Source organism: Diabrotica virgifera, chromosome 7, assembly GCF_917563875.1.
Source record: "Diabrotica virgifera virgifera chromosome 7, PGI_DIABVI_V3a".
Taxonomy (NCBI): domain Eukaryota; kingdom Metazoa; phylum Arthropoda; class Insecta; order Coleoptera; family Chrysomelidae; genus Diabrotica; species Diabrotica virgifera.
The window spans coordinates 169809652-169881740 of NC_065449.1; the positions used below are offsets into that span (position 1 = coordinate 169809652).

At 33.8% G+C, this 72089-nt stretch overlaps 2 protein-coding genes across 2 annotated transcripts; both read left to right on the forward strand.

The window, feature by feature from the left end:
- Nucleotides 1-22496: 22496 nt before the first annotated feature.
- LOC126887615 (uncharacterized) lies at nucleotides 22497-28012 on the forward strand. Its single transcript, XM_050655209.1, has 2 exons — nucleotides 22497-22546; nucleotides 23434-28012. Exon 2 carries the CDS (start codon nucleotides 23767-23769, stop codon nucleotides 27484-27486), a length of 3720 nt encoding a protein of 1239 aa, XP_050511166.1. The 5' UTR covers nucleotides 22497-22546; nucleotides 23434-23766; the 3' UTR covers nucleotides 27487-28012.
- Nucleotides 28013-35628: 7616 nt separating this feature from the next.
- LOC126888668 (uncharacterized) lies at nucleotides 35629-36891 on the forward strand. The gene has a single exon (XM_050657030.1). The coding sequence runs from the start codon at nucleotides 35629-35631 to the stop codon at nucleotides 36889-36891; it is 1263 nt and encodes a 420-aa protein (XP_050512987.1).
- Nucleotides 36892-72089: the final 35198 nt, after the last annotated feature.

Consider the following 72089-nt stretch of genomic DNA (forward strand, 5'->3'; position numbering starts at 1 on the left):
GACTTGGTCTATTTGCGGTTCTCCTGTCTCTTCTTGAACGGAGATATATACCCCAAAAATATGCCATTTTGTACCTACCAAGTCCTATAGCTGACTTATGGGTGGTCAAAAGTCACAAAATATACCGGTTCTGAATCGGCCCTGACCCCCTCTTTAAACATAGAAAAAAAATTTAGATCGGTTTAACTTTTCCACATACATACATACATACATACCTACATACATACATATCCACAAACATTTTCCCTTTTTTAAATAAAAATTGAATCATAATTCTGAGCTCGGTAACTTTTGAATGGTATAACCGATTTTCAAAATTAGACATGCGTTCGAAGGGTAATGATCAGTAATATCAGAAGCCGCAAAGGTCTGAGTTAAGTTTTTGAAGTTTTTGGGAGTTTTGGGGACGAGAACGAAAAACAGACTATAAATAGGAAGGGCCGTAAAATCCACACCCGTGGACCAAAATAGATGGTTGACATATGAATGGGTGAGTCTTTTCTTTAACTTTAATATGGGAGTTGGCCCAAATTTCAACTCAGCCAGACTTAGAAAATCTAAAATTTCGTGTATTTATAGTGTCGCGTGTAGGAGAGTGTGGATGTGCGCCACTGGCGAGAACTGCCGTTTTCCGGTAATTGAAATCAAATGGGTAATATTTAAAATAAGGAATGAATAGAAAAAATTATAAACTTTCGAGTAAGAAACAAATATGGGAGTAAAAATATTTAAAGTAATATTGTCCAAACAAAATATTTAAAATAAGAGAAGTTCAAAAAATAGTGCTGAAAATGTTTTAATGAAAATAATTAAAATTTGTAACTTTGATTATACAGTTCGCTTTAAATTTTAATTTAAAATTAAACTCATTGAGCTAGTTAAGATCACAGAAAATTGCAGATGTAACTCTTAAGGTGTATTCGTTTGTTTGTCAAGAAACCTAAAGAGCAAGCAATAAAACGACTATTAAATGTACTTGATGACTGATATAATAATCTGATGATACAGTAACGAGCCAATAAAAAAGATGAAAGATCTCTATCTCTATGTCTACCTACCTGTGGTGTCAATAATACGAAATAGTTAATAAATAATAAAAATTAATGTCCAATAATATTTTTATAAAGGCAATCGAAAACGATACACATCAAAAAGAAATGTTACCGCAGTCGAATGTCATATTTTTTCGGTTATTAAAAGTTATAAGCTCTTTTCGTTATTTTCCACAAACAACTAGATTAATGGCGGCAATAACTGTCCGAGCCCACGTGAAGTTTTTTCAAAAAATATTCATTTTTGTTGCTATTCAATAAACTGTATAAATATGTTGGGTAGAGCGGAGAACTTATATTTTTTTGATTTTATTATTCAAAAATTATTACAAAACCAATAATATAGATACTTGTGGCCAAAAAAATGCAACACTATTTATGAGATTATGTATTTGGATCAAAAATATTTTTTGTAAGTTCTATTTAAAATATATATGTTATAGTCAAAGCCCGAATTTCAGGCGCTCCTAGGTTTGACTAGGCAATCCTCAGGTCTCACTGACGGTCTTAGTCAAAGCCCGAAAGAAAAAGTTTCGGCCTTTGACTAGTCATTAGTCAAACCTAGGAGAGACTAAGTTGGCCAGGCAAAGGTCGAAATTCAATTTTATGAAATCGGGGTTTGACTAGTCAAACCCCGATCAGCTATTAAAATGTCGTAATTTGTTATATTAGGTTTAATAAAACGTCATTTTTTCAAATTTAGCGTTTATTATTTTTATATTTTCGTAATTAAAATAAAAAAATAGTAAAAAATGAATAACCATTTTCAATTTCGTTGCAAAACGAAAACACAGCCGAACCATATTCTAGTCCAATCAGAGAGTGCTGCAAGCACCTCTACCGGTTTCGAAACTTATTAGTCTCTCATCAGGAGGCACATATGCTGCTCTCCCTGATCCAACCAAAACAAACCCCAGCGTGCAGTCCCGGATTGCAACGAACGAAATGGCATAGATGCCCTAGCGGCAACTGCTAGCAAAAAGACTAAGTTTTCACTCTAATGGCATATAAAACAACATAACGCTATTCTACACCCCACCAGAATGAAAACAATGGGAACCTTCTCTGGTTACACCTCCGAGGCTTCTACAATTTGCAAGCCATACGGATGCTGAGACTAAGGAAGATGAGGGAATTCTACAATTTACAATTCACGTCCCATCTGCTCAGCGCGGTAAAGTTCCAACGAGAATGGTTCCCTTCATACTCCACACAGAGTAAATGTAAATAAAAAATGAATAAACATTTTCAATTTCGTTGCAAAACGAAAACACAGCCGAACCATATTCTAGTCCAATCAGAGAGTGCTGCAAGCACCTCTACCGGTTTCGAAACTTATTAGTCTCTCATCAGGAGGCACATATGCTGCTCTCCCTGATCCAACCAAAACAAACCCCAGTGTGCAGTCCCGGATTGCAACGAACGAAATGGCATAGATGCCCTAGCGGCAACTGCTAGCAAAAAGACTAAGTTTTCACTCTAGTGGCATATAAAACAACATAATGCTATTCTACACCCCACCAGAATGAAAACAATGGGAACCTTCTCTGGTTACACCTTCGAGGCTTCTACAATTTGCAAGCCATACGGATGCTGAGACTAAGGAAGATGAGGGAATTCTACAATTTACAATTCACGTCCCATCTGCTCAGCGCGGTAAAGTTCCAACGAGAATGGTTCCCTTCATACTCCACACAGAGTAAATGTAAATAAAAAATGAATAACCATTTTCAATTTCGTTGCAAAACGAAAACACAGCCGAACCATATTCTAGTGGTGCAAGAACTTAGCAAGACTTAGCAAAACTACACTTAGTGATTATACTGCAAAGTACCCTAATCACCTACAAATATACCGATGCTTCAAAACAAAGTGATGGTGTGGGATGTCTCTGTCAGGTTTCATCTCTTTTTATTTCACAACGCATTATGTTGTCCATCTCTTCGTTATTTTGCCGGTTATCAGCACGCTTAATACTGTATGTGATAAAGTTTTTACCTCGCTATGGGAAATTTTACGGAGAGTTAAACCTAATCCATCAACCATCAACTCCCTGTGAACCTTTGCATGTGGAAGCGCTAGAACCTGCCTTAGAACTCTTCTTCTTCTTTAAGTACAGTGCCCAAATTTTTAGGCGTGGGTAGCTTCCATAACAATTTGCCGATATCGTTCTCGATCTTGTGCGGCATGTAACAATTGATCTGCTGATAAGCCAGTCCATTGACGAAGGTTTCGGAGCCATGAATATTTCTTTCGACCAATTCCTCTTTTTCCGTCAATCTTTCCATTGAGTATTAACTGCAGCATCCTGTATCTGCTACCTCTCATTATATGCCCCAGATATTCAAGTTTTCTCTTTTTTATCATCTTCATTAAGTCACCTTCGCCTTGACCTGCTCTGTTTAAGACTTCTCTGTTAGAAATGCGTTGAACCCAAGATATTCTGAGCATTCTACGATATTACCACATCTCAAAGGCTTCTAATTTGTTCATCATGTTAACCTTCATGATCCAGGTTTCAAATCCATATAGTAATACAGGATACACATAACATTTTAGGAACTTGACTCTTAGTTGTAAGTTCAGCTGAGAGTTGCCCAGAATAATAATAATAATAATAAGACATTTATTGTTCCAAAAAATATATATAAATTTACAAAAAAAAAACATAGATTTGAAATGTGGTAGGAACAATGCGTTTTGATATCAGCATCTGTACTTTACCAGAAAATACAGGGCTGTTGAACGCCAACTATCTAAATAAGAAAATTGTTACATTATAATAATAATTAACCTAATAACCTAACCTAAACAAAAAGAAAACAAAAAGAATAGATCTAAGTTTCATAAATGCTCCTCTTGCAATTTCTATACGAGTTTTAATTTCTTCATCCGGATTTAGTGTCTCGTTTATCCAACATCCTAGGTATTTAAAATGGTTAACTTTTGTTATTGATTCATCACTGACAATTAGTTGCATAGGGCCGACGTCTTGTTTACTAACCACAATTAACTTTGTCTTTGTTGCATTTATGTTAAGTCAGTTATTGGAGCATTCTCTAGTGACTAGATCTATAAGGAATTGAAGATCTTCGATGTTTTCAGCCATGATCGCGGTGTCGTCTGCATATCTGATGTTGTTAATAGTTTCACCCCCGATTCGAACTCCACATTGTCCTTGCAAGGCTTCATTAAAAATTATTTCTGAGTATACGTTAAACAAAGTTGGGGATAACACACAACCCTGTCTGGCACCTCTTTGAATGCAAATTTTGTCTGTTTCTTTGCCGTCTACCAGAATAGAAGCTTCTTGATTCCAATATAGATGTTGTAAAAGTCTCAGATCTTTATCATCTATTCCAATCATTTCTAGATATTGAAACAACCTATCATGTTGAACTCTATCAAACGCCTTCTTAAAATCTATAAAGCAGACGTAAATTGGTTTCTGTACTTCCCATGATCGTTGAAGTAATGTTAACATTGAGAACAAAGCTTCCCTTGTTCCCAATCCTTCTCTGAAACCGAATTGTTTGTTTCCCATTGTCGCTTCACATTTCTGCTTGATTCTATTAAGAATTATCTTAAGAAGTAGCTTGAGGGAGTGGCTCATGAGACTAATTAGTCTAAAGTCTTTACATGATCATGTATTAGGTTTTTTGGGAGTGGAATAAATGTAAACTCTAACCATATCTGTGGCATCGTTCCATATAAATGTTTGTTAGTTGTGAGACATTTTCGTCATCCAGAAGTTTGAGCCAGTCTGATGGTACTTGGTCAGGGCCTGGAGATTTCCCATTTTTGCTCTGTTTGATGGTTTTCTCTACTTCCGCTTTTAAAATGCTAGGACCAGTATTCGTATACTTTGTGGTGTTAAGTGGTGGCCTCGTATCCAGGAAGAGCTCTTTTATATAGTTAGTCCATTCTTCCTTTTTTCATCCAAGTCGAGAATTATTTTACCTTTGGAGTTTCTCATAAAGTGAGGAGTTCTTTTTCTCTGAGTGTAGGTAATTTCTTTAAGCTTTTTATGTATATTAAACTCGTCATGTTTTCTTTGTAGTTCTTCCATTTCACGACATCTTTGTTCCATCCAGTCCTCTTTTGCTCGCTTAACCTCGTACCTTATTTGTCGATATATCTCTCTATACCGAATCTCGTCTTTGTTTTTCCAATTTCTTGTTTGTTGAATAAGGTCTAGTATTTTATCGGTCATACAATCCTTTTTCTTTATTGAGTCTTTTTCTGGTTTCAAAGCTTCGTTTGCTATGGTGACCATGGCGGAATTCATGATATCTAGATTTTGACCGATATTTTCTTGTTCAGATCTCAGAAGACAATTTTTATCTGAAAAGTTTATTCTAAAATTCTATATAACAGATCCAATATTAAGTGAGACAATTTCTGCACTAAACTACCTCGATTTAATAACAAAATATTGGTCTAAAAAAAACCTCTCCCTCCTTGTGTTCAGCATTTCGTAATACTTGCAATATGAGCAATATTATTAAAAAACCACCTTCATCAGATTTCTTTAAGGCTTTAGAAACATCAATAATTCTATTTCTCTCATATGCATTATGCTGAACTTCACACACTTAGCAAACTACACTTAGTGATTAAACTGCAAAGTACCCTAATCACGTACAAATATATACCCATGCTTTAAAACAAAGTGAAGGTGTGGGCTGTGCTTTTTATATACATCACTAGATGTCAAAGAAAAAGGTAAACTGAATTCCAATACATCAATATTTTGAGCAGAAACCATAGCTATCATAAAAGCATGCCAATATGCCGAAAATCCGAAAATAAAAATCTAAAAATATGACTACCCTGGATTGTTTTTGTAATGTATTCGTAATGGTCTTGGTGTATGGTGAGGCGTCGATTTCAAGAAGTGTTGCTGGCTAAATGGGCGCCGTTCCCAACGGCCACAAAAAAAAAACATCAACGGTATTAAGGGTTTGGAAGAGGTGGTCCAATGATGAGACTTACTGGCGTGGTGGAGGCTCTGGACGTTCATGAAGATTCCAAGACCATTATGTTTGCCATCTTAGGCTTCTTGATCTCAAAAATAGACGGGACAGTGGACATAAACTAAGAGATGATTTAATTGCAGCTACAGGAAGGGTAGTCATACCCTTAGATAAGAACAGTTTCTCAAGGATTACTTGGAGTGGGACTGATAGCTTACCGTCCGCTTTTGGTGTTACCTTAGACACCACAGCATAAGTCTCGGTGGTTACAATTGTGCAGATCTCGGCAAAACTGGAATGGTCAATGGGATTTTGTCTGCTTCAATGATGGGTGGCCCTAAGAATTGCATAACACGTTTTCGAGGTGAGATAGGAAATATAAACTTGGCTGTTTAACGTCATATAGCAAAACAAACAAGCATTATGGTGTGGAGTGCTATATGTTTGGGAAGCAGATCACCTCTACTTCTTATTAACGTCATTTTGATAGCTCGACGACATATTGGTGAAGTACTGTAACCGGTTTTACAGGACTTTTTTAACGCAAGATCGCAAGATCAGACAGATTTTAACGTAAGACCGCATATTACCAGTGAAACCATGGAGTTCATAGAAGAATCTAGTATAGAGACTTTGGTGTGGCCATCAAGGTCAGCTGATTTGTTACCCATGGGACGTTTGTGGGATATGTAAAACTTAGGAGACGTGTAGCATGTCATTAAAATAATCTGGATGAGTATTCCGCAATATGACAGAGAATAATTAATTCAGTCAATGAGCCATAGAGTATCTGATTGTCTAGCAAATGAAGATAGAGCCACTCGTTATTGATTTTTTGAAGAAAACGACGTTTCACATTTATTTCTAATTTTATTAAATAATAAGAATCTTATACTGTATACTTCAAATGTCAAAGCCTCTTTGACAAGGAATAGATTCCGAAATATCAGGTGTCAGAGGATGGCAAGTGACTCGAATTGAATCAAAACAAAAACGATTATTTTATTTTTTGTCATACCTTACTCGTTTTATCTCGGTTAACCGATTACTGAACTCGTGGTCGAAATTATTTTTCACTTATTTCGTCATTCCCCGTTAGAGGACAGTCTAACCACACTCCGCTGCAAATATTTTAATATCAGCAGTTCTTCTTCGTTTCGTTATGGTTCCATTCAGTCTTCTTGTAAAGCCTCTTTGATAAGGAATAGATTCCAAAACATCAGGTGTCAGAGGATGGCAAGTGACTCGAATTGAATCAAAACGAAAACGATTATTTTCTTTTTTGTCATACCTTACTCTGCTTTAGAGTACAAAATGACCACGTTTCATTAAAGTAATCTGCGACGCATTATTGGAGTGTTCTCCTAGCGGCGCCGCTTGGTACTACTGTTCTTCGGTTAACAGATTACTGGACTCGTGGTCGAAATTTTCTTTCACTAATTTCATCATTATATTTATTGAAGTTATACTTCTTTACGTGCGATGTGAGGGTGAATTTTTATATGTTAGAACCTACGATCCCGGCGCATGCGCATTATAACTTTGTTATGATTGAATGTTCAAATGACATATCAAAAATTATCCAATATGGCAGCTGTAGCGCAGCTGTGGTTTGGACGGTTGACGGTTTGGTTATGTATGGTTGTTGCGTTTTAAAATTTGTGGGAAGAGAAACAACAAAGGTTAGTTAATAGTTATACTGCCTTTTTAAATAGTTTTCATATTATATTTTTGAAGTTATACTTCAAAATGTTTTAATTTATGTATGTATCAGTCCAGAAAAGGTGTGGAAAGAATATATTAGTGTTTTTAAATATATTTTTCTACAAACGTGTTAAAAATGCAATTTTTAGGACTCCATAGGAGCGTTAAAAATGCTACTTTAAGGCACTAGTGCTTTAAAATTTGTAAGGCGGCACTGCAGTTAAAAGTGAATTGTCAAATTGTGAAACGTCAAAATATTTATATTTCATTTATTAACATTAATATTAATAATACAACTTGCGCAATTTGAAAAAGGTGGTTTAAAAGGTTTTTTATTATAATTTTGTGTCTTTGGATTTGTCTTCCTTGGGCGTAAAATAATAAAATATCTATTTTTATATTTCACTTGTCACCGTGATGTATATTTATGTATATCGGAAAGGTAAGCCTAGCATGCGGCTTGATGGCCTTGTTGGTAGAGAATTGGACCAGAGATCAAAAAATCGCGAGATTGCGGGTTCAAATCCCGGACGATTCATAATTTTTTCTTTTTTTTTTTAATATTTGGCATTGTTAAGTTTTGATTCACTTTTGGTAATTATTGTTAATTTTTTGTATTGTAACTGTTAAGTAGGTATATTTATTTCGTTGAAATTATATTATAATAGAATTATAACTTCTTACGTGCGTACAAAGTACACACACATTCTTTTTTACTTTTACCTTTCTTTTATATTTCTGACTAACACAAGGAACCAGGGAATGTCAAGTATGTAGTGTCTCTGTTATCTGATCTAAAACTAATGAGATCCTCAATCGAACCATACTTTCACATAAAATTAATCAATCTATGTTCTACTTAGGCGAAAAAATATTTACTCAACTAACGAGTTGCATACGAAGGATCCTGTTTAGGCTAAGGTAAAATTGTTACTAAAGATAATCCATAAAATAATTCATAAGCTCTGAAGGTGGTACGAGAGTAGCTTTGATTCCATACTACAAGGAAAATATTTGGAAAGCAAGGTAGAGCAAAAAAAAAGAAAATAAGAAGAATATGAATCTGTTTTAACATAATATCTGTGCAGCTTCTCCACGCTGCTGCAGATAAAATAAAAATTATCATAATTGTTTCATTCATAGGAGATTTTAACCAATAGAAAGCTAGAGAAATTAAAATGACAGCGATAATTTTTGATAATATCCCGTCGTAGAGAGATCAAGGAGAACACTGCGCAAAAGATCAGTGTGCCTCAAAGGGCGATGGAGCGTGCTATGTTGGGCGTTTCGCTACGAGACAGCTAGTACAACGATCAGGAGTGGATTATGCACTAGAGAGAATAGTAATACTGAAATGAAACTTGGCAGGTCACGCGGCTCCAATGACAGATAACAGATAGATGAAGCGGATACTGGAATGGTGACCAAGAGATGATGGCTACCGAAGCAGAGGTAGTCCACCAACACGTTGGACTGATGATCTAAAACGTTGTCATTGCAATTGGATGCAAGGGGCACAAGATCGAACAGATGGAAAATTATGAGGGAGATTTGTGTCCAGCAGTGGACAAGCGAAGATTTAATGATGATGATGAGGCACATAAAGAAGAAAAAGAAGATATTGCCCACAATCTCCATAGCAGCTCTCAGATTAAGGCTTTAGGGAGAGTCTTTTTCTTCTTCTTCTTCTTCGTGCCACTAGGATTACTCCTGTTTGTCTGCCTCTTATTGTGTTTCAGTTGTTGTTTACTGTACATTGTCCTTCCACCTTTCCTTCGCCCTTCCAACGGGTCTTCTGCTATGCGTCTTGTTGTTTTTACCGACGTTCAGTCCGTTCAGTAATCTATGTATCTAGTCCCATTCGGTTTACATCTTCGTTCCAGTTTCTTTTTTCTTGTTTTTATCCACCTCTTAATATTTTGAATTTATACATTGTTCGCGTATACTTCTGTTACTTTGTCTGTCTCTTAAATTAGAATGCCCGCTATTGATCTTAATAATTTCATTTCGATATTGTTGATTTGTTGTTTCGTCTTTCTTGTATCGGTCCTTGCCTCTGCTGCATATTAGTCTTATTGTTGTCTCGTATACTTTTGTTTTGCTTTCCGTGGTCAGATATTTGTTTTTCCATATGATTTCTCGGAGACAACCAGTTACTCTTGCTACTTTTGCTGCTTGTTCTCTGTTCTTATTATCCTGTCACAAGTGATATTTACTCCTAGGTAATTGGATTGTATTACTTGTTATACAATTTTACCGTCTGTTCCTAGTTTGCACCTACGCGACTCTTTACTGATCACTATACATTTAGTTTTTTTTCTACTAATATTCTCATATTATTGTTGCTGTGATGTTAAAGGTGTGGACCTGCCTTTGTAGGTCATCCTCGTTATAAGCAATTAGTACTGCATCATCGGCATAGCATACTATCGTGGTTTTATGCGTTCCTATGTGATATCCATGTCGTTTTCTTACTTCGTGAATTATTTGATTCATCACTATATTGAATAAGAATGGACTGAGCGAATATCCTTGGCGGACTCCTCCTTTCAGTTCTATGCATTATGTTTCTCCTGTTTACCTGTTGACATTATAGCTCTGGTCTTGTTAATTTCATTAATTACTTTTTAGGAGAGTCTTTATAAATATGACTAATGATACTTTGTAAAAACATGTAATACTTTTTCGCTCACAGAGCAAGTTTTTTTTAAAGATGGTAATTATTGCGGCTTGTTAGCTTACTCGCTATGAAGTGTTTCAAAAATTAAAATGCGCAATCAAAAGTGTAATTGAAAATTGCGTCCCGAATATTGAAAGGATGAAAAAAGATTGATTTAAACAAAGATAACATCTGGAAATAAAAAAAAGTTAGTAGACCGTTATAGTGTGATTTAGCATGCTTTAGTGAGCTTTACCGTGCAAGAATAGTACATTTTTTATTTCGACTCTCCCCTAAAGACATTAAATCGACCCGATCGAAGTATAAATAATCTACAGCAGTGGTGCCAATTACAATAAAATAAGAATAAATGCCGTGTCAAACTCTGAATTAATAATTTTCAAATGTATAGACGCTGATATTTATATATCTGAAAGTGGGTTAATACGGTTTCTAACATTTAGTACTGGCTGTTGGTGGAAAAATGGTCGGTGTTAGGATATAACTAAGGAATTTTTGAAACCTATCAGACGTACGTTGTAACGTACGTTTCAAAAATTTTTATAAATTAAATGTATGAACTTGAATGCAATGTTTCTCGATTGCACGATAAGCGTTCTAAATCGTCACCTTTGTCACACTGTCGTCCAGATGATCTAGTGGTTACGACACCAAACTTGCGATAGGGCAATCCAAGTTCATATCTCTGCCATCCCGATACGTACTTTTTTTTCAATACAGTGGAACCCCGTTAACTCGGATTAATCGGGACCGCGGCCGATCTGGGTTATCGAAAATTCGGGTTAGCCGGAGAAAATGGTAAAAAGTATTAAAATATGGTATGCTTACAGATAGACTCCGTTATAATTGGCACACAGACACTTGTAAACCACGTTCGCGTTCCACACATACAAAGCGTCGTCGAGAGTCTCATTTTTAGCTTTCTTATCTTTGCACCGATTGTCCAAACTGTCTTTTGTTATCATTTTGAAACAAAAACAACATTTTAAGTTTTATTGCCATTACGTAGACAAAAAATCACGGAAACACAAAATCTGAATATATTTACGAACGATTACAGAACGGAACGAACAATGCGACTTTACTACACACACACACAATACCGTCTCGCAACGAGAACGAACTTATGTTATTTAATAAGAGTGAAGACTGAGACCATTGTTTGAAAAATAATTTTTTAATAGTTTTTTCTAAACAATGCTAAGACAGTTTCAAGTAAATAAAGGATACTACAGATGCCTGTTGGTTTCGATAACACATTTTTACTAAGGTATATTATGTATCAAATTACACAAATACGCATTATCTCTCATTGTATAATGTGTTTGACATTGAAAATTGAAACGAATGAACTACATAGGAATTCGCTAAAGCGACAAATTTTTACGAAGAAAGTTTATTATGATAAATAAAATTAGCCTGAAAAATATAAGATATTATAGTATTGGAACAATATGTTTATAAGGAAAGATAAAAGAAAATATTTTAAGATGTTGAAAAGAAATTGGAAAATCCAGCATAAAGGACATACATTTTTATTGTTGTAATGTTTGTTTGATAAAAATCTGTCCGGGTTAGCCGGACTTCCGGGTTATCGGGGGCCGACTTATCGGGGTTCCACTGTATAATTATTTGTGGGCATCTAATATACACTAAATTTTTTTCTATTCGTAATAGTTTGAAAAAAATATTGTGATGGCTGGAACTAGAACATTTCGGCGATAATGGTTAAGTTAACCTTTAACTACCCGCGCATCAAGTTATAACATAACTACACGCGTGGCGTAGTTTGTACGCCACAAGAAAATACACTTAAAAACAGCGGATTTGTTTAATTTTTTTTGAAATAATACACTTAGTTGTTTGTTATAAACCTTATTCGGCATCAGTAAATACTTGGAGTTCCTTTTCAGTAAGCCAATTGGGATTTATAACTGGAATCATGGAATAACTGGATTCCATGATAAATAAAATTACTAATAAAAAATTTTTGTAAATGTGATTTTTTACAGGAGAAAAAGTATTGTTTATAAAGAAAAATATATTTTTTGCTATAATGACTAAAAAACAATTAAAATATGTACTTATATTACGACTTATAGTAATATAATCCTGGGGTATATTGTCCACCACCGGAAACAACAAAAATAATAAAATGTAAATTACGATCTTTCCAGAACGCCGATTATAACGAAACTAAAACCAAATTATAAAGCACATTCCAGTGATAGGTTAGAAAAATAAGCAAGGTCAAAAATTAAAATTTTAAATATATTTCCAGTAGAATTCTTATATCTGGCGTACAAAGTACGCCAGCGCGTGTAGTTAAAGGTTAATTATATTTTGGAGCTCTATAACTTCTATAATATGGCCTAACCGATTTTGATCACTAAATATAAATTATAAAAAACTCATACAGAAGTAAAAACTTCGAGATGTATTCTGGTATAAAATCGTTTATTTAAAAACTATTTAAAATGTCATGGATTGCAAAACGTTTTCGTTCTATACAGAACATCTTCAGTGCATCCTGCCGAGTAGTTTGAAACTAGCACACTGTATATAGTGTTAACCACATTATATATGGTTTACATAATATAATATATTAAAATTGTATGACTACAAGTCGATGTTAATAGATATAGTGGAACACATGCTAAAAGGGGGCCTTGGTTCCCTGCTTGAAGATGCTAGGTACTTGCCAATTCAATGGGCACAGACCAACTGATTGGTCTGTGCCCATTGAATTGGCAAGTACCTAGCATCTTCGAGCAGGGAACCATGGCACCCTTTTAGCATGTGTTCCACTATATCTATTAACATCGACTTGTAGTTATAAAATTTTAATATATTATATTATGTAAACCATATATGATGGGGTTAACCCGCGAGTAGTCGAGCGGTGAGATAGAATCTCAATTTTTATCCTTTTTCGCGATAACTTGATGAAAAATTTTGAAATTTTGAAAAAATTTCGTAAGTGCCTCGAGGAAGGGTGTAGTAATGCGTAGGAATTTTTTTTCTTTTTCTTCTTCTTTTTCTGGAATTTATGGCTTTGGGGAGAGCCAATTAGCTTTAACCCGAGAGTATTCGCGCCCTTAGATAGAATCTCACATACATTTCATCCTTTTTCGTAATACAGTAAAACCTGTCAGTAACGGCCACTAAAAATGAAAGAACTATTGGCCGATATAGAAAGGTGGCCGCTATTGCCAGTTTTTGTAGTCTGCATATAATTGGTTTGGGAAATTTTTAAACTGGCCGTTAGGACAGGTGGCCTATGTTGGCAGGTGGCCATTAACACAGGTTTTTTAATAAAATTGTTAGAAATATATATTTTCAATATAAAAAGTAGATAAAAATAGTACAAAATAAAAATTTGTTTTAAATTCGTATTTTGAGATAGATTCTCACACGCGACTATCGACGTTACAGAAGTGAGCGCGACTACTCCCGGGTTAACACTATATACAGTGTGCTAGTTTCAAACTACTCGGCAGGATGCACTGAAAATGTTATGTATAGAACGAAAACGTTTTGCAATCCATGACATTTTAAATAGTTTTTAAATAAACGATTTTATACCAGAATACATCTCGAAGTTTTTACTTCTGTATGAGTTTTTTAAACTATGGTATACAGCCAACTATTGGGATTTTCCCATTGATTTTTTATAAATTATAAAGGTATTGACAAGTAGTGTCTGACGCATCTTAGGTCAAATATGATAATTGAAGGCATTATAGGATTTATTGAGCTTGAAAAACTATTTTTTCCTATAGAAAATTAATTTGATCATATTTATGAGGTCTATAACTTAAAAATTCGAATTTTCCCAGATATGAGCTATACACTGTTAGACACGTCTAAAGTACTCCTACAAGCCCTCAGTTATTAGAACAATTATTCGTAGGTTGGCATTTTGAGTAATTGTCGAAATACCAAAATTTTTAAAGTTCAATTTTTTAGTTTTTCGGCTATACCGAGCCAAATGTGCTTTCGATCATGACCGCTTAGGCACCATTTGAAAGCTTAACTCAACTCCATTGATTTGGTTTATTTGCGGTTTTGCTGTCTCTCCTAGAACCTAAGACATAAAGCTCCAAAAAATATGCATTTTTGTACCTATCCAGTCCTATAGCTGGCTTATGGGTGGTCAAAAGTAACAAACTACACCGGTTCTAAATCGTTCCTGATCTCTTCTTGAAACACAGAAAAAATCAGATCGGTGTAACTTTTCCACACACACATACATACATACATACATACATTCATACATACAAACCAACAAATATTTTTCCCTTTTTAAATAGAAATTTAGTCATATTTCTGAGCTCGGTAACTTATAAATAAGATTTATTTAAATATTTATTTAAATAACAGAAAAATAAGAGTTTTCTCGTGACACATCCCCCTGCAGGCCGAAAATAAATTTTTTGAGTAGTATGGACATCTGTTAATTATAATAATAACCTATATGTTTCCTGCAGCCTATTTTGATGATATATATAGTTATAAACAAATGAAGATCAAAAAACGGTAAATTTTCGCTTTTTTCATCTATTACCAAAAAGTAAAGCACTTTAAACAAATTTAAGAGTAAGAAACTTATAAACCACATAAAATACATCAATATGGCGTTCGCCAGTTTTTATAAATGTTCATAACTTATTTAATAATTAAGTTAGAACCTCAGCCTTACACCTAAAGGTAGAAAGGCTTAGGACTAAGTAAGTAAGTAAGTTAGAACCTTCTTATTACATGGAGTGCTGAGCCTTCTAGTGCTTAAATTATACTCTAAATTTCAAAGCAATTGGTCAGATAGTTTAAAAGTTATTTAATTTGTTTATCCCAAATTAATTTTTTTGCAACAATAAGTCAGAAAATGATGAAGTTTCAGTAATACTGCGAATAGTAGTTTATGAAAGAAGATTTATATTATTATTTTTACTTAAAAAAAAATAACAACAAATAATTTTAAGTATTGCAAAATTATTTTGCAAGAACATATCAATTTTTTGCTTATAAACAATTATAATAACTTTTTAACCATTACCCGTAAAAAATTATTTTGTCATATTTATAAATATTGAATTTTTTTACAAATTTAGAAAGAGGAAAAATTGTCCTAGGACAATTAGGTACGAAGTTACGAAAAAGGCCCCCCTTTTATAATTCACAGCAGATTTGTTTATAACAATTAAGATATAAAATTAGCCGCATTTAACAGAACATACTTTAGAGTTTTAATGTACCAAATATAAAAAATATTTCACGGAAATCGTCCACAAAGCTTCATAAGTGGCCCTTAAAACCGGCCGGCCTTGAAACTTGCAAGAGCGATGAAAAGGAGGAAGGAGCTGTTAACTGTATCTCTGGTTCTCGTTTATGGATTTCGACATTTCTTTTTTAATTTGTAGTACTTTGCGTACATTACGAATATGAAATATTTAAATAAAGTAATTGTTATATACACCGCGAAATTTGTTTAAACAACTTTTTTTCAATTTTTTAAATAATATTTTATGTAACTTTTATTGGAAAACGTACATAATATTTATAATTAATATATACTACTCCTATTTAATTATTGATAAAACTAACATTGGTTTATAATATTGAATTGAAAATAAAAAATCTCAAATAAACTAGGTTTTATTTCTTCATGCTACAAGATAAATGAGAAATGAAATGTAACAAAATTGGAAGGCAAATTAGAGAGGGGACAAAAAGAACAAAGTTATTTTCAGAACATTTTTCATTACACTGTTTTTTTTTCTATTGTTTAAATTTTTGTAAATTTATTAGAGAATAATATAGTATAAAGAAATATAATCTGTTATATAATTATTTTTATTAAATTTTATTCACATAATTTACAAAAATCACTTTAAAACTTGATCTATATTTATTTTACTACTCGTTAAAACCTATTTTGTATGTATGTATGTATGTACCATTATTATTATAGTGTTGCAGACTGCAGAAAATAAATTCAAAAAATCATAATTTTTAGGATTACTTGTATTTTTATGAAAAACGTGCTACAAGATAAATGAGAAATGAAATGTAACAAAATTAGAGGGCAAATTAGAGAGGGGACAAAAAGAACAAAGTTATTTGCAGAACATTTTTCAACATACTGTTTTTTCTATTGTTTAAATTTTTGTAAATTTATTAGAGAATAAAATAGTATAAAGAAATATAATCTGTTATATAATTATTTTTATCAAATTTTATTCACATAATTTACAAAAATCACTTTAAAACTTGATCTACATTTATTTTACTACTCGTTAAAACCTATTTTGTATGTATGTATGTATGTACCATTATTATTATAGTGTTGCAGACTGCAGAAAATAAATTCAAAAAATCATAATTTTTAGGATTACTTGTATTTTTATGAAAAACATATCTAACAATTATCAGTCATTTATTATAAGTTATTGTAAATTCAAGTTTATTATATTCCTATGATTACCACCAAAGTTATCATAAAAATATCGTAAAAAAATTTCCAAAAATTGTTTACACAATCTACATAGTTAATTAAATAATCACTTTATTAACAAAAAACTTATTAGTAACGTATGCAAAGAGTACATACATATTAAATAAAGAGACTTCAAAATAGATAATAGAGAAAGATAGAGGTTTTGATTATCGAAGTCAATTAAATATTTATATCTCTGTACTAACAGGTACTCGGTGCAACCAGTTTTTGATCGGATCGGTACTAACCATTCTTAGCTGAAGTTCCAACCGCAATCAATTACGTTTATCTCTTATGTAACTTCAGTTTTTCATTCATCTAATAGCACGATTAGCAAAAAAATAAAACCTAGTTTATTTGAGATTTTTTTTTATTTTCATAGACAAATACTATTTCTAGAAACAATTGAATGGAAAATTTTGTTTTTTCATACAATCTATTAAAAAGAAATTATTTACTAAGTTTAGTGAATAACTATATATTATTAAATTATTCATAAATATTTATGTTTTGTGATTGAAATTATTTCAAATAATATTAAAAAAGATGGAAAAAAATTGTTTAAATAAATTTGATGGTGTATATAACAATTAATTTATTTAAATATTGCATATTCGTAATATACGCAAAAAGTACATACAAGTTAAAAAAAAAAGAACGTAGAAATCCATAAAAGAGAACCAGAGGTACAGCTGACAGCTCCTTTCCCCTTCTGATCGGTCTCACAAGTTTCAAGGCCGGCCGCTTTTAAGGGCCACATTTTGAAGCTTTGTGGACGATTTCCTTGAAAGGAAATCTTTTTATATTTGGTACATTAAAACTTTGTAGTATGTTTTTTCTAGTGTGGCTAATTTTATTTCTTAATTGTTATAAACAAAGCTGTTCTGAATTAACAAAAAGGGGGCGTCAACTTCGTCTCTAATTATCCTTGGACAATTTTTTCTCTTTCTAAACTTGTATAAAAATTCAGTCTTTCTAAATATGAAAAAATAATTTTTCTACAGGTAATGGATAATAAGTTGTCCTTTGAGGATTTGATTTCAGTTCAGTGCCTCTACCCAGGTGCTCCGATGAGGAAACGGTTATTCCGAAATACGTATAAGCACATAGTAGAGTCTTTGTACTGTAATCAAATCTGAACCATCTTTTCTTTTCTTTTAGTTTATACTTGTAACGAAAAAGCGATGGACTACCCCAGCTAATTGAAACAATATTCGAAAATATTACCTCAACTAACCAAGATAGCCATCGTTACACCCTTAGCTTAGCTCAGTCACTCAGGTGTGTGTTCGTCTTGTCCTAACCTTAGAATGAACTCCGAAAATTGGAATGGAAGCAAACAAAACAATATATTTTAACTAATCATGTTTATTGTTCATAAAGATATAATAAATAAAATGACTTGTAAATTGCATTAACAAATGTATTCAAATTCTTGCCAAAAACTAACAATTCTGGATTATACTTATGGCTTTTGGTAGCTGATGGTATCTTCCTGATGTCGTATGGTACTGCTGTGGACTTCTCGTAGGCCTGGACGGATCTTCGGCCCAAGGCCCCTGCAGCTAAAGGTGTTGGATGCTGGAGTCTGGATGTCAAAGTCCCCATTGTGTCAGCCTTAGCCCTGGTTCCATCACCGGTGTGGATGGCTTGAAGCTCCCGGAGGGAGGACTGTGATCTTTATTCCCAAAAACTATAAAACAGAGACACATGTCAATCATCAAGAAGAAAAACCAAAATATACCTTTGCCAAACAGTATTCAGAAATAGTAATTGGCAAGGGTAAATTACATAGAATTTAGATGAGAATAGTTAAAATTCTGATTGCCAAACGTGCATATTAATAGATGAAAAGAAATATAGAAATCAAACACATGGTTGAACATTTGAAGGTTAGATAAAAAAATTAGAAAAACTGTTAGATGGAGAAATATAATTACTGTAAGAAATTATTAAAAAAAATATATGTAGCTCACCCCAAGAGGAAGATGATTTGTTGAAATAAAATGATTTATTGCTTCCATTCCAATTTTGGGGCGCCAGTGTAACGAAAAAGCGATGGACTACCCCAGCTAATTGAAACAATATTCGAAAATATTACCTCAACTAACCAAGATAGCCATCGTTACACCCTTAGCTTAGCTCAGTCACTCAGGTGTGTGTTCGTCTTGTCCTAACCTTAGAATGAACTCTGAAAATTGGAATGGAAGCAAACAAAACATAGTTTTTAACTAATCATGTTTATTGTTCATAAAGATATAATAAATAAAATGACTTAGTAAATTGCATTGACAAATGTATTCAAATTCTTGCCAAAAACTAACAATTCTGGATTATACTTATGGCTTTTGGTAGCTGATGGTATCTTCTTGATGTCGTATGGTACTGCTGTGGACTTCTCTTGACCTGGGCAGATGTTGAGGCCCTAGGTCAGTGCAGCAAAAGATGTTCAGTGTTGCAGCCTAGATTTCATGGTCCATTGTTGTGGTATAGCCCTAGTTCCATCACCGGTGTGGATGGCTCGAAGCTCCCGGAGGGAAGACTGTGATCTTTATTCCCAAAAACTATAAAACAGAGACACATATCAATCATCAAGAAGAAAAACCAAAATATACCTTTGCCAAACAGTATTCAGAAAAAGTAATTGGCAAGGGTAAATTACATAGAATTTAGATGAGAATAGTTAAAATTCTGATTACCAAACGTGCATATTAATAGATGAAAAGAAATATAGAAATCAAACACATGGTTGAACATTTGAAGGTTAGAAAAAAAAGCATTAGAAAAACTGTTAGACGGAGAAATATAATTACTGTAAGAAATTATTAAAAAAAACTATGTGTAACTCACCCCAAGAGGAAGATGATTTGTTGAAATAGAAATGATTTATTTTTCGAATTACATGCCTTTTTAAGGATTAATTTTTCCCTTCCAGTGTATGTCAGGGAGTAGGGGGTCAAGTCGATGAAGTGACACTGTCATTGAAAACGACATTTAAAATGACAACCAAGTACTATGAAGTAGCGGCATGTTCCGTATTGAAAATACAGATATTTGGAGAGTATGAATATACGAGGTATGTTCAGTATGATGATTTAAATGAAAGAGATATATTAAATAGAAGATAATAAAAGAGGGTAATAAAAGAGAGCGCCAACCGATTTTTAAAGGGGAAAATGGGTAAACCAATGAGAAGAAGATAATTATTAATGAAATATTAAAGAAAATAAGGTAAAATAATTATTTAAAAACAAAATATCAAAGATGTGACGTTTGTAACGTTACATACTTTATTCACCTTTGGTGGATATTAAAGGAAATAGTTCGCTAAAATTATTATCACGGTGAATGACAGGACGTGAAATGCAATTTAGATTTCCCTTGTCGAGTGTTTCGCCATTCTGTTATGCTTTATTTTTCCAACTTAAAAAGCTCAGAGGATAAATAATTGCGAATTTTATTTCCTGACTTATTAGACTTTTGATTCATAGATGGTGCTAGTAGCATCTTCGGTAATTATTTTGAAAATTACCCGGAAAGGATGAAAGGATTTGATTTCAGTTCAGTGCCTCTACCCAGGTGCTCCGATGAGGATACGGTTATTCCGAAATACGTATAAGCACATAGTAGAGGCTCTGTACTGTAATCAAATCTGAACCATCTTTTCTTTTCTTTTAGTTTATTCTAATTGTTTATAAGCAAAAAAGCGACATGTTCTTGCAAAATAATTTTGTAGTATTTAAAGTTAGTTTTTGTCATTTGGTTGTAATCAGATTAATAGTATAAATCTTTTTCTTTCATAAACTATTCGAAATATTACTGTAACTTCATTATTTTCTGACTTATATTGTTGCAGTAGATGATCTAAACGGGTGTCACTACAGATATAGGGAATTCTGTGTGTTAGAGAGAGAGGTATGTGATGTCACAGCTGATATAGGAAAGTATGTGTGTTAGAGAGAGAAACATGGTATCTCTGCTGCTATTGGTCCGATTTAAACGTACGACGGCTCGTTGGAATGGGCGGGAGATAACGAATACAAAAAAACATGGCGGCATAGTGTCAAAAGGGCGCTTTCCGATGTGACGACGTCCGATGGGGCGCGTTCCGATGTGACGGCGTTCTAGCGCTGATCGATCGGTGCGCGATACCAGATGTGCGATCGGTACCTTAATTTTTCGCGGAACGCGAAGCAGATGCGCGGTCGGTACCTTAAGTTTTTCGCGGATCTCGTAGATACGAAGCGCGCGGTAATTTTGGAATTTAAATAAAACAACAACATAATGCAATTTTTTTATTAAAAGAACTTAAAAGGAACACAGCGGCGCAGCGGTGCGCGATACCAGATGTGCGATCGGTACCTTAATTTTTCGCGGAACGCGAAGCAGATGCGCGGTCGGTACCATAAGTTTTTCGCGGATCTCGTAGACACGAAGCGCGCGGCTGGTAATTTTGGAATTTAAATAAAATAAAAAAACATAATGCAATTTTTTTATTAAAAGAACTTAAAAGGAACACAGCACGTCAACGCGTCACGTAAAAACGTCACATCAAAACGTCACGTAGTCTTGTGAAATGTCGCGTAGGCCTTATTGTCACGTAAAATCATCACGTCAAAACACGTCAACGCGTCACGTAAAACGTCACATCAAAACGTCACGTGGGCTTGTGAAATGTCGCGTAGGCCTTATTGTCACGTGAAAGCGTCAGGTAAAACGTTACATCAAACCGTCACGTGGGCTCGTGAAATGTCGCGTAGGCCTTATTGTCATGGGGAGCTCAGTCGCAAGAACTTATTGTCACAGCGCGACGTGAGGTAGTAACATCATGTCTTTGAATGAGTATAGACGTAAATTAGCAGAATTTAGAGAAAAACTGACACAGTTAAGAAGTCAGGTTTTATTTTATGAGGATAAAAATAAGGTTATAAAACAAATAGAGAACCTAACACTGGGAAGCAGCATAGACTGGACACCTAAGGAATTTAGCCAGCAGCTGCGACAAGAATATTCAAGTGCTGCGGATTACTTATTTAGGGAAACTCCAACAAGGCGAATTCATCCAATTACTATTAATGATGTTATCGACGCCGGCGCCAACAACGATGAACAAAGAAAGCATGAAAAGTGAAATAGATAATGTTTTTGCAATGACTTGTGTAATATTAGCTTCAGTGTTTATTTTAATTATAAAGATTATATTTAAAATTGTTAAGAGAAAATTTGAATCATCATGTAATATAAGACTTGAACAATAAATAAGGCGTTTAAATAAAAAACCCATAACTCTAAAAAATATTTAGTTGAAAATAATGAAAATAAATGTTAGCAGATAATTTACATATCGCATAGGAAATAGCGGTTGAGGGTCTAATCGCATTACTATGCAATTTTCGTTATCATACCCACATTTTGTTATTGAGTTATATTTCTTATCATGTGCATAGAAAATGTTGGAATTTTTAAAACCAATGACAATGATAAAACTGAATATAATTTTGCACACGCACACTTTCTACAACACGTCATAGGGTGGGGCACGCAACCGTATAAATTTCAAAATCCACCTCAGGACGGTCTATTCCATAGTCTATTCCTTACTGTTAGTGTACTGTTGTGGTTCAACTAGTTTTGCAAGGTAAGTGTTCTCTTAATTATTTTTTGTTAAATATTTTTTATTTTTCTTGTTTGATTTTGAATAAAACTTAATGTTTTCTGCTCTGCTATTTATAAAATCTCTTCATTCCAGCTGAGATTTATTATTTCGACATTAAATAATTATCTAATTGTCGACATTTTGAATGACATTTATTTTTTATTTTCTCGTAATTATTCGTTGTTAAATCTGTTCGGTTTTTTGGTTAGCTATTTATAAAATTCCTTCATTCCAGATGAGATTTATTATTTTAGCACCTGATTGTCTACAAGACCTCATGTCAGCATGACAATTATTTTTTATTTTCTCGTAATTATTATTTGTTAAATCTGTTCGGTTTTTTCAAGTTTTTGGTTAGCTATTTATAAAATTCCTTCATTTCAGATGAGATTTATTATTTTAGCACCTGATTGTCTACAAAAAAGACATGCTAGCATAACAATTATTTTTTTATTTTCTCGTAATTATTCGTTGTTAAATCTGTTCGGTTTTTTGGTCAGCTATTTATAAAATTCCTTTATTCCAGATGAGATTTATTATTTTAGCACCTGATTGTCTACAAGACCTCATGCCAGCATGACAATTATTCTTTTTTATTTTCTCGTAATTATTCTTTGTTAAATCTGTTCTGTTTTTCTTTGATTTTTTTAATTAATGTTTTCTACTCTGCTATTTATCCCTTTATTCCAGATGAGAGTTATTATTTCGACATCTGATTGTCTACAAACAAAAAAGACTTACTGTTAGCATGCTGAATGTCAATTATTCGTCATTCTTCGTAATTATTCTGTGTTAAATCTTTTCGGGTTTTGATTTTGAATACAACTCAATGTTTTTGCTTGGTTATTTATATCACTCCTTCATTTCAGATGGATTTATCAAAAATTAATGCCTCATCTGTCGTAGCGAGGAAACCCGTGAAGAAACTCCGAGAATTACCGATCGACATTCCAGTACCCATTACGGGAGCCAAAATTGTGAAGACAAAGTTTGGGCAAGCTGTTCTGTTAGATTTGGGGGAAGAGGTGGTGTTTCTACCGCCTAGAGTCACAGATACCTACAGCCCCGTCATTGAGGAGTTTTCGAGCGGGAAGTATTCGATAGTTTATCACGGCCTGGTGGACTGCGGCCAACAGTACCAGCCCATGACATCATTTAAAATTATCTAAGCGAAAATACTGAGAGAAAGAGAGGTAAGCAATATGGATATTGTTAAACAATGTAAAAATTTACTGTTATTCATCAAAAGAATCAGAAAGATAGTTTTTGATAAATTCACAGCTAAAGACAAAGAAATTTGGGTGAAACGCTTAACGAAACAAATCAAAACTTGTAATAAAGTAATAAAAAAACGCACTTTGCCTATAGGTACAATTAGAAAACTGCAAACGCATGTAGGACATTTTAAACATTTTAAACAGATTATTTTCAATAGACATGTCGGTATGGGGCTAGACAACAAACTAAAACATAGAGTTAAATGGGAAAATGTAGTTTCCGCGTTTAAAAGTCGAATTAAAACTGGAGTTATAGTTAATTTATGGCATAAGGACTTAGCACATTTCCTAAATGATTGTTATATTATTTTTAAAAATAAAATCAGAAAAATTTTAAAAACAGATAAAGTTGTTAAAGTTAATGTTTGTTTTTGTGGAGAATTTATTAAAAAATCGGGGGAGGAGGAAATTGTAAATTTTAAATATTTTAATACAAAAAATGCTGTACTAGACGTATCTACCGATACAGAGCGGTGGTTTTTTGAGAATGTTAAAGATAAAATAAATCTTAAATTATCCGAGTTTCAGGAAAGGGACTCCGGTTTTGCATTAAATAGAATTGTATCTTTAGAAGTAAATATTAATCGATATGAAATTGGAAATGGTTCCTCGTATATTAAACTTCCTGAGAGTATTCAAAAAAAGCGTGCTTGTATTAATGTAAAAAATTCTGATCAAGCATGTTTTTATTGGGCAATAGTTAGTGCCCTCTATCCAGCTAAAGCACATAAAGAACTCCCATCCTCATACCCATGGTACAGTACAGTACTAAAAACAGAAGACCTAGAGGCACCAATGCCGTTACATCAAATTTCAAAATTTGAAAAATTAAATAATATATCAGTCAATGTATTTGCTTTAGAATTAATAGAAAATAATGAAAAGTCATTTTTCACAGTATATCCAGCTAGATTAACTAAAACAGTCGTTGCCAAACATGTAAATCTTCTTTTAATTCAGAATCACTATTTTCCTAAATTAAACGATTATGAAGCACCTCCAGTGGATAATGATAATTCAGAAATTAAGTACCACTACTGCCACATTACGGATATGTCTAAATTAGTTGCTGGTCAATTAAATAAAAGAAAGGCCAAATTATTTCTTTGCAATAGATGCTTAAATTATTTTTCAACTGAAGGGAAATTGTCGGAACATGAAAAAATGTGTGCAGATATGAATAATTGTAAAATGTCTTTTCCTAAATATGATGCTGTTAGTTTTAAAAATTATACTTATAAACAAACAACGCCATTTGTCATATATGCAGATTTTGAGTGCATGTTAGAAAAAGTTACAGACCTCCAAACATCCTGTTGTACTAAAAAATATCAAAAACATATTCCGTATAGTGCTGGATACTATGTAAAATGTAGCTATGATGAAAAGTTGTCTTTTTTTAAGAGTTATAGAGGCATTGACTGCATGGAGTGGTTTGCTAATGAATTACCAAATTTAGCTCAAAGTATTCATTCGAAAATTAAGAAAATTATACCAATGCAGGAAAACCCGAGTACCAGTAAAGCCACAAGGTGTCACATATGCGAAAAATGTTTTTCTCCTACAGATATCATTGTTAAAGACCACGACCATTTTACGGGGGAGTTCAGAAATTTCGCCCACCAAGCCTGTAATTTAAATTTCAAAAAATTGTTTGTCGTCCCAGTTATTTTTCACAATATGAGTGGCTACGACAGTCATTTTATAATTTCAGAGTTAAGCAAAAAAGGAGATATTAGTCTACTTCCAGTCAATAAAGAAAAATACATTTCATTTACACTTAACGATGCTGTTACTAATATAAAATTTCGATTTATTGATTCATTAAGATTTTTAGGAGCCTCTTTAGATGAATTGGTCTCAACATTAAATAAAAATGACTTTAAAATTTGCAAGCGAGAATTTAGCAGGTTAAGTGACGATGAATTTAAATTAATAACTAAAAAAGGGGTATTTTGCTATGATTTTATTGATTCTTGGGGAAAATTAAACATTACCGATTTACCTCCAATAGAGGCATTTTATAATAAGCTAAACGATACGAATCTTACAGATGAGAAGTATGCTCATGCTAAAATAGTTTGGGATACCTTTAACATTGAAAATTTAGGTCAATATTCAGATTTGTACTTAAAAACCGATATTGTGCTTTTAGCAGATGTTTTTGAAACTTTCCGCAAAAAATGTTTTATAACTTATGGGTTAGATCCAGCCTGGTACTACACAATGCCCGGTTATTCTTGGGATTGTATGTTGAAATACGTGGGGTGTAACCTCGAGTTATTGCGTGACGTTGACATGATACTATTTATGGAGAAAGCAATTCGTGGAGGAATTTCAGTATGTAGCGGTAGAATGTCGGAGGCCAATAATAAGTACATGTCTAATTATGACCCCGCACAGCCCTCAAAATACTTAATGTATTTTGATGTCAATAATTTATATGGGTGGGCTATGGGAGAACCCTTACCCTACGGAGGGTTCGAATGGATGGATGCCAAAGACATTGATGTTATGTCTGTACCTGATGACTCTCCCGTAGGGTACATGTTACAAGTTGACTTGGACTATCCTCGCCAATTACATGATCTGCACTCAGATTTTCCATTCGCTGCCGAACACCGCAAAGCTTTGGGTTCAAATCATACTAAACTAATGACAACACTTTATAATAAAAAAGAATATATCGTTCATTATAGAAATTTAAAACAAATGCTGGCTAATGGGTTAGTTTTAAAAAAGATTCATAAAATTTTGAAATTTAAGCAGTCTGCGTGGCTGCGACCCTACATAGAATTAAATACTCGACTTAGAGCTGCAGCTACGAACGATTTTGGAAGAAATTTATACAAATTGGCCAATAATAGTGTATTTGGAAAGACTATGGAGAATATAAGGAAACATAGAATAGTAAAACTAGTCAGATCATGGAATGGGCGATATGGTGCTAAAAATTTAATTTCTAGTGCCAGGTTTCATAGCAGAAAGATATTTAATGAAAATTTAGTAGCTATAGAACTGATTAAATCAGATCTAGTTTTTAATAAACCCTTATACATTGGCATGACTGTTTTAGATATATCAAAATTATGTATGTACCAATTTCATTACGACTATATGCTTCCAAAATTGGGCGCAGATAAATGTAATTTAATGTATATGGATACCGATAGCTTTATTTATGAACTGTACTGTCATGATGCATATGAGGAAGTAATAAAACAAGATCTATCAAAATTTGATACATCCGATTACGCTGTAGATAATATCTATAATATTCCTCGCGTAAATAAAAAAGTTTTAGGAGTAATGAAAGATGAAAATAAAGGAGAAATTATGACAAAATTTGTGGGATTACGATCAAAAATGTATACTTTTAAAGTTCAATCTGGTCGAATCACTAAAAAAGCAAAAGGGACTAAATATAATATAGTAAAAAATGTTATAAAATTCGATGATTATGTAAACTGTTTAAATGATTTTAAGGAACAAACTGCTACTCAACACTCCATTCGGTCATATAGCCATAACGTCTATAGTATAGAACAAACAAAAATTGCGCTAAGTCCTTATGACGATAAAAGATATTTAATTCCAAATAGTTTTAGAACCCTACCATTGGGACATTACAGTATTTTAGAATAGATTTTTTTTTGTAGATGAATGTTCCATCATTGACCGACCTGTCTATCAAAAAAATCTGTGAAACAACAGTATCAGCATCATATTTCATCGAGCAGTCCCCCTTGCCGTGGACATTAACAAAAATAATATTAAAAAAATTTCCTTTATATAAATGGGAAACGATGTGCTAAAAATGATCCTATTCCTTCATATAAAGGAATAGAATTTATTGCTTGCTCTAAACACATACCGTCACATTTAAGAAATGTCGTATTAGGAAAGTCAGATTGGGGGAGTATATTTGAAGATGAACACTCCAGTTATTGTGTATGGGCTAATGGATATTATCTTAAGCAGCATCGCCTAAACGTATGTAAATCATGTTTTTTTGCATTCAAAAATGCTCATGAGACCTTAAATAAATTTTTACTGGTGCGTTACGACCATACTCACGAAGTTTATGATGCTGATGATATCGTTGAATGCGTATATCAGCAACCATATTATTGGTGCAATAGTTGCTTTACTCAAGTTTTATTCGACTTAAAAGATTACGAGTCTTGCGTTAATGCATTACATGAAATGCCTAGAAATAACAGGTTTGATGATTCTGAACCAGAAGTCTGAAGTAGGCAGTAATATTGATTCTTTTTTAAGGAACAAACTGCTACTCAACACTCCATTCGGTCATATAGCCATAACGTCTATAGTATAGAACAAACAAAAATTGCGCTAAGTCCTTATGACGATAAAAGATATTTAATTCCAAATAGTTTTAGAACCCTACCATTGGGACATTACAGTATTTTAGAATAGATTTTTATTGCAGAAGAACGTTGAAATGTCTCACAGATGTGTTACACCAGACCTATGGACTCCCGCTAATCTGCAACAAATAGCAGCCAATAAAATTTATTGGGATGTAGTTGATGCTAATACAAAGACATTTACGCTTCCAAGTGGAGAGCAACATCCTCTCCCTCAAGATGTGATTGGTATTGAACGATGGTACAGCAAGCAAGGATGTACCGCGAATTTTAAGATTCCCAAGCAAATACGATTCAGTTTAAACGTAAATTGTATAAGAGAATTAAAACTACAAATTGTGAAGAACTGTGAAAAAGTGATGTCATGCGGGTGTCGAAGATGCGGGGCTCCCTATGGATTCCCCCCAATTTACAAAAAATAGCGAATACAATCCTAAGTAAATTGTCTAAGAGAATTAAAACTACAAATTGCAAATATTTAAAAATTGATTTTTGAGACGAATTATGTTCATAAGCTACTATCTCTCTTTTGTACTAAACGCATAACAATATCCACTTGCTATCTCTCTTTCTTGTATATATATTGTAAAATAGTGTGTAATATATATATATTATGGTAAAATAAAAACTCTAAATTGGTATTTTTTTTATTTATTCAAATCATTAATTACCCTAATTTTATAAAAATAAATGAACTCCCTAAGAGCATTGTTTGTCATATCATCTGACATTATAGAACAGAAAGCATACAATATTTGCAAGGGGTTTAAACTATCTGCAGCATTTTTACAAAAATCTAAAACATTATAATAATATTCACAAAAGTTCAAATTTTCTAACAACTGCATACGAGGCGATAGCACACTAGTGTTAAGTTCAACAATTTGCTTCACTTCTTCTTCATCCATATAGTACTCCACACCATGCTTCTTAACAATAATGAATTTACAATCATCGTAAACTATCGGGGTAACAGTGCAGTATTCTTCGCATGGAAAAGTTGGGTGCATGAGGTCATCAGTTGATTGGAAAAAATCAATTAGTTGTTGTGTAATGATTGAAATAAAGGAATACCATTCGTATGCGCTGAGTGATATTCTGGTTGGTTTATATTGCTGAGATAAAATCACTGCAGGCGAAAATGATCTTGCAGGGCTTATACCACATTGTACTTCATAGCCCGATAACGTGTATTTTGTTGCAAGCAGGTAGAAAACTTCTGATTTGGCGGCAGCCTCATAATTTTCCAAAGCTCTATCTAATTCTTGATTATAGTCTTCGTTGCTAGGCATATCGATGCTAAATTCACAACCACCTGAGGAATACCCACTATCTTGAGAGCCACCTGAAGAATACCCACTATCTTGAGAGCTCATGTTCACTTGTACTGACATTGATACTGAAGCATGAGTTCTTTTATATTCCCCTACTCCTTGTGGTAAAAACAACCTCTTTGCAAAAAATGTATTGCTACGCGGCGGATTAAAAGATAGATCCTCCTAAACTACGTCATTAACGTTAATCCAGCTGTTATGTTTGCTGTCCATACCGAGCCATTTCACATACATCTTATTGCCTTTTCGTCTAAGTACTTTTTCAACCAAGTAAATGTCAGGGTTTAATGTTTTCTGTAATTCTTCTTCGTAAAACCCCCCGCTAATCGGTATACCGTGCATGTCTTCAAGCAAATACGTTATAGGATTTGTTATCTTAACTTTTACAATTTTAAATAATTCCGTCGTCCAATTGGGCGTGTAGGCCTTTTCAAATAAATGTTTTGTCTTTGAGACACGCACAATGTCACCAATTTTATATTTTCTTGGACCAGCAATTTTTAAATGACTATAACTCTTGTTTAAAATAGCTTTTTCGTTGGATTTGTTGACCTGAGATGGTTTGTATCCCGTTTTACTGTGCCTTGTATTGTTGTATTCCTCGGTAATTACAGGTAGAGCTTCTAACCATTTGTATGATCCATGTAAACTGAAATACTTGTACAACTTTGCTTTTAACGTTCTAATGACTCTTTCACAAATGGCGGCTTTTTTAATCGTGTAGGTGCTGTAATGATTAATTTCGTGTTTTTTCATTAAATTTTGAAATTTTCTGTTATAAAATTCTGTTCCCTGATCGGATTGGAGGTTCTTCGGAAGTCGTCGAGTATGGGCGAGAATATCCGAAAATGCTTGAGTAATTTCCTCGCCAGTCTTGGTCTTTAGAGGGCGTGTCCACACATATTTTGAAAAACAATCAATTACGACTAGTATTAGTTTAAAATTTTTATTTTGGTGTGCGTAAGGACGCATTTCGGCCAAATCCATTTGCCACAAGTCATCGATTCCTTTGATTATTGTTCGTCGACGAGGATAGATTTTTCGTGCTGGTTTATGCAATTCGTTCACCACCTGTTCCTTTTCTGTAGACATTTTCTTATTAACGACTTCCAGCATCTACATCTACAACATGTGTGCGCAATAGATCAATATTACGTACTATATCCTGTAATGTTTGCTCCACTTGTTTTAACCTCTGTTCCATCTTCATATCGTGCATCGTATGGTTTGCAAGTGTTTCTGCAGCTTCTTTTATGCTTTTATCCGCATCCTTTTTTAGTGTATTCACATCATCTTTGATTATTTTTTTCAATTTTTGCTCGAGAAGTGGAACTGTGGTTTTATGAAGCTCTTCTCTTACTTGATTTAGTTCGATCGCTAAATGTGGAACTGTGGTTTTATGAATTTCTTTTTGTACTTCGTTTAGTCCGACGGCTAAATCCTGTATATCATTAGTTTTTTGTTGCAACAACTTATTTATATTGTTCTCCGTATCCTTTTTTAATGTATTCATAGCATCTGCGATTATTTTTTGTAGCTTTTGCTCGAGCAGTGGAACTTCTTTTCTTACTTCGTTTAGTCCGATTGTTAAATCTTTTATATTAATAGATTTTTGATCTAATATCGCATCATGGGCTTTAATTATTGGAAAGTATACGCTACGCATCTCATTTATTAGATTATCAACGTATTTTTTCGTTGCAGCATCACTATATTCTGATGGGTCCTTAACATTACAAATTTTCACATTTTCGGCATTAATGTTTCCGGCAGGAGTATGTGGAAATGTAACTCGTACTGCCTTTTGGGTGATACTGTTACGATAGTGATGACCGAATTTGTCGACACTCATAATGGAAATGATGCCATCATTCTCAGTTACTCTATTATATTGGCTTCTTTTAGTTCATTGATGATAGCCACGATTTCGTTGTCGTGAGATGTGTTGCCGGCGTCTTTCGAAGCCACCAAGAGTTTAAGACGATCAACTAACTCATTGATGTCATCCCAATAAATATACTCTAAGGGTGCAGCGTTGTATGTTAAACGAGAGTCATCCAACCCCGTTCCTTTGACCGTAGATGAAGATGCTGACCGAGCTGTTTTCGTTCTGTGGTCGAGTTCTTTTTGTGATCGAGTTGCATGCTTTTTCATTGTTGCATCAGATGGTTTGAATAGAGGTTTAATAATAGAATGATATTTTTCTCCGCTGGAACCTTTAAGGCGTCCTAAGGTATCCAGATGAATCTCTGTGTTAATCAGCAGTGTTTTATACTTTTGTAAATCCTCATCATTATACTGTTCTGGGTTTGGGTTGGCATAAAATAAAAGGTGATATAGGCCTGGCGTACCACTTAACCTACGTTCTTCAAAATCCCGTTCTCGAATTATTACTATGTCTCCATTGTCTTTGTCAAAGTTTATTCGACGTTTTCCCAATATCCAGCCACTAATACTATCGTAAAATGGACCATAGTTTTTATCGATTTTATCGTCTTTTATCAAATATTCTTTTATGTACTTGTGACTTATTGGAGGATAGTGGTCGATATATTCGTCTGTGGCGTCCATCGGAATCTCGTTAGAACCGGAGATTGGCTCTTGAATGTTTTCATCAGGTGCCTCGGGTGCATCAAGAAATACATCCTCATCCTCCTCCTTTTTCACCTCTTCTTTTTTAACATGTCCAAACTTGTTAGTGATAGTATGATGTAACGTTTTTGATGATTGAGCAATATCCTTGAGAGGCTTCGAGATTGGTTTAAAAAGTTTATTTAGTGACTCATCTTGCTCTGTTCTACCTAACTTCAATGCCAAATATTTTTTGCGAATTGATCTAGCCAATTCGGTAACTTTCTTCTTGCGAAGGGCAATGGCGACCGTATCATCTGGCATTTTGCTGGCGACTAAACAAACACCTTACAATTTTATATATTTATCAAATCCTTTGCGATATCGTCCATTGTTGAGAGCAAAATCTTTCATAATTACCACAGTACCATACCTATCTCTCCAACATTCTGAACACATTTTTTTAAATTCATCAAATGACATGTCTGGCGATACGTGTTCATCAAATATATGTTTCAAATTTATCTCGTCTTGCTTGAACAGCACAATCATGTTACAATTGTCTCTTATTAGCTGCTTAGGTATTTTTGAATATGTTTGGCATAAGTAAGCCGCATCGATATCTTTATGTCTGCACATGGAATAATACTCACGAATCTTGTGTTGGCCATCACATGCGACATCGTCAAATAAAAACACAGAGTTTGGTTGAGCTTTGTTGGGATCAATAATTTCTTCATTGTCTTTAAATGGAAAATACCCTACACCTTTGACTTGCGCTAATGCATCTCGCAATAGTTGGTATTTCGGTTGAAAGAGGGATTTTGAATAAACATAGACATTTTTAAACTTGACGCCATTTGGACTAAATAAAAGTGATAGCATGGCGTTAGTTTTTCCACATCCACTTGGACCACAAATAATGGCTCTGAATGAGTTTGGTAATAATTTTCCATGTTTACTGTTGGTTGCTTTCTGTACAATATCTAGATTATCAATTGGTAACGTCTGCTCTTGTTGAATGACTCTCATCGTGTGTTAAACATAGTAAAAATATGAACAATATATTACCAATGTCACCAAATGCATGACCATCAGTCCAATGTTGGTGTTCAAAGGGGAAGGTCTTTTGAACTCTCTAATTAATAAACTTCCAGTTGAGCTTCATATTCCTGGTTATCAGTATTGTGGACCTGGAACAAAACTAAAAAAACGTCTTGCACGCGGAGATCCGGGAATTAATCCATTAGACGCAGCTTGTAAACAACACGATATCGCTTATTCGCATCATACATCTCTCGAAGAACGTCACAAGGCCGATAAAGAATTGGAAGATAGGGCTTGGGAGCGATTCAAGTCTAAGGACGCTAGCTTTGGCGAAAAAAGTGCTGCTTTACTTGTAACCGGTGGAATGAAAACGAAAAGAAAGTTGGGAATGGGATGTCCTCGCCGACGTGGAAGAAAGGGACGTTATTCTTTCAATCGGGATGTGGTACCTAAAATTGCAAAGTCCATGAAGAGAGGAGCATCGTTAAGAGATACTGCTTTGACAGCTGTACGAATAGCAAAATCGGTAATTAAAAAACTTGGTGGACGAAAAACAGTTGATCTTCCACGAGTGTTGCCACTAAAATCTGGAGGTTTCCTACCCCTCATACCCCTATTTGCAGGTCTTTCTGCATTGGGGGCTTTAGCCGGTGGTGCAGCAGGGGTGGCGAAGACTGTGGTTGACGCAAAGAACGCCCAAAAGAAATTGGAAGAGGATATGCGTCATAATAAGGCGATGGAACACATCGGCTCAGGTCTGTACTTGCGTAAGAAACCAAGAGGCGGATTCGGTTTGTATCTGAAAAAAAACTTCCAATAAAGCTACCCAATCGTCCGCTGTACGACTTAGAGATTGCGCATTACGCGAAAACACTTAAAATCCCACATTTTCGAGGTGTTTTCATGAATGACACTCTGCCTAGACACGGTCCTCGAAAACGTGAATGCGCAATAGTTAATCTAGATGCATCATCACACAGCGGAACACATTGGGTAGCATATAGAAAGATAAACAACGACGTAGAGTATTTCGATTCATTTGGTAATTTGAAGCCGACCAAAGAACTTGTTAAATATCTAGGTACACATACAAAAATTTTCTATAATAACCATCAGTATCAAACCTACAATCAAATCATTTGTGGACATTTATGCCTAAAGTTTTTATATAATGGAGCATATTAAAGGCATGGAACTGCTTCTGGACCATATGTTTCACAAAAAACGTTTTGAAGGATTCAGTGAAGAAGAACTAAAATTAATACCGCTAGATTATATTATACGAACTGTAGAACCTATAGAATTGTTATATATATGGCATAAATTGCCTGGGGAATATCGACAAGAATTTAACCTGCAGATACTACTTCCCTGCTTCGTGCATTACAACAGACCTGATTGGAGGACTCATTGTGATGGCCCACCCGGTTCTCAAGCATCTTGTCATTTATGTAAACTTGCTTTAGAACAAATAAAAAAAATGTGAATAAATTTCGTTTTTTTACTGTATATAAACCTATTAATCTATTGACCTGAATCAGTCATCATGTCGCAGTTGTTGAGAGTAAACAGCACCAATTACATATTCTCGTTTCAACCTCCCACACCGATCGTATTAGATCCGAAAAAAGATTACGAAATAGCTCTTCGATTTTTCCATTCTTACAACAGTATACCAAACATCGAAAATTGCAAGTTTTATTACTACGATGTCAATAACCGAGTGCAACATTTTGATTTCCCTGATGGATGTTATGAAATTATCGATATTGAGGAATACATACAAAAGAAATTGGGGGCTGCCAATACATCTAAACCTGACATGATATTTAGTCTAAAACCTAACCACAATACGTTGCAGTGCGAAATCTTCAGTCAATTTAAAATTTCATTTCAACCAAATGACAGTCTTGGTACAATATTAGGGTTTTCTCCCGTAATACTAAATCCTAGACAGACACATTCTTCAGATCTACCTGTTAGGATTATTAAAGTATCTAGCATACGCTTTGAATGCAACATTAGTACCGGAGCCTTTGACGGTAACAGACCTGCTCACACGCTCTACGAATTTGTCATACAATCAAATCCGGGGTACGCAATTGACGAAACCCCTCACAATTTGTTGTATTTACCTGTTGTGCCACAGCGTGAAATTACCAATATCACTGTGTTGGCTGTCGATCAAGAAGGACGACCTGTGAACTTTAGAGGAGAAGAGAGCACATTGGTGCTGGAACTTAGATCAAAAAGCAGATGGGATTAGTAATAGAACAATCTACCCAGAGAACGCCATTAGTTGTGCAACCATCTCAGCAGCAATATCTTAAACAATCTACCTACAGAACACCATTAGTTGTGCAACCATCTAAGCAGCAACATCTTACGTCCGCAAACAAATTGTTTTTACAAACGTTGGGTTTTAAACTGAAAAAATGACTACAATGTATGGAAAGAGAGCGCGTTCAAACAACATCACAATGCCTCCAATATTTGATATTTATCGTAAGCCAATATTTGATGAATCGATTCGAAAGGCTGAATACCGAACTTATGCACCATTCATCAAATCATTCAACTGCAATGATATTGTCGAATTTAGCATTAATCAAGTTGACTCGTTTTTTGCAATGAGCGAAACCTTGTTATGCATTAAAGGATCACTCGAAATAACTGGAAATGGTGGCGTCAAACTAGCAAATAATGTGGGTGCCTTCCTTTTCGATTCGTGTACGTACAGCGAAAGCGCAAGGGAGATGGAAACAGTGCGGGATCCTGGCATCGTAAGTGCTGTACGTGCCATGACATGTTATACGCAAGAAGATTCTAATTATATGGTTATGGCTGGATGGAATTACCCTAAGGATCCAATTCTAAACGCTGCAGATCATTCATTCAGCATACAGATGCCTCTTAAGCATGTTTTCAACATTTTTAATGATTATCCATTGATTACGTGTGGTCGTCAAACAATAAGACTAGTTCGAGCTCGAAATGATAACGATTGCATAGTTATTACAGAAAAACAAAACGCTGACAAAACTACAACTGTTACAACCGCTAAGATTAACATTACCAATATTGAGCTTAGAGTGAAGCACATATTCCCCAATGATGATATTAAATTGGAACTCATGAAATCTATTCAACAAGATCAACCTATAGTTATTCCGTTTAGAAAGTGGGAATTACATGAATTACCTGCTATTACGAGAGGTGCCAGACGTGAAGTTTGGGCTGTTAAAACTAGCACATCAGTTGAAAGACCTCGTTATGTCATTGTTTTCTTTCAAACCAACAAACGCGACAAGATTACAGCTGATCCTACTTTATTTGACAATGTCAACATCCAAAGTATTAGATTATCGTTAAATGGAGAATACTGGCCAAACGAGAGAATGCAATTGGATTTTAGCAAAACCGATTACAATGAAGCCTATTTTAACTATACCGAATTTTATCCTAGCTACATACATTCCCAACAAAAACGACCTCTACTCGATTTCTCAGCTTTTAAGAATCGTGCATTGTTCGTTATCGATTGTTCGAAACAAGAAGAAAGCATGAAAGCATCCACCGTTGACGTAAAACTCGATATTGAAGCGAATAACGGTTTTCCCGACAATACCAAGGCCTATTGTATTATTATTCACGACTGTGTAATGGAGTACTTCCCTCTCACCGAAATTGTAAAAAGTCTAAATTAGATGCATGAGGTGTCAGTAGTACACGAGCAATCATCATGAGAATAGCATTCGTAGATATTCAGGGATTCGTTGTGGATGGGTGGTTTGTTCCTAAAGAACTTTCCATTGAAATAGCTTATAAACGAAGTCATTACATCTTTTTGCCTCCGAAACCATTCAATGCGCTAAGTAATGTGGATAAGAAGACCGCATCATACGTGGAGAAGAATCTGCTAGGCATCCGGTACTCTGATGGAGAAGTTGAACTATCTGAAATAAATAAGATACTGCAAACCGAGTTGTTATATACAGCTGACTGTATCTACGTTCGAGGGAAACAAAAAGCAGAATATTTGGATAAGAAACGCCACGTTTTTGGAATTTTTCCTCATATTATTGATGTTTGCAAGTTCGATGGTACGCCTCGTGCTGCTGGAAATCTTGGTTTTACTGCAAACCCCCCATGTCATGCCGCTGGATTATTTTCATGTGCAGAAATAAATGTGAATCGCCTGCGTGACTGGTTTGTCAATAAAATAATGCCAATGTAATTTTTCTGTGTACAAAATAAATATTTTTTAAAGTTATGGGTTTTTTATTTAAACGCCTTATTTATTGATCAAGTCTTATATTACATGATGATTCAACCATGACAATAAGGCCTACGCGACATTTCACGAGCCCACGTGACGTTTTGACGTGACGTTTTTACGTGCTTTGACGTGACGTTTTACGTGACGTGCTTTGACGTGACGTTTTACGTGACGTGCTTTGACGTGACGTTTTCACGTGCTTTGACGTGACGTTTTACGTGACGTGCTTTGACGTGACGTTTTCACGTGACATTTCACAAGCCTACGTGACGTTTTGATGTGACGTTTTTACGTGACGCGTTGACGTGCTGTGTTCCTTTTAAGTTCTTTTAATAAAAAAATTGCATTATGTTTTTTTATTTTATTTAAATTCCAAAATTACCAGCCGCGCGCTTCGTATCTACGAGATCCGCGAAAAACTTAAGGTACCGACCGCGCATCTGCTTCGCGTTCCGCGAAAAATTAAGGTACCGATCGCACATCTGGTATCGCGCACCGCTGCGCCGCTGTGTTCCTTTTAAGTTCTTTTAATAAAAAAATTGCATTATGTTGTTGTTTTATTTAAATTCCAAAATTACCGCGCGCTTCGTATCTACGAGATCGCGAAAAACTTAAGGTACCGACCGCGCATCTGCTTCGCGTTCCGCGAAAAATTAAGGTACCGATCGCACATCTGGTATCGCGCACCGATCGATCAGCGCTAGAACGCCGTCACATCGGAACGCGCCCCATCGGACGTCGTCACATCGGAAAGCGCCCTTTTGACACTATGCCGCCATGTTTTTTTGTATTCGTTATCTCCCGCCCATTCCAACGAGCCGTCGTACGTTTAAATCGGACCAATAGCAGCAGAGATACCATGTTTCTCTCTCTAACACACATACTTTCCTATATCAGCTGTGACATCACATACCTCTCTCTCTAACACACAGAATTCCCTATATCTGTAGTGACACCCGTTTAGATCATCTACTTGTTGCAAAAAAAACAAATGATTTGGGATAAACAAATTAAATAAATTTTAAATTAATTTACCAATTGCTTCAAAATTTAGAGTATAATTTAAACACCAGAATTCTCAGCATTTTGTATTATAAGAAGGTTCCAGCTTAATTTTTAAATAAGTTATAAACATTAATATAAACTCAAAATGTATGACTTATTTTGCAATTTTCTAAGCAACAAATAAGGATAGACATATTCAGTGAACGCCATATTGAAGTTTTTATATGGTTTATGAGTTTCTTACTCTAAAATTTGTTTAAAGTGCTTCACTTTTTGGTAATCGACGAAAAAAGCGAAAATTTACCGTTTTTTGATCTTCATTTATAACTATGTATATCATCAAAATCGGCTGCAGCAAACCTATAGGTAGGTTATTATTATACATATATGTCCATACTACTCAAAAAAATTGTTGTCGGCCTGGAGGGGGTTGTGTCACCAACAGGGTATTTTTTTCCTTATTTCTCTGAACTATTGGTCAAATTTTCAATTCAGTCAAATTTAGAAAATTGAAAAGTTCGTGTATAGTGTGTTGCATGTAGGGGGGTTGTGCGCCACTGGCACTAGCGAGAACTACTGTTCTCCGGGATTAACATTTAACATCTAATTTTGGGTGCCTATTTATTTATAACGTTTTTATATTTTTTGCGATTTTTAATTCTGCATATTAGGATATTTATTTTAGAGAAAAACTTTCAAATAAAACATTACAGTAAATTAAAAAACGCTGGACGGAAGGGCCGCCCGAGAACTTTCTCGTACCGATCTATTATCGTTATGGTACTAGATACTGGCATTCTATAAAAATAACAAAATTACTCGTTATTTTGATATTTTAGAAACACCTTCTGTACTTGAAAGTATTTTATGGTTCTACGCATCATTAATTCCTGCATTTGAGAAAATGTTCGATGCCATATTTCGGGGACACACTACAGATGTATAGATTATTGCATAAATTAATAGAATATTATAGTCATATTTTCATTTCAAATTAATTCATTTTTCTGAGAAATTAATAGTTTACAATATTTGCATTTCATTCTATTTCGATTACGCCAGTTAATGAGTGAGATTAAGAACAAGATATTATCTCCGAATTCTATACTACTGCATGTATTTTAATGAAATTTTGGGAGTAGCCCAATCTCCTAATTCAAAGAGATTGCTCTTAATTCAAAGTCTATCCTATATACTATGACGCTTTTATCATGGGGGCGGTTCCCACCACTGCTCAGGGGTAAAATATTTTTATTTTCGAATTACATGAAGAAAAAGGAAGATTTTTAAGAAAATTTAAAAATTCCTTCTATAATTTGATCACAGTTTTTACAAAAACCATTTATTTTAAACCCGTTCAACTTTTTGAAAGTAGAAATAACACTATATTAAAAGGTATTGCAAAAGAAAAACAATGCATCTAAATGATGGTGGATGGGGAGTTAAATGTGTATTATACTTTTCATTTTTCCTTAAAGTACATTAGTCATATATTTTTTTGCACCATATCTCGCTTAGTTTGTATGTAACCGACATTTAACGGTGCTCGTTTTAAAGGCCTTTTCGAACACTACAAAAGGTGTTGGTAGCATTATACACCTAAAACCTACCGTTCCTCTGTTATTTCAAGTTGAATACACCAATTTGAGCATGCACCAAAAAACAAACTATTTTCACCTACCATATCTCTTTTTGTATTATAAATAGAACATTTACGAAGGAACGAATCTCTTTATTATGTATAATCTAAAAAATGTTTTATATAGTGGTTTTAGTTCGATGTATAGTTTTTAAGGTATTTACAAAAAAGCCGTCCGAAAAGGTGTCATTTTTCAATGAAAATGGCCAATATTTAACTACGCATATCTCAAAAAGTATTGAGTTCTCAAAAAAAAGTATAGACCAGTTTTTGCTTAGAAACAGGTTCTTTAGCCACTTCCGTGCTTATTTTGATTAACAAATTTTCCACCCCCTTGAAGAAGTGGGAACCGCCCCAAGATTAAAGCGCCCTAGTATATAGGGTATATTTTGTTTCTTGAGCTATTCCCTACTTACTGTGAAAATATCAAGTACATCAATGTAGTAGGATGGAATTCGGAGCCAAATACCCTCATTGACTGCCCTACAATAATGCTCTGCTATGATCGCGTGAGAGAGGACACACATAAGATTATAGCAAAATTTCTATTTACAGTAACTCTTCGAGTTTTTGAGTTATAGCAATTAATTTTATGTCATTGGAAAGGTAATTTTACATTCTTTCAAAATATGTAAAAACATACAGGGTGTATCTAAAAAAATTAAGATTTCTTATTCATTTCCGGTTCAATCGGAAGCCATATTTTTGGTAAAATTTATGGCGATAATAGATAATAAAGTGCCATATATGTCTGCAAAACTTTAAATTTTATTTTCTATTAAGAAGGAAGTTACGGGCACTCGAATATTTTTTAATAAAAAAGTCATAACTCCCCTCCTGTGGGGAGTTAAGGAATCTGACTAATATCATTCAATTTACCGATAGGATATCAAAAACATATCAGAAAATAAAAAAATTCCTTGGAGTCATTCTTGAGAAAATCTAGTTCAAATTTATGTCAAATTTTGACCCCTTAAATATAGGCAACCCGTAACATTTTCTGAAAAACGATAATCTTCTTCCTATAGCCCTTAAACAAGTTTTTAGATAGGTAGGGAAATGTGTCGTGTGGGCGGTCGGCCATGTTGGCCGCCATTTTGAATTTGGAAATGTCAAATTCCGTATTTTTATTTACCTATCGATGAGCTTACTGTGAGTTAAATTTCATTCATTTCGGTAAAAATTTGCAAAAATGGGCCCTAAATAACCCCCCTATTTCGGCCCCCCTTTGAGAGGATTTTTTTAAAAGCTTAGTTTCTCGACAAAATTCTCTTAAACTTACTCATACCAAATTTCATCAAAATCGGTACGGTAGTTTTTGCTGGGCGGTGGCGACATACGTACGTACATACTTCCGACATGTTTTTTTTATTTGCTTTTTAGACTCAGGGGGACTCAAAACGTCAAAAAAAAGTAAAATCTAAAAAAAAATTTTTTGCACGATCCTATAACTTTATTATACTATACTACGTATATAGTACGATAAAGTAAAAACTACAATTTGAGCTATTGTAAGTTTAATTTCATTAATTTGTTATTGCAAAACAGCCCGCGAAAGGTTCAGAATACTTATTTATGAAACAAATCGTGAAGTATGCTTTTTGCGAACGCACGCGATGTTTAGAGCACGAGCGACAGCGGAGCGAGTGCTATACATCGCGTAAGTTCGCAAAAAATACTTCACGCACAGTTGCATACAATATTTTATCTACAATAAACAAATAAAAAAACTGTAACTTTTCTTCACTGGAATTCATTTCTATTCTACAATTTTTAGAACTTCGACATTTAAAAATTCTAACTTCTTTCAAACCACAAAACTGTCAAAACTGTTGTTGTAATTTATTGCTCATTATGTCATCACCATGACAACGCGAAAGTTAAGGATATTTGATTAGATGAAAGTGTGCCAAAAAACAGTGCAAAAGGTAAATCCCATTTAAAATACATTTTTACTTCACGCACACTTTAAACCCTTCATGCACTGCTAACTACATATAATGACAGTTTTCACAAACTAAAAACTGATACATAATATGACATAGAGTAGATAATAGTCGTTTTTGCAATTGCACTATCTATTCTATTAGTAATATTTTTATTTTAATCAGGATTTAAACTGAAAATGTTTCAATTGCAAACATAATTTATAATATTAGTCCTGTCGCCAGGGGGGGTACAACGGCCTCCTTTATTCAGATGGACTTACCCAAGTTTTTTCATGTATTTTGACCCGTAGAATACGAATTTTTTGGGTAACAGTTGATCCGGATGTCGATAAGATTGTTATTGACCAAGAACTTGAGGAATTACATAACCGCGATCTCTCGCAAAACTAAACATTTTTTGGTATTTTTTGGGTCATTCTAAACAAAACATGTTTCTACAATTTTTTTCGTAGGATGGCTAGTTTTCGAGATAACCGCGGTTGAACTTTCAAAAAATCGAAAAATTGCAATTTTTGAACCCGAATAACTTTTGATTAAAAAATAAAATAGCCAGTCTGCTTACCGCATTTAAAAGTATAAGTCAAATTATATCGGTTTTAGTTATTTGCATTGCTAAAAATTTATTTTTTTGTTGTTTAACAAAGCTATAAACACATAGTGTTTCCCGTGCCTTTACATGCGTTTTAACGCATGCTACGTAGAAATAAATAGCCTCGATTGCACTAGTACCTATTCTACCTACTCGTTCGATTTTAAATGAGAAATCATAGAAAACATCACTCACGCACTAGGTGTTTGTAGCTTTGTTTAACAATAAGACAATAAATTTTTAGCAATGCAAATAATCAAAACCGATATAATTTGACTTGAACTTTCAAAGGCGCTAAGCAGAATTGCTATTTTATTTTTTAAGCAAAAGTTATTCGGGTTTAAAAATTGCAGTTTTTCGATTTTTTGAAAGTTCAACCGCGTTTATCTCGAAAACTGAGCATCCTACGGGAAAACTTGTTAGAACATTTTTTACTTAGAATGACCCAAAAAATACAAAAAAAAAAATGTTTTGTTTTGCGAGAAATCTCTGTTATGTAATTCCTCAAGTTCTTGGTCAATAACAATCTTATCGACTTCCGGATCAACTGTTACCCAAAAAATTCGTATTCTACGGGTCAAAATACATGAAAAAAACTTGGGTAAGTCCATCTAAATAAAGGAGGCCGTTGTACCCCCCCTGGCGACAGGACTATATCTTGTCTAGGGCAAGACTATAAGTTACTTCTGACATCGCCCTTTACATCGTCTGATAGCTGGTTTCAAAAATTGCTGAATTATAAAATATCCTGGAATCGATCTTTTTGCACCCACAGCCCGGACTATTATGTAGTTTGGTGGCTGTGAAGTCAGCTTTAGTTACAGATACACTGGATTTAAATTACTCAGAGCATGTGTTTCGGTTAAGCAGTGATTTTATTAATACTTTAAGGTTCTAAAGCTAACGAGTTACCTAAAACACGTGCTGAAATCTTGTTAGAAGTATGATATGTCTTGGGGAATATTAATTGCATGTTACAGCGTGCTAGCAAATAGCTTTCTTGTTGCATCCAGGATTATTTATTTAAGAAACCATACACCGACTTATATTGCAGAACAGATTTGTAAATTAAATTTTGGGATTGTAAGATACTGGAGGCAAATATGGCCCAGTTCATCTTTAAAAAAAATTTGAATATTTAGTTTGATAATTATGTGAACGGTTTTCACACGAAACTATAAGCGATTGTCTTTTTTTTTATTTGCAAACTCGCATCAACCTGTATGGCTATTAGCGAAAATGATAGTTTCATTAACAATAATAATACCTATAGAATACTACAATTAAATTTTATATAAACGGTTTATTGCTTTTAAGTATTGAAGGATCACTTTGGAAGCGCACTTTGAGAATAGTATTTTCAAATCATCCGGGATTCCGAATTGAACTCTTGAACTGTGTAACGGGCACTCCACTAGAAGGTGTTTTATTGTCAGAGGGGTTTCACAAACATAAAACTCCTGCTTAGGGATGGGAAAAACCTACCGGGTTTAACCTAAAACCGGTTTTTTTACTTCGCAATAACCGGTTTTACCGGTTGTTTTTTTGTCCCGGTTATAACCGGTTTTTTCTTTTTAAAGTAAAAACCGCTTATTAGGTTTTTACGGTGATTAGAATTAGGTTAGGTATTATTTTGGATCCCAATCATAATTATTATTCTCAAGTAATTACTCCAAACAAAACTATAATTCAAATTTTATTTTATAAATACAGAAGCAAACTGAAAGTGCCAACTCACATCAGCCAGAAACAATTAAGTTTTATTATAATATTTCGTTGAAAAGGTATTTGTAATCATAATATTTACATAAGAAGTGATCTGGTTGAAGTAGACGCAAACATAATCTATTTTTCACACTTGATTCTTGACATTGAAAGTGGGTGAATGACTTTTTCTGATTACCAAAAATAATGTTTTGACTATGAATATCGAATTACCGATAACGAATACGAATCTCCAAGGATTTCCGTATGTTTTTAAAACGATACACCCATACAGGAAATATTAAATGAGTTAAAATGTACCTATTATACAAATATACAAACGTGTTAAAAGAAATACATGATAAATTTTTTTTGATGGTAGTAAAAATAAAAGATAAATTGCATTATCCAATTTATTTTTAAGTAAAATATTTATGTTGATATTATTTTTTTTAAATCCCATTTGAAAGAGTCTGGGAAATTTTTTAAAAGTTGAAATGGTTGGGTTAAATTGTATATTATTGCAATATGTAAGTTAAGAAACCAGAACTGCTAAATCACCAATAATAAAAGGATAGCGTCAGCAAGCTTCACCTCGACCACACCTCGGCGTCACCGAGCTTATAAATAAACTTTTTGCATTGTATAGCGTCACTCTTATTTTGCATTTAACTGTAGTAAGTAGTCCCTTGTCAATAAAGTTCTTTTTTTAAAAACGTTGTTTTTGGACTTAGAAACTTCACTGGCGCAGTCAGTAGGATTTTTCGGGAATTACGTCGCAAAATTACGTTACAAAAATCGAACGATATCGCGAGTAGTTTTTCGTTTTAACGATTTACCGGAAAACCGAACTTTTTGTGAAAGTGTCCAAGATCAGCTTTAGACAAGGTATAACCAAGACCTGGGGAGAGAACAAGAATCGTCGAACCCTAGAGGCAGTAGATTTTAAGCAGTAGTTCAACGAGACCTGGGAGAAGAACAAAATCGTCGAATCCTATATGCAGAAATGTTGAAATTCTACATTTTAATGTAAGTGTTTCCTATTTTTCCATTTTATTATTCCATTTTATATTTTCCTATGCATATTTGAGAATACTTATAGTCAGAGAGCTAACGACAGTAAATGATTGTTTTTAAGATTTTATGATTTTACAAAGATTTTTATTTTAAATAAGAAAAATATTATTATTACTATATTATATTATTATATTTTTGAAAATATTTGATTATATTGAAGTGAAACATATTTAATATTTTATTATAACCTGATATATTATTTGAATAAAAAGAATAAATATTTAATGAGTGAAACTGATAGTAAATTAGATTTAAGTAGCCTTGTAGCAGAATTAAATTCAATTTTAGAACCAAATAATAATAAAGATAACGAAATGGCTCAAACAAACTACCAACTGTTAAAATTATAATTAGATTCTATCCCAGCATATGATGGTAATCCACATACTTTAACCATATTTATTGAAAATTGTGAAAATTTAATAACTAATTTTGCTAGCCAAACAGATGGCACCTTGAATACATTTTTACTTCGAGCTATATTAGGTAAATTAAATGGGAGAGCTCAAATGTTAATAGGCTCTAGGACAGAATTAAATATGGCAACTCGTAAAAGATGCCCTTAATCTTAGTTTTGGAGATCAGAGAGATCTCGATTGCCTTATCCAAGACCTGATAACGTTGAGGCCTTTCAAAAATGAAACCCCTTATAATTTTGGCATGCTATGCCAAGAAACACGTAGTTTAGTAGCACAAAAATTAAATACCCTTAATATTAAAGCACAAGAGAAATTAATTAGAATACAAAGTTACGATGACTTATGTTTAAAAACTTACATTAGAGGCTTACCCTTATCGTTACAAACAAATATTAGATTGAGAAACCCAGACAGTTTAGAGAAAGCTATGTGCTTCGTTATCGAAGAAGAGAATTTTCTATATTCGTTACAACGCGGAAATAATTTAAACTCACAAAATTCTTTTAGACTCTCATCGAGACATACTCCTACGAGAAACAATAATTCTAATCAAACTTTTATTCCTAGAAATAATTTTCAACAAAATCGCCCCAATATAAGATTTCCACCTTACCAGTATCAAAATATCAGACCGCAATACCAAAATAATAATTTTAATCCTAACAATACTTTTCAACCACACCAAAATCATTTCCGAAATTTCAATAATTATAATACTAACTTCAACCCAAGAAATTTCGACAATAATAATTCTAATTTTCGACCAAGATACTTCGATAATAATAATCCTAATTTTCAACAAAGAAATGTTAATAATCAACCCCAAAATCAAAATCAATACCAGCCAGAACCGATGGATACAAATTCACGAAATACTTCTTTAAGATCTAAACCACATTTTACTTCCACGCAATTATTTAATCAACAAATAAATAACGATCAAATACAATTCGAAAATCCCTTTGAAAATAATAATATTCCCACTGATTACGAATACCCGACTCAAAGTTCATTACCCTATTCATTACCGCCTTACGAGAACAATTATGAAACTCAATCCAGTCCTTATCAAACTCAAGACAACACAAATGAAAGATCATATCACAATCCAACTCAAAATGTTGAAAACGTAAATTTTTGCATGACCCAAGAAAATTACAATCCGACATAATATACCTACTTAAATACAACGATAGCAGATTTACCACATATTATTATACCAGAACTCAATGCCAGATTTTTATTAGATACAGGGTCTTCCAAAAGTTTAATTTCCCCACACTTAGCGCATAAATATTATAAAAATTTAATTTCTTACGAAAATTTTATTATACAGACGGCTCACGGAATTTCTACGCACAATGAAATAATTAATATTCCAGCTTTTAACAATTTTAAAGTAAACCAATATAATAAGTTTTATGTTTTTAAATTTAGCGAAAATTTTGATGGATTAATTGGTATAGATTTATTACAAAAATTAAAAGCTTCAATTAATGTCAACACGAGACAAATGAAAACGCCTTATGTAACAATACCCATAATTTTTGAACCCAGTAAAAAGAATATATTATATCCCAAATCAACTTTTAATCATACAATAATTATTCCCCCTAGAACTAAGCAAATAGTCAAAATACCGGTAAAATTACATGAAGGATTAGGTATACTAGAATATAAAAATTTCGGTAAAGGAATCGAAATGCCTAAAGCAGTAGTTAACGTAAAAAATAATTTTTCTATAACCACTATTACGAATATGAGCGAATATAAGACAACGTTAAGTAATATTGAACCCTTAGATATAGAACCATTAGATATAGTAAATACTAATTTTATAAGAAAGATGGAAACTGACGAAGAAACGTCTATTAATGATGATAATATGTTAAAAAGGAATTTAAAAAATATAAGGATAAATCATTGCAACAAAGAAGAAAAAGAATTACTAAAAAATCTTTGTTTCCAATATAGAGACATATTTTATTGTGAAGGCATACCCTTAAGTTTTACTAATAGTATTAAACATAAAATTAAAGTTACTGATGAGTCTGCAATATATACAAAACCATATCGTTTCCCGGAAGTTCACCGAGAAGAAGTTAAATCCCAAATAAATAAGATGTTAGCAGAAGGTATAATAGAAGATAGCAATTCAGCGTTTTCGAGTCCCATTTGGGTGGTCCCGAAAAAACAAGATGCTACAGGAAAAAGAAAATGGCGTCTAGTAATAGATTACAGAAAATTAAACGAGAGAACCGTAGATGATAAATACCCATTACCAAACATAACAGAAATTTTAGATAAATTAGGAAGAGCAAATTATTTTTCGACACTAGATCTTGCAAGTGGCTTCCACCAAATAGAAGTAGACCCACAAGATGTTGAAAAAACAGCCTTTAGTACCCCACAAGGTCACTTTCAATTTAAAAGAATGCCTTTTGGTTTGAAAAATGCACCCTCACCTTTTCAGAGAGTAATAGACAATGTTTTAAGAGGACTAACAGATGAAACATGTATAGTATATTTAGACGATATTTTAATTTATAGCACATCTTTACAAGAGCACCAATTTTTACAAAAAACAGTTATGTATTTAGGACATGTAATTACCCCTCAAGGCGTAAAACCAAACCCTGATAAAATCGCCGCCATAAAAAGGTTTCCCATTCCAAAAACCCAAACTGAAATAAAAAGATTTTTAGGATTTCTAGGTTACTATAGACGATTTATAAAAGATTTTGCAAAAATTACTAAACCAATGACCAAATGTTTGAAAAAAGGTTCTAAAGTAAACCACGATAAAGATTTTATTGACTGTTTCGAAACTTGTAAACAAATCTTAACAAATGACCCTATTTTACAATACCCAAATTTTAGCGAACCATTTATATTAACGACAGATGCTAGCAATTATGCAATTGGAGCCGTATTATCACAAGGAAATGTACCAAATGATCGACCCGTCGCATACGCCTCAAGAACACTAAATAAATCAGAGACAAATTATTCAACTATAGAAAAGGAGCTATTAGCAATTGCATGGGCCTGTAAACATTTTAGACCATACCTTTACGGAAGAAAATTTTTCATATACACGGATCACAAACCATTATAAGGTCCAAGGTATAACCTTGGTCGCGACGGTATAACCGAAAACCGGTGTATTTTCAAAAACCGCCATCCCTACTCGTGAGGCGGCTATGAACAAGCCGCAATCGCGAGATGATCACTTGGGAAAAACGATTTGTGGAATTATCAGACCATCGTTGAAATGTTGGTTTTATTTCAAATAACTGCTTCTGTTTTTCATGCAATCTGCTATTCCATATATCATCTATTTTGCTGTTAAAATATGATTTGAGATCTGACGCTGGAGTTTTTGGATAGATCTCTCTAGTTGCGTACTCTAAGGCCATCCGCACACACAGCTAGTAAAAACAAACCAGTTGGTAACTTTAGTTACTAATCAGTTACTTAGTAGTCACTGTCCATGTATTTTAATGAGTGTCCGCACACAGCGCTACTAGTTAGCAGCCGGTCTATAATGCAGGAGTGATCAGTCGACAGCGGACTGGACGTGCAGGTCGCTTGGGGACTAGTTTCCAACCTTTTGTGATATTTTATTAAAGTTTAACACACGAAATTGGCGGAAGAATCGTTTAATATCAAACTAGTGCAAGAAGTGGAAAACATCCGTGCCTATATAAACTTAATTAACTAGTTTTGATAGGAAATTAGCCACAATTTTGCTAAAAAATGATTTTATTAACGTTTCGACGTCCAAATCGGATGCCGTTGTCAAAATATAAAAAATATTAATGAATTAAACAAAAATGTTGTTGCTTAGTGAAAAATTCTTCTAATAATTTATTTAATCTGACTCATTTACATAGGCAATTCAGACATATATAATTATACATTTTAAAGTAGAAGACTTTAAAATGATATTGCCAATATTTATGAGTTGCGTTCCTGGAACGACTTTACTAAAAGATAGTTTATTCGATTACATGAATTCGAAATCAACCCCTACTCAAGAATATCCGTCACAAAAAAATCACAATATGTGATCTGTCTTTAAAAATACAACTACATGCAACGGTGACATAAATAATAACAACAATATCATTTTAAAGTCTTCTACTTTAAAATGTATATGTCTGAATTGCCGATATAAATGAGTCAGATTAAAAAAATTATTAGAAGAATTATTTACTAAGCAACAACATGTTTGTTTAATTCATTAATATTTTTTGTATTTTGACAACGACATCCGATTTGGAAGTCGAAACGTTAATAAAATCATTTTTTAGTAAAATTGTGGCTTATGTTCCATCAAAAACTAGTTAATTACAAAATTTTCACAAGAAAATAGCTTCAGAACAACATAATATATAAACTTAAACTCCGCCTAACAAAGCTACTCAGTACAAAGTACAGTCAAGAAGTGACTCGTTTTATTAATTTTCATTAGCGTAGTGTGCGAGCCATAGTTGATAACCAGTTGATAATTCTAGTTACCACCTAGTTTAGTTTCTTTTTAGTAGCTGTATGTGCGAAAGGCCTAAGGCTTCTCGAGCATGTTTATCTGCCAGTTCATTTCCAGCGATTCCAATATGAGATGGAACCCACAGGAAAGCAATGTTTTTGTAATTTAGATTGTGCAATTCTTGTCTTATGAGTTTGGTCACAGGGTGGGGAAAATATATTTTAGAGATGATTTCTAAAGAATTTAAAGAGTCCGTAATTATGAGAAACTTAATTTGAGAACTTTTTTAACGTGACTTAGGGCTTAATATATCGCAAAGAGTTCTCCTATTAAAATAGTGTTTCTCTCCGCTATTTTATATTCCTTTATTTCATTCTGTGTTACAAAGGCAGATGCTACACAATATTTAGTTTTTGATCCATCAGTGAATAACTGCTCGAATGAGGGAAATTGAGAAATTAAGGTTCGATATTTAGAAATAATTATATCACGATTGATTTCTTTCTTATTTTCTGACACTAGATCCATTATTAAATGAGGAGAATATATTAGCCAAGGAGGGGGAGTTGGTATTTTGCTAGGATAGATTTAGGGAACTTTAAGGTGTAGTTCATTTATGATTCGTCTGCATTTTTCTTGAAATGGAATGTGAGTTTTTGTATGCTGAGTACTTGAAGAGCAAATGGTTTGGTGACATTGTAAAGAGTACCGCTTCACTGCATATGAGAGTATTAATTCCTGTCTTCTTAAATCTAAAGGTAGTTCACCGAGTTCGGCCTGAAGACTTATAATAGGAGTTGTTTTAAAAGCACCACATATTATTCTAAGACCGTTGTTTTGAACGATATCTAAAACTTTTAGAGTTGTTTCTGAAGCAGATGAGTAAGCTTGGCATCCATAATCAATCTTGGAACGGATCAGATTTTTATATAATGTGAGTAGAGTTCTACCGTCCGCTCCCCAGTTTGTGCTAGAAAGACATTTCAAGAGGTTTAGTCTTTTTTGACATGCTGCTGAAATATATTTAATATATGTTCTTTCCAGGTTAGAGCTTGATCAAATATTAGACGTAGATATTTCTACATATTCAAGTCTCTGACCTCCAAATTTTAAAGTAGCTATCTCTTTTATCTGCTTTGGTCTCTTTGAAAATAGGATACAGCGAGTTTTGGGTGAAGCAAATTGAAAACCACTCTTTTTAGACCAAGATATAAAGATGGGCAAAATGCCCTCACTCTCAGAATTCAATTTTTTAAATTTTTTTACGTTCTGTCCATTTAAAAAATGAGATAAAGCAGATTTTTAGCTCGCCACCCCCCTTCTTCCCCCCACAGCCAAAAACGTAGATTTTAAGATTTAATTTTTTTAGTTGGGTTGCAACTGATTTAAAAATTTCAAAAAATTCACATGTATAGCTGAGGCTTTTACAAAACACGTCCATTTTTTATGGACCCTTAGGTTGAGTGTACATAACCTCAATTTTTTTTTAACTTTTTAAAACCTATAACTTTTTTTTTTGGAGGGGGCTGCAGGTTCAAGTAACACTTGAACTGTGTGTAACGTTTACATTCTTCATTCCACCAGGGAGTAACTTTATGTCTTTCAATAAACTTTGTTTTACATATTGCTTATATAGCTGCTTCGGTTATAATTTTATTAAGAGAGTTTGAGAGAGGGGTGAGTTCAATAGTTCGGGAAGTAAAAGGGCTAGGACAGTTCTAGATATTTTCCCATGTAAAATCCCATAAGAAATCGCTAAGGTCCATTCTGCTCGTTTTTGTCTCGTTTTGTGGTGGAGGCGCGACGGCTCGTCGGATTGTGACTTAAAAGGTATCGTTGGAAAGGGGATGAAAAAGGGGGTTGAGCGCAGTATGTGGCGTGCGCATCGGAATATGCCAAAAGGGCATTACGTCATATCTTCTTTTCTATTGGTCCGATTTTGACGTAAGAGGGCTCGACGGAACGGGGAGGGGTAACGAATAAGTTGAGACAAAAACAAAGATGGCGGCAGTGCCAAAACGGCATTACAGCATATCTTTGTTGCTATTGGTCCGATTTTGACGTATGGGGTGTCAAATGAAAGCGGTGGCAACACAGAAGCCAACTGTCAAGTCTTCTTCTTCTTTTCGTTTGTCAATTCTTCTTCTTTTCCGTATAGTGCCTAACAGAACGTGACATTCGACATCTTTGTTGTCATTGGTCCGATTTTGACGTATGAGGTGTCAAATGAAAGCGGTAACGACACAGAAGCCAACTGTCAATTCTTCTTCTTCTTTTCGTTTGTCAATTCTTCTTCTTTTCCGTATAGTGCCTAACAGAACGTGACATTCGACATCTTTGTTGTCATTGGTCCGATTTTGACGTATGGGGTGTCAAATGAAAGCGGTAACGACACAGAAGCCAACTGTGAATTCTTCTTCTGTCAACGTTCAATATTAACTGTCAATTCTTCTTCTTTTCCGTATAGTGCCTAACAGAACGTGACATTTGACGTATGACGTGACATTTATGTGTGACGTGGCAAAGCGCTGACATTCGACGCAGAACGTGACATTTGACGTAGATATGTGACATTGTTCAGTTTTCCGTCCGACATTTGACGCAGAACGTGGCATTTATGAGACATTGTGACACTGAACATGTTCAGTATTGATATGAATCCCACCGAGTACATACATAGGGTTATGGAATTTCAAACTAAACTTAATCAGTTAAATAAAGATATTAAATCATATGAGGATATAAAACAAATTAAAAGACATTTCGATAGTCTGCATATTGAGGACAAAACGTGGAAGCCTGAAGAGTTGAATTTACAGCAGCAGCAGCAAGGTCTTTACGCTTTTAGAAAACTACCACAAGCTACATATCCATTGAGACGTATTCAGCCTACACCATGGGTGCCAGCAACAACACCAGCGAGTATGTGAAAAGTGAAATAGACAATGTCTTTGCAATGTCTTGTGTAATATTAGCATCTATATTTATCTTAATTTTAAAAATTACGTTTGAAATTGTAAAGAGAAAATTTGAATCTTCATGTAATATAAGACTTGATCAGTAAATAAGGTGTTTAAATAAAAAAGCAAAAACCTCTCTCTAAAAATATTTATTTATACATAGAAAAATTACAATGGTAATATTGTATAAGAAAACCAGTGACGTAGATGATCCACATTTCTTTCTGTACACGAAAATAGTCCAACGGCGTGACAGGGGTTTGTAGCAGGACCAACGTTTCCAGTAGCAAGAGGCGTGCCATCAAACTTGCAAACATCAATAATAAGGGGAAAAACTCCAAAAATGTGACATTTCTTGCTTAAAAATTCTGCTTTTTGTTCTCCTCGAACGTATATGTAATCGGCTGCATACAACAACTTGGTTTCTAGTATTTCATTTATTTTGGACAATTCTACTGCTCCATCAGAATATCGAATGCCAAGCAGTTTTTTCTCCACGTATGATGCTGTCTTCTTATCATCATTACTTAGCGCATTGAATGGTTTCGGAGGTAAAAAGATGTAATGACTTCGTTTAAAACCTATTTCGATGGTAAGTTCTTTGGGAACAAACCACCCGTCCACAGCGAATCCCTGAATATCTACGAATGCTACTCTCATGATGACTGCTCTTGTACTACTGACACTTTATGCGTCTAATTTAGACTTTTTACAATTTCGGTAAGTGGGTAGTACTCCATTACGCAGTCGTGAATTATAATGCAGTAGGCCTTGGTATTTTCGGGAAAACCATTATGTGCTTCAATATCGAGTTTTACGTCAACAGTGGATGCTTTCATGCTTTCTTCTTGTTTTGAACAGTCGATGACGAACAATGCACGATTCTTGAAAGCTGAGAAATCGAGTAGAGGTCGCTTTTGTTGGGAATGTACGTAGCTGGGATAAAATTCGGTATAGTTGAAATAGGCCTCGTTGTAGTCAGTTTTGCTGAAATCAACTGCTGTAGTCAACGATACCTTTTAAGTCACAATCCGACGAGCCGTCGCGCCTCCACCACAAAACGAGACAAAAACGAGCAGAATGGACCTTAGCGATTTCTTATGGGATTTTACATGGGAAAATATCTAGAACTGTCCTAGCCCTTTTACTTCGGGATTTTGTGGCGTAGATGGCTTGGACATATCTAGGGGTAAGTTTTGTTTTATTTGTGTGCTCTGAACGTTTGTGGGTTGTGTACTGTTGGAAGAAGAACCGGTAGTGGTGTCAGAAATAGTAAGTGGTGAATTCTGGGCCTGAGTTATGTTTTCTGATTGAGCATTGCTTCCTGTAGGTATTATACTCAAAGGTGGTGGAAATGAGGCAGTGCATTGTGAAGCATTATGTTCTGCTTGCTTGCATTTATAACAGTTGTGGCTGTCTAGTGTTAAAAATAACCTATTTACTATTCCATCTTGTTCTATATTCCGGTAAATTTACATTTTCTGGAGGCGAGATGTATATTTGTCTTCTTAAACTTAGTATATGACTATAAGCTGGGTCAGTAGCTTCAATTCTCAGTTATGTCATTGACGATAACAATGTTAAGCCTAAATTTTGTAAATATCCTGTGATTTCTTCATTTGGAATTGTGGGGCTTGCATTAGATACTAGTACTCTATCCGATGGGGTAATTAACCTTCGAGCAACTAAACGAGTGTTATTAATTGTGATACTTCCGTTATTTTTAATAAAATCGTCGACAATCTTTTTACCTCTCAAGTATATGCAAACTCGATTGTTAGATATTCGTGAACAGTATATTATATTATATGGGTTCACTATTGGTCCAATCTGTAGGAGATAGTCTTGAATTTTTAAACCATCTATTGATGTAAAAACTACAGCTTGATCTCTATTAGGTAGTTGATTTGAGTTCTGGGCTAACACCGCTAAATATGATTTAATAGAGGTATTGACGTTGTGTGACATGTTAAATATTATGAAGTAGGTAAAGTAAATAGGTACTCCATTTAAAATTTAAAATTTGTTATCATCCAATGATAACAAAATCTATTATCACCCAATAGACGTGTTGTTTTGCACTTCACTAATAAAAACTTGTGGAATTAAAAATCAATTATTAACTAATGGTTATCTACGATAACGACTTTACTGTCCGAACGTTCGAACGAGACTCCTATAAGAGATTGTATTATTTGTTATTACATGTAATCTTATTGTCTAAAAAAAACTAATCTTATTGGACACACATACAAAAACATACAGTATTACAGATGGTCCATACTACCCATCCGTGAGGGTATTACCGTTATATGGCCCACAACTAAAATTTCTACAATTTATTATAAAAACCGAAAACTTGTTTTAAAAATATATTTAATATTGACAGATACTTATATTATTACATTATACAACGTTAACAACACCCAAACTCATCGTAGTCATCGTGCTCAAGGCCAACACATTCTTCGTGGTACCAAGTGTGATATTTTGGTCACACAATGGTTGTAGCTCATGGGTAGTATTCAACGGTAGGCACAATATTGTAATGTCAAGTAAGTTGGCACAATATCTGCGTAGAGTTCGCCTCGGTATATTAAATCTAGCACAAACACTTCTTCGAGATTCCCCACCTCTGGCAGCTGTTACAGCATCTTCAATTTGGTTTTGTGACCACTGTTTCCGCAAATTCTTACAAATTTTATCCTTGCTAATCTGAAATAAAAGAAAAACAATAATTATTTTATGATATCAACGTGTGTAGGAATTCATAACAGCTATCAATATCGCCCAATGTTGGGTTATTATTGGGCCATATATTAACGCAAGGCACACCAAACTAAATATTTACGTTAAAAACAAGAAAGGAATTGTTGTACTCACAAAATATTTTATGATAGGATAGCTAACAAACTAGTACTTACCTAGGGATATAGCCAGTAATTAATTTAAACCAGTTCTTGAAAATCACACCATCAAATTACTTAGCAAATTTATATAATAATTGTGTGTCACTATAGCAGACGGTAAGGAACAACTACTCGTCATTCGTCATTTCCAAGCACGCGAAGACAGGATTCGGAGAAAACACCTCCTATCGAGATATATTATGATACGTGTCACTATTTAATGTTGCCAGATTGTTCAAAATCTAATCTTGCATATTCCATAAATAGGTATTTTCATTAGTGTTGGATTGGAAAATGGACAAGTTTTAAGAGGAATGTTACTTTATCTTTTAATTAATGCTAAATAGGTGTTAAATATGTGAAGTTGGCAAGATATACAGTCAGACAAATAAAATAAAGTTTAGAAATACAAATATAGAAGAGTTGATTACAGATGAAATTAGCAATACACATATAATTCGAAAATTAGCTAAAGAACTAATAGTTTTCTTCTTATGGTGTCTATCCATTACTGATGTTCTCCTTTTTCTTATCGTTGCCGGATTGATATCTCTATGGAAGGTTGTCACTCCATCTTTTGCGCGGTCGTCCCATACTTCTTCTACTGATTGGTGAGTTATCTCTTCATTCTGCTTATGTGGTTAATCCATTTTTTTTTCTATTTAGTGTCCACTCGTTTATATACTGTACGTTGCATTGTCTTCTTATGTCTTCACTCCGCTTTCAATCAGCGTATTTCCTGTAATTCTTCTCAGTACCCTCATATCTGCCGTTTCTAGCAGTCTTTGTGTTGTAGCTGCATCGGGTCTTGTTTCTGATGTATATTTTATTATTGGCTGTACACTGGCTTTATAAATTCTTGACTTCATCTCAGTGCTAATATGTCCTTTTCGCCATATAGTGTTATTAAGACGTCCTGCCAGTCTATTTGCTTTTTGTACTTGATTTCTCACTTCATGGTCTAGGTCTCCGTAGCTTGACTATGCAATTCCAAGGTATTTCCATTACTTGTTCAATATTGATATCATTAATTTCTATTTTACATCTGATTGGTTCTTAACTCATTACTATTGTTTTAGTTTTCTGAGATGAAATTGTCATATTGAATTCTTTTGCTTTTATGTTAAATCTTTGGACTAATTTTTGCAGACTATCTTCATCTTGGTCTATTAGTATTGCGTCGTCTGCTTAATATAGTATTTTTACTTCTTTGTTTCCCATTCTGTATCCTCTTCCTGTGTTCACGTTTTTGATTATTTCATCCAAGATTAAATTGAAGAGCATGAGACTTTTGGGCATGAGGAGAAAGTTCTCGACGTAATGGATTCGGCGTTTGCTCAATCCGGACAATAATCATAACCGTGAGACCACTTCAGAGCAGGCTGGTTTGAGGCTATTTCAGCGTAATCAGAACGATTTTCTACGTTGTTTCATAACTGCTGATAAAACATAGATTCACTGGCGTACACTAAAGACAAAGAAACAGTCAAAATAGTGAACGTTATCCCGCGATTGTGCTCTGAAAATGGCTAACAATATCCTATCGGCCGGAAAGGTGATGGCCACCGATTTATGGGATTTACAAGGTGTGATCTACATGGACTACCTATAAAAGGAGAAAAAGGTCACAGAGCCGGCTCTGCTGAATTATTGAGCCGATTATAGGCCGAATTACAGGAAAAACCTCCCCAAATGGCGAAAAAAAAGTGCTCTTCTCTTCAACCATGAAAACGGACCGGCTCACACCTCCGCTATCGCCATGGCCAAATTGATCAAATTGAGCTACAAACTACTGTCCCATCCACCGTATTCTCAGAATTTGGCCCTGCACGACTTTCTATTTCCAATCTTTAAAAAGTCCTTCGCAGAGTAGAAATTAAAGTCGAGTGATGAGTTTGTCGCGGAAGCCTACTTTACAGACCAAAACAAGTTGGAGTATCACTAGGTCAAGTATATCGAACAAAAAGAATGATTATGTTCAGAAATACGAGTAAATCACCACTTTTCCAAAATTTTCATTTCGTAGACTAAATACTTGTCGGACCGCCCTATTAGTGGCTTGTTTCGTGTGGATTTAATAGGTGGTTATTTTTTGTATATAATAGTAGATTATACCACGAGTCAATAATGATGGCTATTATTCCCGAGGAATATTTACGAACCGAGCCGCGTTAGCGGCGAGGGAGTAACATTCCGAGGGAATGAGAGCCATTATTGCGAGTAGTATACTCTACTTTATCTACGACAAATTAATTAATTTAAGATTTTTAATGAACAACTTTATTTGTTAAAAACATTAAAATTAGTAATAGTACAATTAATAAACTGAATTGGTTGAGAATCATCATTAACTTTAGTAGAGTTTTTAATACAAATATTTGGGATCTCGATTGCTGTAGAACAAGAAGATGGTACATTACTGTTTATCTCTTTAGCGATAGTATCTGCTGTAGTTGCCTTGTTTCTCATAGACTAATCAATGTATCCTTCAGCTGAATGTATTCTTCATTTTCGTCCATCTCAACACAAACTGTCCAATATACTATTCGTTTGACAGTGACACTTTTTGAGGTTGATTATTTTGTTTCCGTGGTGAATTTTGTGATTGTTGTGTCAGAGGGATTAATAGCTATTAATCCCGCATTATTAATCCCTAAGGAATTATTATATGGCATTATATTGCAAACACCACAACTATAATACATATATTATGTATCAGTCGTAGATAAAAACAGTAACATCATATTGTACTCGTCTGCTAATTCTTTCAAAAATTACAAATTTTTTTTGTAAACAAATAAAATATTCTACATTCGGTTATATGTGCTATTTGGTAAACATTATAATGTAAAAGTAATTCTAAAATTGCTAATGTTAATTCAAATTAGAGTTTTGGATCTGAATAAGTCAAATATGATCTTTACTTCGACTCATTATTTTTTTACAGCCTCTGGCCAGTCTCCAAAAGTATTTTGTAAAGTAATTGTTACTGTTTTTATTTTCGTCTTGTGTATGACCTATTTATAAACAGTTTAAAAACAAAAAGATATATAAAGAACTGTAGCTAATTTCCCAACTTGTTTGTGGGTAAACTAAAGTTAAAAGTAGCTTCTTCCTGCTTAATTTTATGATGATTGCGGACGACCATATTTTTTTTTTATATTCCATTTGGTTAAAAGAGTTTAATGTACTTAGTCCAGGGTAATAAGGTTTTTTCCATGACACTTGAACAACCAGGGTACTGAAGCGTTTTTTCGACATGTAATACATATAAGAGCAAATTGTAACTATTTCCTGAGTAGGATCTGGCGGCCATTTTTATTTATAAACAACTAAGTGTCAAAAAATGACATTTTTCACTTTTTTTTTCAAATCAATGGAAAACAGGGAAACTTATGGTTTTTTTAATACAAATATCTTCGAGATTATGGAAAAAGCTTTAAAATTACGTATTACAAAGTTTGATATACTCATTTATTGTTAATGTAATTGCGAAAGAAGGTCGGAATTGCAAAAAAATTATTTTCGCATTAACTGTTGTAAAAATTAGTGTACGGCTTGAAATTTTTTTCAAATAAGGTTTCTTTGGTGCTTAATATGTGATAAAAATTTCAAAGCGATTCATTCAATTCTTTAAATTTTATTCAATTTTTTTTTGCAATAACATAAGTCAAAAGAAAATGACGTTAGAACCATTCCACAGGTGTCAAATGAAAGAGCATGTGCTTTATTTTCAACTTGGTTTAAAAATGTGAATAAAAAATGCATTCATTAGTAATAAATAATTATGCAAAAGTATCGTAAATCTTTCTATATAAGCTTTTTATTTTAAGAAATTATACATATTTATTACAGTTTTTTATCAATTACGATATAGATAACATTACTTGGTAGTTGGGCACTTAAAACAGGGTAAAAAAGTAAATTTTTTTGGAAAGAGTTATTCAAAAAGTTAATAAAGAAAAATTGACGATACTTTTGCATAATTATTTATTACTAATAAATGCATTTTTTATTTACTTTTTTAAACCGTGTTGAAAACGTAGCTCATGCTCTTTCATTTGACACCTGTGGAATGGTTCTAAGGTCATTTTTTTCTGACTTATGTTATTGCAAAAAAATGCTCTCTGGGAAAAACAATTTGAATAAAATTTATACAATTGAATGAATCGCTTTGAAATTTTTATCACATATTAGACACCAAAGAATCCTCATTTGCCAAAAATTTCAAAGCTTTACACTAATTTTTACAACAGTTATTGAGAAAATATTTTTTTTGCAATTCCGACCTTCTTTCCCAATTATATTAACAATAAATGAGTATATCAAACTTTGTAATACGTCATTTTAAAGCTTTTCTATAATCTCGAAGATATTTGTACTAAAAAAATCATAACTTTCACTGTTTTCCGTTGATTTGAAAAAAAAGGAAAATGCCATTTTTTGCTAGTTAGTTGTTTATAAATAAAAATGGCCGCCAGAGCCTACGCAGGAAATAGTTATAATTTGTTCCTATAGGTATAACCTGTCGAAAAAACTCTTTAGTACCCTGGCTGCTGAAGTGTCACGAACAGGGTATATTTTTGTCTTGTTACCCTGGCCTAACTGTTTAATACATGATATGATGGGTTGAATGTCAATTAAAATATCATGCTACGCTTACTTTTCTATTTAATTTATTCTACGAAAAAAACAACATCAATAAATTAGGAAATTCTAACAATAAAATAATGAAAACTTTTATTTTCAATACATACTTTCACAAAATTTGTTAAAAGTTAGTGTCATTACAGCTTTTTCTGCAGTGTCTTTCTCAAGTGTTGTATTTTACTATGTCTTCGCACTTTAAAGTCTCTATCTAAATAAGTTGAGGAATAGACGCGACTGTAAAGTGTAAGCACATAGTACAATACATAACTTGAGAAAGGCACTTTGCCGAAACAGTTGTAGTGATAATAAATTTTGGGGAAGTATTTAAAAAAAAGTGTTTGGTGATTTATTATTAAGTAAAATTAATTAATTTCCATCAAGTAAAGATCGAATTCATCAATTAAATAGGAAATTGTAAATGAATTAGGAACCATTACCAGAGAACGGTAGTTCTCGCCAGTGGCGCACACCCACACCCTCCTACACGCGACACTATATACAGGGTGTTTGGTAAGTAATGGGCCATAGCTTAACCTCAGGTTCCTGAGGTTAAAATAGGCCGATTTAAGCTAACTTACCTTAGTACAAAGTTTATAATATCCGAGATACAGGGTGTCAAATTTAAATTTTTTTTTAAATTATTATTGAATATTTCCTGACAGGTATGAGATAACAACATGAAATTTGGTATGTGGGGGTTTTTGGATCGAGAAAACTAAATTCCCTACCAAAAATAATGTATTGCCAGGGGGCGCCACATACGCCTTTAAGCACTAATTTATTACGTTCAATTTTTTTTATCCCTCACTCTTAATAATTTTGACATTAAAATTTTTATTCTCCTATTAGTTTTACTTAAAAAAGTTATACTTTGTTTATCTCCCTAAACTCAACCGTTTTCGAAATAAACACATTTTAAATCTGCGATACACCATCATTTTTAGCAAAATATCATTGTAGTTCCACCCGAAAAATAACTTAAAACCATAATAATTGTGCCAATCCTCAAATTTATGTCATTGCATCGCAAATTCCGTTTGAAGAAATTTGCGATACATTTTTGGATAATTTTATGGTTTTAAGTTATTTTTCGGGTGTAACAACAATGGTATTATGCTAAAAATGATGGTGTATCGCAGATTTAGAATGCGTTTATCTCGAAAACGGTTAAGGTTAGGGAGATGAAAGAAGTATACATTTTTTAAGTAAAACTAATAGGAGAATAAAAATTTTAACGTCAAAATTATACAGAGTGAGGGATAAAAAAATTGAACGTAATAAATGAGTGCTGTAAGGCGTATGTGGCGCCCTCTGGGTAATACATAATTTTTGGTAGAGAATTTAGTTTTCTCGACCCAAAAAACCCTCACATACCAAATTTCATGTTGATATCTCATACCTGTCAGGAAATATTCAATAATAAATAAAAAAAAAAGTTTAACTTTGACACCCTGTACCTCTGTTATTATAAAATTTGTACTAAGGTAAGTTAGCTTAAATCGGCCTATGTTAACCTACGGAACCTGAGGTTAAGCTATGGCCCATTCTTTACCAAACACCCTGTATACACGAAATTTTCGATTTTCTAAATCTGACTGAATTGAAAATTGGGTCAACTTCCATCTTAAAGTTCAGGAAAAGACTCACCCATTCATATGTCAGCCTTTTATTTTACGGCCCTTCCTATTAGTGTCTGTTTTTCGTTCTCGTCCCCAAAACTCCCAAAAACTTCGAAAATGTAAGTCCGACCTTTGCGGCTCCCAATAGTATTTATGATTACCTTTTTAACGCATGTCTAATTTTCAAAATTGGTTATACCATTCAAAATCTACCGAGCTCAGAAATATGACTCAATTTCTATTTAAAAAAAGGAAAATGTTTGTGGATATGTATGTATGTATGTATGTATGTATGTATGTATGCAAGTACGTATGTATGTATGTATGTATGTATGTATGTATGTATGTATGTATGTATGTATGTATGTATGTATGTATGTATGTATGTATGTATGTATGTATGTATGTATGTGTGTGGAAAAGTTAAACGGATCTAAATTTTTTTTCTGTGTTTGAAGAGGGGATCAGGGCCGATTCAGAACCAGTGTAGTTTTTTACTTTTGACCACCCATAAGCCAGCTATAAGACTTGGTAAGTACAAAACGGCATATTTTTGAGGGTATATATCTTCGGTTCAAGAAGAGACCGGAGAACCGCAAATACACCAAACCAATAGTGTTGATTTAGACTTTTAAATGGTGTGTGAGCCGTCTAGATCAGACATACACAAGGCTCAGTATAGCCGAAGAACTGAAAAACCAAACTTTGAAAACTTTTCGACAATTACTCAAAATTTCAACCTACGAATTGCACCAATAACTGAGCGTTTGTAGAATGACTCTAGGAGAATCTAACGGTGTATACCGCATTTCCAGAAAAATTCGAATTTTTAAGTTATAGGCTTAAAAACTATGATCAAATCTATTATCTATCGAAAAAACGGTTTTTCAAGCTCAATAATTTCTGTAATAGCTTCAGTTATCATACTTCACCTTAGATGCATCAGATACTACTTGTCAATATGTTTCAAACTCATGTTTAGTGATCAAAATCGTTTAAGCCGTTTAGAAGTTATTAAGCTACAAAAGTATAATTCAATTAACGATTATTCCAGAAATGTTTTATGTAGTTGTAGTGGTTACGACGCTAAATTTGATCGGGTAACGGGCAATCCGAGTTTATTTACCGGCCATCCCAATATTTTTTTTTCAATCTGTTTCGAATAAAAAAGAAATCTATTGTACATTCGATGGACACTAGATCATTTGAGAGGTAATGCGGCAAAGGCGACCATTTATAAAGCTTAACGTGTAATCGAGAAACACTGCATTCAACTTCATACATTTAATTTATCAATAACTTTGAAAAACTCCTGATACATGAATAAAAAACCGTTAAACGCCGTAAAAATGAGTGGCGCATACACTATTCCAGCTACAAAAGATCTCATATGAATATTACGTGGCGCGAAAATATATTCTCATTTTTATGCAAAACAAAATTCTAGTTTTATTTTAAAAGATTTTTCCATAATATTTGATAAATTTGATGTAAACGCGTCACAAAAGAGTTTCAAAATTCAAACTGTATTAAAGTTACTCTTTTGTTTACTTCAAATTTAACAAATATTATGAACAAACTAGAAGTTTGTTCTGCATGACAATACATTTTCGCGTCACGTAATATTCATATTAGATCTTTTGTAGCTGGAATATTGTATGCGTCACTCATGTTTACGGCGTTTAGCGGTTTTTATTCTTGTACAGAATACACATCACAATATTAAAAGCAGATGAGTTTAAATGATTCTTGTGACCAACAATTTTCCTTGCATATTTTTTCCTGGAAGCCGTCTGTTATGAACCGATCGTACTGTAGCCACTTGGCTTATTGTACATCTTCCATTCCTTTATGAAACCCATTAGAGAGTTCTGGAACCCTGTACCAGCATATACAGGTCTAGTGTGTGGGTGCCATATATATTTGGAGTGACTTCGATGTCACCGAAAAGTGTTTGCCGCTTTCGATCCAATGCCTCACAGTCATGCAAGATATGGTTGACTGTTTCAGATCCTCTGTTACAAATTCTGTAGCTTAAGTCTCTATGGAACAGCTCCATTGTATGCATATGACCCTTTATTCTTCTTAAGGTTCCTATCCGTTCCGGATGTTGGCGATCAACATGGCTATCCTAACTTGGGTTGCTGCTATTCTGAACAGTCCGGTTGTCGATGTATTAAACCACTTTCTCAGGTTTTGAAGCCAAGATATTCTTCTTCTCCCTGATCCTCTCTTTCCAAATACCTTGCCCTTAAGAATGAGTTGCAACAAGCCATATATCTGTTCATTCCTCATAACATGTCCAAGATATTCCAGTTTGCGCTCTTTGATTGTGTTAATAATCTCGCATTCCTTGCCTATATTACGTAGAACCTTAACATTAGTCACACGATCCACCCACGAAATTCTCAAAATGCGCCTGTAACACCACATCTCGAATGCCTCGAGTTTTCTCAAAGAAGCCTCGGAAAGTGTCCAGGCCTACTACGTACAACAACGTAGAAAATACATAGCATCTGATGATAGAGATTTTGGTAGCAAGAGGTAAATCGTGGCTTCTGAACAGGGACTTCATCATTATGAACGCTGATCTCGCTTTTCCTCTGCGTTGTTTTATTTCACTTGACTGGTCCCACTGGCAGTTTATGTTGGTACCAAGGTAAGTGTAGCTGCCGAGCCTGTCAATTGGTTGTTGGTTAACCAAAAGCTGTGTATTTAATATTTCGCGCTTACTGACCACCATGTACTTTGTTTTTTTCGTATTGAGATCAAGTCCGTATTCTCTACTTATATCTGATATGCGCGACATTATTATTTGCAAACCATCTAGACTGTCTGCAAAAACTACAGCGTCGTCGGCATATCTAATGTTGTTTAGACGCACTCCATTGACTAATACGCCTTCCTGTAGTTCTCCCAGCGCTTGCTCGAAAATACATTCAGAGTATATATTCAACAGCACTGGGGACAGGATGCATCCTTGCCTCATTCCTCTATCTATGGAGACTGCGTCTGTCAATTGATCATCCACTTTAATATTGGCAGTTTGGTTGTAATACAAATTATATATGTCTCTATCATCTACTCCCGCTTCTTTCAAGATGTTTATGAGTTTATCATGTTTTACTCTATTAAACGCCTTTTTGTAGTCGATAAAACAAATATATACGCCACAGCCAACATCCCTGCAATAAGCATAAGCACTTGGACAGCGAATAGAGCCTCTCGGGGTTCCCGGAATCCCGGAATCCAAACTGCATCCATGATACCTGTTCTTCGCATTTTTTATATATTCTGCCGTGTATCACTTTCATAAACGTTTTGAGAAACTGGCTCATTATGGCACAATAAGCCTATGCGGCTGCAGTGCCATCGGAGACATATGTCAGACGACCTCCAAAAAAAAAACTGGCTCATTAGGCTAATTGTTCTGTAGTCTTTACATGTTTTGGCATTTACTTTTTTGGGTAAAGTTACGAAGGTCGACTTTAACCAGATTTGGGGCATTTTCCCAGTTACGGTATATTTTGTTGAATACAGTTGCTATCCATTTTATTCCTTGTTCATCCATAGGTTTTAGGAATTCTGCCAAACATTTAACTCTTCTAGGTTTGTATAAGCCTGCAGCTTCTTTAACTTTTTGTGCATATAGAATGAATCGTGTTTATGTTGCAATTGCTCGATTTCCGCACACTGTTCTCTTAGTCGTGTATCCTTAGCTATTCTAATTGCTTTTTTGATCTCTTTATCTATTCTTCTCTATAATGAGATGTCCTGATCTTTGGACTTTCGCCTCTCTTCCATCATATCTAAAATCTCGTTTGTCATCCACGATTTCTTCTTTAGTTTTGGTGGTTTGAGGAATTTCAAACCTAGAACCGTTAACTGACGCATTCCCAGTGAGAAAACCTGTTGTGACTCTGAGCTGATTTCTGCTGTTTTTCAGCCGTTATTCAGACCTACTAGCCCATGTCCGTCCGATATACACCTTGCCATGTGTTTGACCGGGTATACTGTCCCAGTGTTAATTGTGTTCGCTTCGGATCCAGGCTTTTTGACGTTCGCGAAAGGTGTTTTTTAGTATTCCCACGGCCGACTCTGGACCTAGGCATTTTGTAGCTGATGCTCTTCCGGCAAGTGCATTGCAGCCGATGTAGACGATGCTCATTGCCGTATATGGTCCGATGACCTGGAACCCATACCAGTATGACACTGTTATGTTGCGCCAGTCTGTTAAGTTCTTGTCGACATTCCCTCACTAGCCTAGAGTTCACCTAAGGGCTTATATAGGGTGAGTCATGAGGAACTGTACATACTCCTACCTTGTATAGAGGCTCCTATGGGGAATAACAAATGACCATTAAAAAGTGTCTGCTCCCATTGTTTAATAATATACAGGGCGAGTTTCGCATTTTGACAGAAATTTGTATTCACCATAATTTTTGAACGGTCAGATCGATGTGTCTCTTATTTTGGTCAATCGTTACACTATTACCACCTTATCAACTGATTTATTCAAACTAGAAAAAAATCAGGTCCGGATTTAAAAAATTAGTTTGTTTTGGTCTTAGAAAACATTTCACCCTGTATACGGTTTTTGAAAACTCTAGTATGAATTTTACAAATTAGACAAATAGGCAATTAAAATGGCGTATTTATTTTTTCCCCACACCATTACTTATTTTTTTTATTAAAAAATCATATTTGTCAAAACCGGAATTTTACCATAAAAATAAAAAAATTAAACAACGTTTTTCTTAAAATTAAAAGCTTCACCATTTTTTTTTTCTATACCACGTTTAGATCTAAAACCCATAACATTTCTCTTTGGACTCTATAGTTTAACAAAGACGTGATCAAATAGATAAATTTTAAATTTTTTCGCTTAATTTTTGCGATTTAACTTTGCAATTAACGAATCTGTACCTTTCATTTTTTTAAATTCATAACTTTTATGAGAAGAAGACTGAACGTCTACAACAATTTTCATAGTCTTCACAATGGTAAGAGATATGTGCTGTAAAAATTTCAGAAAAAAAATATTAAACTGGAACAGAGTTGTAGCGAGGTAAACCGTGATTTAATTTTTTTTATTTTTAGGTTAAAATTCCAATTTTGTCAAATTTGATTTTTTAATTAAAATTTAAGTAATCGTGTGTGGAAAAAAATAAATATGCCATTTTAATTGCCTATTTGTCTAATTTCTAAAATTCATATTAGACATTTCAGAAAGAGTATACAGGGTGAAATTTTTTCTAAGACCAAAACGAACTAATTTTTTAAATCCGGGCCTGATTTTTTTCTAGTTTGTATAAATAAGTTGATTGGGTGGTAACATAAATTAAATATTTGTTCAAAAAAAATTAATTTTTGTAATAAAAGTTATTTTTTTAAATCTATCTATGGTTCACTTTACCAAACTTTTAATTCATAGTCAAATTTGATTTTCTTATAAAAAATTAAGTAATCGTGTGGGCAAAAAATAAATATGTCATTTTAATTACTTATTTGTCTAATTTATAAAATTCATATTATAGTTTTCAAAAAGCGTATACAGGGTGAAATTTTTTTTAAAATCCAAACGAACTAATTTTTTTGAAGCCGGACCTGATTTTTTTCTAGTTTGAATAAATCAGTTGATAAGGTGGTAATAGTGTAACGATTGACCAAAATAAGAGACACATCGATCTGACCGTTCAAAAATTATGGCGAATACAAATTTCTGTCAAAATGCGAAACTCGCCCTGTATATTATTAAACAATGGGAGTAGACACTTTTTAATGGTCATTTGTTATTTCCCATAGGAGCCTCTATACGAGGTAGGAGTATGTACAGTTCCTCATGACTCACCCTATATAAGCCCCAATGGCTGCTTGGCTATCTGTGCATTAACCCGCTGCAGTTCGAACGCCCTCAAGTTGTTTTCTCTTGCATACTGCAAGATTGCAAAAATCTCTGAATGAAAAGCGGAGGTACATTCTCCCAGTGGAATAGAAATGTTGAAATTTCCACCACTATAGAATATTTCTGCGCCCGAACCTTCTGCAGTTTTAGACCCTTCCAGATAAAAGGTGTAACACTGCAGTCTGGGTCGAAAGTTTCCTCTGTCCCATTCCTCTCGTGGGCAAATGTTCACTTGAAAAGGTACTTCAGGCTTGTATCTGGATGTCATATGGTCAGAAATCATCAACCATTCGGCATCATTAGTTTCATTTATTATTCTATTATAGTATCCCATTCTCGCCTCTCCTCTTATTATTATATGTAAAGGAGGGAGATCTAGTAGTGCCCTTATAGCTTTCCTTTCTTGCATATATTAATTTTTTTTCAGCTTTATTACTGTTTTCTATATTTATTTTTCCTACTTCTTCTTCAGGTGCCATATTCGCTACAAAAATTGGCAATCATCATAACTATTTTAATTTTTTAGGCAGTGGTTTTAAATAGTTGTTTTGAGCTGCATCTAAACCATTCCCTCAGGTTCTTCAGCCATGAAATTCGTCTTCTTCCGGTGATTCTTCTGCCATGTATCCCTCCTTACATTATGAGTCGCAGGATGCCATACTTTCATATGTTTTCTTTCTTTAATTTTAAGTTCAACTTCCTTCTCTTTACCTAGTCTTCTCAGTACTTCATTGTTCGTAATTTTATCTACCCAGGAAATCCTCCTAATTCTTCTATAGGTTCACATTTCAAAGGCGTTAAGTCGTCTCATTGTCTCTACATTTAACGTCCATGATTCCACTCCATAGTATAGTACACTGTACACGTAACATTTTGTTAGGTGTACTTTAAGAGCTAATGTTAAATCTACAAAAATCAATAAACCGTTGTGTTTTCGATGCACATAAAAAACTGTTAAGTTTCTGCGCCCGGTGTTGTATTATTAGTCCTGAAAAATTATTTAGTCCTGACTTGTGTGTTTTGAAAGTCCTCTTTAGGTGACTCGTTTTGTCTCTTCAGGGCGTGTTTGCTCATTGTGGGTTGCGGCACTCGTTTGCCAGTAGTTGTTGATCATTGTGATGTTTTGGTGGTGGTATTATAGTTGTTCTCAAGAGAGAACCTGAAGCCTTCAGAGAATATTCAGATTTTTCCGCGATCTTGTAGGCAATAATATGATTTTGGTTGAAAAGTAGGTTACTGCTTACAAGATCTAGGCCAACTAAGACAACCATTAATTTTGAAAAACATAATCTACTAACAACTTACACTTTATTCTCTAAGATCCCATCCTTTTATCGCAGAATTTTGTTGTTACGTTTGAAATATACAAAGTGCTCACCATACGAATCAAAAAACGATTAGAAATATATGTGAAAAAGAATCTAGACAACAGTCAACAAATTATTTCGGGAAATAAAATTCGAAATTATTTATCCTCTGAGCTTTTTAAGTTGGAAAAATAAAGCATAACAGAGTGGCGAAGTACTCGACAAGGGAAATCTAAAAATGCATTTCACGTCCTGTCATTCACCGTGATAATAATTTTAGCGAATTATTTCCTTTAATATCCACAAAAGTGAATAAAGTATAAAATAAAAAGAAAAGATGGTTTAGATTTGATTACAGTACAGAGCCTCTACTATGCGCTTATAAGTATTTCGGAATAACCGTTTTGTGGTATTATAATATCACCCTGTACAAAAGATGTTTAAAACTCATTCAAAGTCATCAATCCATGTAGTATCTGTTCTTGGATTCAATAACCGCAAGTAACATTGAATTGTCATGTTTTGTTATTATTTAAATGTGTATATAAACATTAACTCGGTCGAGAAAGATTATTATAAGTATTGATGTAGTTGGAAGGTATTCACGTATAGGATAGGTCAAGTTAATATTGTAAACAACTTATGTAGTGAATCATCGACTTCGAATTAAATATAATGTTATCGGAAAACCTGAGTTTTAATTAATTGGGACCAGAAGGCATAACAACACACTATTTAATACATGGCTGATCCTGCAGACTCGAGGAGGTCTTCTGAAAGGAGCAGAGATGGCGGCACCAGCTTGGAAACGAAGACGGCGAAAACTGACCAGGACCCAGGAAGAATACAGGAACCGAACCCAGTGAAAAGACAAAGTGGAAATAAAATGTAAGTAAGAATGTCTATCTTTATTAAAAATGCTTCCCTCGTTTTTATATTATTATTGAACATTGAATATTTATCTTTGCTGATTTTTGAATAATTTATGAAGTATCGATTTTTTTTTATCTATGAATTTTGAAACATGAAGTGATTTTTTGAATTGAATATTTTTATCAAAGTTTATTATATATGTTATTATTGAATTTTTATTGAATTTTGAATTTTTATTGAATTTATTTGAAAAATCTCTATCCGATTTCGATTTTTAGTCCGGTTATTTTTGAATATTTTATGGAATCTCGAATTTTTTTTCAAAAATTTCTATCGAATTTTGAGATATGAACTGATTTTGAATATTTTTATCTAACTTTTGCATATGCTATTTTTGAATTTTTATTGAATTTTTATTAGCCAGTTGTTTTTATTATTGATATTTATTGATTTCATCGATTTTGTGTTAAATTTTGTATGATATGAACCTGAATTAATAATTTTTGTGTGAATAATGATATATAAATTATTTTTTTAATGAATAATGATTAGTGATGACATACGTTGATATAAGAGCTTTAAGACAAACATTGCTATAAGCAAGAGATATATTTTTAACGAACCGACCTGAAGAGTCGAGATAAAGAATCTGGAGGACTATATAGATAAGAAGAAGAACTAACAATAATGTAAGCTAAATATTATGAGGCAACTAGAGAAAATAAGAAACCCACTGCTCTTGTCAAATTAGGAAGGTACTAAGTGATTTATAGAAGCTTGAAAGCTTATTAGAGACCCACTCTGTGTTTTGAAGGGTACCTATTTTATTCATGATTATTCGTGAATAAACAACGGCCTCAAAGCAAGGGATTGAGGTTGTGATATTTTTAGAAGAATTTGAACCGCATAAAATACCTATTTCCTGTTTTGAGTTAACTATACCACCTTAATGGTGCGTACAGATCAGGGCGAAAATTCGGGTTAATATTGGCGGAGAACTAAGACATCCGAGTGAAACCTCTTTTATTAAGGTAAAACGAAGGTATCGGAGCTAGTATATGAAGTGATGATTATGATGTTATATGAAATGATATATATAAGATAAATGATATATGATTGTTATATGAAAGATGTATATGAAGATGAATTATGTACACTGTAGAAGTGTTATTATGTGGAGAAAATGAAGAAATGTAGTTGTAGTACCAGACAAGAAGAAGAAGAAGAGAAACAAAGATAATTTTTTTATTAAAATATGTGGGAAAAATGAAAGAAGACACATAAAAATTGCAAGAAAAGAAGCAAAATTAAGAAGATATTAAGCAAATAAGTAGCTAATCATTGAAATATGTCTAAGAATTAAAGCTGTAAATTTTTTTTCTAAAGTAATGTAAATTATAAATAACTTATTTTTAAATGTATATAATGAACTCAGGTTAAATTTTCGCGGAAAATGGAAGTGTTTGAATTAAGGATAGACAATATCTTACAATAAGTGTTAGTAGATAGTAAGCAAAGGGACACAAAAA

Bases quoted from the DNA above. Each gene is read 5' to 3' on its own strand.
- LOC126887615 (XM_050655209.1), top strand. From the start codon at position 23,767: ATGGATATTGTTAAACAATGTAAAAATTTACTGTTATTCATCAAAAGA.
- LOC126888668 (XM_050657030.1), top strand. From the start codon at position 35,629: ATGTATGGAAAGAGAGCGCGTTCAAACAACATCACAATGCCTCCAATA.